The 69,902-nt window shown below is 47.1% G+C and overlaps 3 protein-coding genes across 15 annotated transcripts; 1 reads left to right on the top strand and 2 right to left on the bottom strand.

The window, feature by feature from the left end:
• Window positions 1-17,341: 17,341 nt before the first annotated feature.
• On the bottom strand, window positions 17,342-40,506 carry LOC126496786 (zinc finger protein 2-like). 5 transcript variants are annotated; one of them, XM_050134393.1, is made up of 5 exons: window positions 40,376-40,506; window positions 23,679-23,727; window positions 23,164-23,290; window positions 20,463-20,585; window positions 17,342-19,965 (listed from the first exon to the last, which is right to left on the bottom strand). In XM_050134393.1, exons 2-5 carry the CDS (start codon window positions 23,709-23,711, stop codon window positions 18,971-18,973), a joined length of 1,278 nt encoding a protein of 425 aa, XP_049990350.1. In that variant the 5' UTR covers window positions 23,712-23,727; window positions 40,376-40,506; the 3' UTR covers window positions 17,342-18,970. The 5 variants fall into 5 exon arrangements, with proteins under 5 accessions (XP_049990350.1, XP_049990351.1, XP_049990349.1 ...); XM_050134394.1 differs by having other exon boundaries at window positions 23,164-23,250; window positions 40,376-40,420; XM_050134392.1 differs by lacking the exon at window positions 40,376-40,506 and adding an exon at window positions 28,934-29,044.
• LOC126496788 (zinc finger protein 2-like) lies at window positions 33,378-43,181 on the bottom strand. Of its 9 annotated transcripts, none has more exons than XM_050134406.1 (5): window positions 42,993-43,181; window positions 38,783-38,831; window positions 38,270-38,356; window positions 35,168-35,246; window positions 33,378-34,670 (listed from the first exon to the last, which is right to left on the bottom strand). In XM_050134406.1, exons 3-5 carry the CDS (start codon window positions 38,288-38,290, stop codon window positions 33,676-33,678), a joined length of 1,095 nt encoding a protein of 364 aa, XP_049990363.1. In that variant the 5' UTR covers window positions 38,291-38,356; window positions 38,783-38,831; window positions 42,993-43,181; the 3' UTR covers window positions 33,378-33,675. The 9 variants fall into 9 exon arrangements, with proteins under 9 accessions (XP_049990363.1, XP_049990356.1, XP_049990360.1 ...); XM_050134399.1 differs by having other exon boundaries at window positions 35,168-35,290; window positions 38,270-38,396; window positions 42,993-43,180; XM_050134403.1 differs by having other exon boundaries at window positions 35,168-35,290; window positions 42,993-43,180.
• A 203-nt stretch (window positions 43,182-43,384) lies between these two features.
• On the top strand, window positions 43,385-61,785 carry Mrps5 (mitochondrial ribosomal protein S5). The gene is made up of 12 exons (XM_050134391.1): window positions 43,385-43,649; window positions 47,232-47,315; window positions 48,131-48,268; window positions 50,777-50,902; window positions 52,009-52,242; window positions 53,152-53,186; window positions 54,412-54,502; window positions 56,948-56,994; window positions 57,737-57,794; window positions 58,049-58,111; window positions 59,129-59,265; window positions 60,254-61,785. Exons 1-12 carry the CDS (start codon window positions 43,592-43,594, stop codon window positions 60,476-60,478), a joined length of 1,296 nt encoding a protein of 431 aa, XP_049990348.1. The 5' UTR covers window positions 43,385-43,591; the 3' UTR covers window positions 60,479-61,785.
• The last annotated feature ends 8,117 nt before the right edge of the window (window positions 61,786-69,902 follow it).

The raw sequence follows: 69,902 nt of genomic DNA, 5'->3' as shown, positions 1-69,902 counted from the left end.
TTCCCAGATTTATGAGCTGTCACTCACACTGGGGTGGGCCTTGGTGATGCAGCTGTCTTTGAGTCATTTCTGTTCCTTTAAGTAACCCCTCACCCATATTCCTCTAGGTAACCTTAATAAAGCTCACTGGTTCACCAAGTTGGACTTGGTCTGTCGTGGGCTCCCTGGCTGGGGTGAGTGGACACGTGAGCTGCATCTCCCGGGCAAAAGTTTGTCATACACCATCATGACAGCAGCATCTTCTCACACCCTCAGGAGCACTGTCAACATGGAGTGTCCTTTGACAAAACCAAGAGATCTGGCATTATAGCTAGGAAGCGCCACACTCTCTCCCTTTGACATGTTTGGGGAAGATACGGGACATAGTGGCAGAGGTTCCTCTTTCAGGGCAGGGCTGGTAGAAAGATTTATCTGTAGAGAAACCTGCCCAGAGAGAGTGAGGGGAATAGTTTGGGTGCAGCCAGCTGGGATGAAAAGAAAGAGAGAGACAAAAAAATAGCATCCGAAACCGTCAAGTTCCTCCAGAAATTCCTGGTGACGCCATGTGCTCTGCCTTAGAGCCCGTCTCCACTCAACACCTAGACATTGTTTTTTTTAAAAAATGGCTAATTACATGAAACCAAGGTGGTGGTGGTGGTGGGGGCAGCGGCAGTGCAGAGCTGGATGACAGAACAAGTCGCAAAGAATCTTGACCAACTGGAAGGATGGGTTCAAACACACAGCAGTGCACAGAGGCCTGAGAAATAGAGCGGCCAGGCCACGGATTCCTAGATCCTAGATTAGACTCTGTGTGGAGGCAGCGTCTGTAATGAATTGCCTGACCACGGGGTATGGGCAGTCGGTGATGAGGTGCGACATCTAAGGCAGCTCTGTAATACTAGTCAGCTGAGAAGTCACAGGTCAGGCCACAGGGGTTGTTCTCTGGTGCAGGCCAGCCCTGCAGCTTCAGCGCTCGCCACAGAGAGCCAGGAGCAGATGGGGCAGGGGGCAGGCTGGTCTCCAGGCAGGATCAAAAGGCACTAAGCCAGGGGAGGCTGCTGGGCTACCTGAGGGTCAGGGCACTGACAGGAAGGTGGGGAAAAGACCACCCTGGCTTCTTCTGCTCTTCCACGCTGGGTGCAGTCAAAAGGCCTGACCTTAACTCTGTTCTCTCGTGCAGTGTGCATGGCTACTTTCTGCCCCTTTTATATACCTGGCCACTGAGCGAGCCTGCATCACAACCAGAGCAGATGAAGGCAGGCAGGACTCTCAGAAACCCTCCCCTTCCCATGCAGCTTGTGTCTCTGCAGGCGGAGATGAGTCTGAAGGTGTCAGGTCCACTACCACCCCTGCCGTCACACTGTGACAGAGAGCACAGGGGCACCCAGGATCTACCACAGCAGACACCCCAGAAGCATGCTCACAGTAGTGTAACCTGGGAAGCAAGGCATTTTCTGGGGAAGGAAACCAGCCCGTTGCTCTTCGAAGCCCCTTTAAGATAAGGAAGGCCTTTCCGCTCCGCCAAGAGCTTGTTACACAGCCTATGAGAGCTTCCAGGCTGCAGGGAAAGCTCAGTGTGGGGTTTGCTTTATAGGCGCAAGGAAATGTGTTTAATCCCCTGAAACCAGTAAAAAGTGGGGCAGGGTGGTGCTTGCTTACAATCCGAGCACCGGATAGGCAGAGATAGGCTGATTCCTGGGGCTTGTCGGCCAGCCAGCCTAGCCTGATTGGTTGAGTTCTAGGTCAGTGAGAGACCCTGTTTCATAAAATAAAATAAAATAAAATAAAATAAAATAAAAGTCAAAGAGAGTGGACAGCACCTGAGGAGTGACACCCAGGGTTGTCTTCTGGCCTTCATACCATGGAATGCATATATGAACACACACACACACACATACAGACATACAGACACACACACACACACACACATACACACACACCAAAATGAGGACCGCCTTGGGACAGGTTGCTTATCTGATGCAGAATTCGTGTCCACAGAAACAGTATTTCAAAAAACATAAAGTGTGGGCACATTCCCCTGTAAGTGGCAATACAGTGCATGAATTATGTAGCTATCTGTGCCCCCAAAACATGAGGGAGGGAGTGACCTAAACTGGGAGCAGCTTCTGGGTCACATTCCCTTACCCAAGGAAGTGCCAGCTGTTACAGCTGGGCATGCTGGTGTACACTGGCAACCCCAACATACAGGAAGGAAAACCAGGGGATCAAAGTCATCCTGAGCTACATTGTGAGTTGGGGACCAGCGTGGGCTACATAAAACTCTGTCTCTAAAAACAAAAACAAAGACATTCTATGCTGTTGAGATCACAGACAGTGGCAAGGTACTCATTCCCCTAGAGTCACCTGTCTTTCCTGGTAACATGAAAGACCCCACATCCTTAATTGGAGGGTAGGTCCTTGTGGGGGTAGGGACCACAAAGGAGCAGGCCCCAGCATGCTCAGCCAGAGAGAAAGGAGGCCTGATCACCAAGGAAGGGCTGGAATGTTCGCCAAGTATCCCATCAAAACCTCTTGAGGATGTCTAGGTCACCCTCGGAGCCCTCAAACAAGACTCTCCAGGGTTGGGATATAGTGTTTTGAGGGTTCTGGTGGGAGAGGAGGATTGGGAACCAGGGCACCACAGGCCCTTGTCCTTACCTGAGGGGACAAGGCAACCTTACTTGCCACCCTTCTAGGGTTTCTGTACAGGGTGCAGAAGGGATAGCAAGACTCCATTTCTGCTGCGGCTAGCGGTACCCCACCCTCCCTGTCTACCGCGGCAGGCGGCCTCAACCTTAACCATAAGGCACCGGAGCACCAGGTTTCAGGCCCAGTTCCTACAAGTGTAGGGATGTGTAGAAGAGGAGAGAGAGCAAGTAGGGTGTGGGCTGGGGAAGGCACTGCTATTCTCAGAGAGGGTGTGGCGCAGTGGAGTAACAGGGAAGTCAGGCTGTGGGTGGCTCCAGAAGTACCAACGACTGCCTTCTTCCACTCCAATCTGGCATGGGTGGTCTTCTATGGCGGCTTTCTTGACTCTGAACTTGAACTGTGAGGAAGAGGCTTCTGTGTCTAACGTACGATTGCTTCACCATGTCTGCCTTCACGTGGTGATGCTTCCCCTTATGAGGAGAATGGACTAAGCCTGTGAAGCTCTAGGTGAGCTCCAGTGAAATGATTTTCTTTGCAAGAATTGCTGTGGCCATTGTGTCTTCACAGCAATAGAAACCCTAACTAAGACACTCCCCAATCCGTGTCATTTTCAGTTTCTCATTCATATGTCTCTCCGTGGATGCCTGCGTGCAGTGTAGCCTGTGAGCATCACCCGCGTGACTGTCAGTGGGAGGAGCCCTGAGTCCCCAGTGGCCTCCTTGAAAACCCGTCGTTTTTTTAAACTTTGTTAAACTTAAAGTCTCTGATTATAAGAGCTCTGATTATAAGTCTCTGATTATATAAGTCTCTGATTATAAGAGCTTCATGCATCCTGATGTGGTCCTTCATCTCCTCTTAAAGGTCCCACTTTTTAATTTATTTTAATTTTAAAGTTGCTTATTTTTATTTTATGTATATGGATGTTTTTGCTTACATGTATGTCTGTATACCACATCCATGCCTAATGTCTATGAAGACCAGAAGATGGCACGTATCCCCTGGATACTGGAGTTACAGACAGTTGTAAGCTGTCATGTGAGTGCTGGGAATTGAACCTGGGTCCTCTGGAAGATCTGCCGGTATTCTTAACCACTGAGCCATCTCTCCAGTTCCCCATTTCCCCCTTTGAGACAGGTGCTCAAGTATTCCAGGCTGATTTCCCGGATGATACTGGATTCCTGCAGCTCCTGCCTGCACCTCTTGAGCACTGACATTCTAGGTATGTGCTACCTTGTCCAGTTTTTTGATGTGCTGGGGATCAAATCTAGTGCTCTGTGAACCTGGGCGAACACTTTCCCAGCTAAGCCTGAAGCTCCGCCTCTCAATCTCATCTCATCAGCCACTAGGTTTCTGTGCCTGGGCTCTGGAGGGAAGGGCAGTGCGCTAAGTCCTCCTCTTGTCTTAGATCCTGGCCAAACTGGTGAAAACAGAAGGGAGTTTTGTTGGGGATTAGAACTGACACTTCCACGTGCCTGACCTTTTGCTTGTCACTGTGGGCGCTGGATGTGGTGCACTCAAAAACACTCTGTCCAAGCTGGCCTCAGCCTCCCATGTGGGGTTATTCACCTCATACTTCTGCCCCCATTAACCACAAGACCCTCAACTTCCCAAGAAACGGAAGCCTGACCTTACTGACCTCAGAGGTTTGGTCCCCAGCTTTGCAGATCTATTGTTGATTTCACTGACCGAGAAGAATGGCCAGTTGCCTGTGTGGGGAGATTGAGTTCTGCCCAGGAAGCATGGTTCTCCCAGATGAGGCAGGGCTGATCAAGAGTGGAACACTCTCTTTGTTTTCACAGCCAGATCCTCCTGGCCTCACTGGCACAGGAAACCAAGACGTTGGTTTCAAGGTCAAATCTTTGGATAGGAGGTAGGGGGAGCTGGGGTGTGGTTGGCTGCAAGCTGGCAGAAGAGACAGAGTCTGGGGAACGTGCTTCAGTCAAGAAGATACAGGTCCAAATGAAGATGGGACACTTGATTGGGGGGTGTTGGTGCACAGAGCCTAGAAAGGAAGAGCTATGAGCCGGGCTCAGTCAGGGAGTGGACTGGGGGTACAGTGGCCAGACACACGCGTCACTTCTAAGTCAGCGTGAAACGATGAGGTGGCAAGCACAAGAATGGACAGAAACTTGGCAAAACGAGGTACCAGCTGCCGCCACAGCAGGAACTAGATAAGCAGGTGAGTACAGACACGGAGCTCCAGCGTGGGCAAGTCTCAGCAGGTCACAGGCAGCCTGGAGAGGCAATGCAGCCATGGGCAATGCTGATGCCAAGCAGCAGAAAGAAGGACTGGCCCTGGGGGCTGCTGGGAAGCCAGGGCAGCAGGAACTGGGCAGGAGTTCTGGAGGCAGAAGCTTCCAGAGTCAGCTCAAGGATCCAGGTTCCACCCAGTCAGGGTCTAATATGGTTCCCCCTGCGTGGGTGGACGTCAGATTCCCCAAGGCACCCTGTTCACAGTGGCCTTCGCCTTGAGTGATGAGGGAGGCCCCTGGGGTCCCTTTTAGGACTTTTCCTAGCAGAAGGAATTCTTGCTGGGTGGTAGTGGCACACGCCTTTAATCCCAGCTCTCGGGAGGCAGAGGCAGGCGGATCTCTGTGAGTTCTAGGCCAGCCTGGTTTACAAGAGCTAGTTCCAGGACAGGCTCCAAAGCTACAGAGAAACCCTACCTTGAAAAACTAAAGAAAAAAAAGGGGAATTCTCCAGGCTAAGCAGTGCCTGATACATTGTGGCGCATCCCCTGGTCTGCACCCCAGTGGGCCCAGGGCAGTCATCTGCCTGTTCTGGGGTCATGCACCGTCTGCATTGTTATGAAGAATGGTCTGCTGCCACGTGATGACAACATTCCTACTTAAAACACTCCAGGGTTACTCTGTGTCCTCTGCTCCAGCCAGGCATCTTGCTAGGGATCTGTTGTCCCAGCACCAAGGGAGACTGAGGCAGGAGGGTGATGAGTTCTTTCTGAGCTACATAGGGAGACCCTATCTGTGTTGGATAGTTTATGTCAACTTGACACAAGCTAAAGTCAACCCAGAGGAGTGAACCTCAATTAAAATATTCCAAAAGATTGGGCTGTGAGCAGACCTCTGGGCCATTTTCTTAGGGATTGATGTGGGAGGGCCCAGCCCATTGTGGGTGATGTCACCCTTGGGCTGACGGTCCTGTGATGTGGGATTTCTGCTCTGTGTGCTGTGATTACCATTGACTAATAAAACTGCTTTGAGCCTATAGCAGGGCAGAGCAAAACTAGGTGGGGAAAACTAGGCTGAATGCTGGGAGAAAGAGCGGGGAGTCAGAGAGAAGCCATGTAGCCCTGCCTGAGACAGATGCCGGAACTTTACCCCGTAAGCCACCGCCTCGTGGCAATACACAGATTAATGGAGATGGGTTAATTTAAGATATGAGTTAGCCAGAAATACGCTTAAGCTATTGACCATAGAGTATTGCAAATAATATGGCTTCTGTGTGATTATTTTGGGGCTGAGCAGCCAGGAACAAAATAAGCAGTCTCATACAACAGTCCTGGGTGCTATAAGAAAGCAGGCTGAGCAAGCCATGGGGAGCAAGCCAGCTCAAGGCATTCCTTCGTTGCCTGTGCAGCAGTTCCTGCCTAGTTTTAAATTCCTGCCTTGGCTTCCCTCAATGGACTGTGACTCTGGTTATGTAAGCCAAATAAGTCCTTTCCTCTCCAAGTAGCTCTTGGGTCATGGTGTTTCATTATAGCAATAGTGACTCTAAGATATTGTCTCAAAAAACACCAAGAGACCACTGGTAGAGTGCTTGCCCAGTACACAGGAGACTTTGGGTTCCGTACCCAGCACCACAAAAAAAATTAATTTGTTAATTAAAATTTTTTTTAAAAGGTCTGAGCTGGCCAGGTGGCTCAGTGAGTGTAAGCACTTGTCACACAAGCCTGGATGACCTGAATTAGAAATGTGGAGTACACATATATCCAGATGTGGTGATACACACCTGGAATCCAGCACACCTATGGCGAGGTTAGAGATGGAGACAGGCCCCTAGCCTGGAGGAAGCAACATGGCAGAAGTAAGAGGGACTCTGTCTTGACCAGGTGAAAAGAGAGAACAACCCCCCCCCAAATTTCTCTTTCACCCATATGCACACCCATACTTATACACATCATATACACAAATACCACCATCACCATTAACAACAATAATAACAAATAAAAATTTAAATAATAATAATATTCCAAACATGGTCACTCTTGTCAAGCCCCATTTCCTCATTCCCCTCCTACGTGCTAGGAAGGGGAGCATTATGGCCTTTCTTATGGCCTCTCAACCCCTGGGTGGAGACTGTGGAACTAGCCCTGGAGAAGTCTACTGATGGAAATAGATAGTGGACTCTTTGGCTAACGCATGGCAAAGCAGGCATAAAATCTATATTATTCTATTACTGTAATAAAATACCTGAAGCTGGGTTCTTAATAAAAAGAAGAAAGTTGTTCAGTTCACAGTTTTGGAGGCTAAATGTAGTGGCGTTTCGTTTGTATTTTAATAGATAAAGCTTGCCTGGGGATCTGGAAAGTAAAACAGCCACACTGGCCAGCCTTACAGACCAGGCAAAAATGACCACACCTTTAATCCCAGCTTGCCATAGAAACCGGGCGGTAGTGGTGCACGCCTTTAATCCCAGCACTAGAGAGGAATTAAGATGGGAGGAGACAGCTCTTAGACACAGTCTCATTCTGAGATTCCTGGAGGCAGGATCGCCATTTGTGGACTGAGGTCGAGTAAGAGCCAGTGACTGACTCCTTAGCTTTTCTAACCTTCAGGTTGAACCCCATTATCTTTAGCATCAGTTAAAAATCTAAATAGCCCAGCCCTGACTCTGGGGAAGACACTTTGGCTGTGTGACGCCACAACTGACAGAATCACGGGACAGATAAGCTTGTGAGCATGTTCACCTAGTGGTGAGATAGGAAACCAGAACCTCCCCCTGGGTCCCACACCTTGAAAATCTCACTGCCTTACTAGAAGCCAAACTTTCAGTACATGGAGTTTGAGGCTATAAACCACATCCAGACAGTAGTAAGGGACCACAGCTCCCTAGTCCTACAGTGGGGTCCCTAATGCTACACGTTATTACAGGATAGCAATGTCTCTGTCAGCTGGATCCCTGGGTCTCAGCAGGACTACCCATGTACACCAAACACCCCTAATCCCTGGGAAGGATAGCGGAGCATGCCATCTGCACAGTATGACACTTGGACAGCGGGGTCACCTCAAGGACAACCCAAAGAACAGCAGATATGAATAGGCACACTTATCTCTCTGTTCCTCAAGACGATGGCAGCTTAAAGACTCCAGAGAGGGAGATGCTTTCTTCATGGCAGAAAGAACGGAACACACTTCAAGGAGGAGTCGCAGCCATGAGAAGTTCAATTATGTTCATCTGCCTTCAGCTGTGCTCCCTCCACGAACTTTGTCTCTTTTCCACACTGCTGCACTTTGTCCAATGTTATGTAAAACATTTCCTTCTAAAAATACTTATCTCTTTGTGTGTGCCTGAGTGTATGTGTGTACGCCAAGTGCGTGCAGGTGCGCTCAGAAGCCAGAAGAGAGCGTCAGATCTTCTGGAACTGGAGTTAGAGGCCGTTGTGAGCCCCTCCCCCATCGCTGCCATGTGGGTGCTGGGAAACTGATGCCAGGTTTTCTGCAGGAGCAGTAAGTACTCTTACCTGCAGAGTTACCTCCATCACCACACATCAGTATTTTGGGGTTCTTTATTTCCTTTTAAAGGCTCTTGTTTCATAAAAAAAAAATTACATTTTCATGCTTTTTTACAAGTAACTTGTCTTCTTCATCTAATTCTCAAGCTAGGACAGCAGGGGAGAAAGCCCTGTCTCTGCTCTATCCGCTAGCACCAGCCACTGACCCAAGAGAAAAGCAAATCTGACTAAGGCCTGTGCTGTAGGATAACGCTCTTGTACCCTGTAAAGATTTGTCACTCGTATTGGTTTAATAAAACACTGATTGACCAGTAGGCAGGATGTATAGGCAGGGCAACAAGACTAGGAGAATTATGGGAAGAGAAAAGGCTTAGTCTGCAGTCACCAACCAGATCAGAGGAAGCAAGTTGAGAATGCCTTCCTCACTAATAAAAGGTACCAACCCACATGGCTACCATAGACAAGAATTGTGGGTTAGTTTAAGTCTAAAGCTAGTTAATAATAAGTCTGAGCTAACAGGCCAGCCAGTTTATAATTAATATAGGCTTCTGTGTGTTTTGTTGGGAATGAATGGTTGCAGGGCTGGGCAGGACAGAAACTTCTGTCTACAAAGGCCTGGAGTTAACTAACTCTTGAAACATTACCAGCCTCCTGCACTCTCAGTGGGAGGCATTCTAGGCTTCTTCACAGGCTGGCTGAGTTCTCAGTCCACCATCAGTAACAGCTATGCTGAGACTATTCCTGTCCCCAATACACCCTAGTCCCTCAAGCTTCTTCCGTTCTACAAGTACATGCTATCTCCTGATCTGAACGTCCTCCCATAGTTTTCTGCCAGCTAATCCTCTAACTACCATCTGGATGAGGGCCCCAGGATGCCCGAATACCTATCTGCTTGGATGCATCTCCTTTCCTGTGATGTAATTTTATCCCAGGCCATAATTCCACTTGAAGGTGCTTCTTTCTCTTTAAGAAATTCGCTTTTTAAAATGTTTTAACATATATTAGTTATAAGTTATAATGGGGTTCATCATGATGATTTCCATACATGTGTATAATGTTTTATTTATCATATTTACTCCTTTTTATATCCCCCCCACAGACCCTTTCCTTTTCCCAACCAGTTCCCCATCTACTTTCATGCGTTGGTTTTTGTTAACCAATGAGTTTCACTAGAGTTGCTTACAGGAGCACTGGTGAGAGGCCACTCACGGGAGCATGGGTGAGAGACCACAGGAGCATGGGTGAGAGACCACGGGAGCGTGGGTGAGAGGCCACTCACGGGAGCGTGGGTGAGAGGCCACTCACGGGAGCGTGGGTGAGAGGCCACGGGAGCGTGGGTGAGTGGCCACGGGAGCGTGGGTGAGAGGCCACGGGAGCGTGGGTGAGAGGCCACGGGAGCGTGGGTGAGAGGCCACTCATGGGAGCGTGGGTGAGAGGCCATTCACGGGAGCACAGGCAACCTATCAGTGACTACAGCACTGAAGAGGATGTGTCTCTGAGCAGTATGTTAGCCTCTGGAAACACTCAGAGCAGGCTGGGGCAGGACCATCTGGAGGGTGTGTGCAACAGTTAGTTTTTGTTCCTATAACTGACATCCGAGATAAATCAACTTATGAAGATGAAAAGGTTGTTTTGGCTTACAATTTTGGAGGCTTCTGACTCTGGGCTGTTGGCCATGTTGCTTTTTAGCTTGTGGTGACAAGAGTATATCATTGTGGGAGTGAAAGACAGAGGAAGTTTCTCACTTCATGGTAGCCAGGAAACAAAGAAAGAAGGGAAGGAGGCGGGATCACAATATCTCCTTTAAGGACATGAGCCCAGTGCCTCATATACTGAAGGGTCCACATCTAACAATATCGCAGGATGTGGACCAAGCCTTAAACACATGGCCTTTGGTGGACATTCAAGATCCAAACTTTAACAGCACATTACCAAGCTCAGGGGCTCAGGCTTGACCTTCAAACACTGCCAGTTGTCTCATGTGAGGTCCCAAGAGTGACTTCCTCAGCCCCTTTCCCAGGCTGCTCCCAAGAGCTCCCTCTTCCTCACTGACGAGAGGGAGTGGGGGCCATCTTTCCACTCTAGGCTGGATCTGTCTCTCAGCCACTAGCACCTACCTTAAGGTGTGGAGACCTATGGAAACAATTCACAGAGCTGATACTGTGGAAACGGGGTGATGGGCTGGCTACTGGTCCTGCCAGGCTCAGACTGAGGGCTGTGGGGGCAAGAAACCTCAGCATGCAGGTGGCAGCTAGGAACAGCCTGCTGTGAGCTGTGTATGGAAGAGGAAACCAGTACAGTTGGGGTGTGTATGTGTGTGTGTGTGAGTGTGTGAGTATGTATGTGAGTGTGGGTGTATGTTTAGTGTATGTGTGAGTGAGTGTATGTGTGTGTACAAAGCTAAACCAAAGAGCTACCATTTGGAGTCTCTTAAGAACCCCTGGACAAAGTGGGTGTGTGGGGGGGTGGGGGGACTCAAAGCCAAGAATGTGACTGAAGTCATCCTTTCCGAAAGGACGTCTTTCAAATCGATTCGTCTACCAGAGAACAGGACACCCCACACATTGAGGCAGGCGAGGATTAGAGAGCTAAAAATAATCCCAGGTTATTTAGCAAAGAATCAGCAGGCCATCCCAAGCACACACCTTTTACCCATGATGCAGCCACCCCAGGCTGAAAGCACAGGAGAAGGGGGGTGGGGGAGCTGCTGCCATTCTTTCAATGCAAACAACGGGCAGCCTGCAGCAGCAGCAACAGCAGCAGCAGCAGCACCAGCACCAGCACCAGCAGCAGCTGGTCACAGGACAAGGATGCAAAGCTGTGCTGTGTGTGCACAAGGAGAGAATCATGGGCTGTTTTTAGTTTTTTTTTTTAAATTTTGAGATTATAGTATGATATCATTTCTCTCTTCCTCTTCCTCTTTTCAAGCCCTCCCATAAACCCCTCCTGCATCTCTTTCAAATTCATAGCCTTTCCCCCATTAATTGTTATTGCATGCACATACATGTATATTAATTGTTATTGCATGCACATACGTGTATACATTATTGTTATTGCATGCACATATGTGTATACATTGTTATTGCACGCACATATGTGTATACATTATTGTTATTGCATGCACATATGTGTATACATTGTTATTGCATGCACATATGTGTATACATTATTGTTATTGCATGCACATATGTGTATACATGGATATTCATAAGTATAACCTGCTCAGTCTGTATGTTTTCAGGGCTGACCATTTGATATTGGATTACCAGTTGATGTGCTCTTCCTTGGAGAAGACTGTATCTCCCTCTCTCTTCCTGCCTTAGTTGCCTCCATCTCTGTGCCTCCATCTTAGTGCCATCCACTATGGCGTGTCTGTTGCTGTACTTATTCAGTTCATGTTGGGCAGTCATGTTGGTGAGACATTGTAAAAGGGTCTTGTGTTGCAAGGAGACTGCTTGTTCTTCCAGGCTACCTGGCTAGCTTAGACCCGAAATAATCACACAAAAACTCTATTAATTAAATCACTGCTTGACTCATTAGCTCTAGCCTCTAATTGGCTAACTCTTACATCTTAATTGAACCCATTTCTATTAATCTGTGTATGTCCATGTGGCTGTGGCTTACCGGCTAAAGTTCTGGCTTCTGTCTCTGGCCGGGCTACATGGTGTCTCTCTGATTCTGCCCTCTTTCTCCCAGCATACAGTCTAGCTTTCTCTGCCTAGTTCTGTTCTTCCCTGCCATAGGCTCAAAGCAGTTCTTTATTCACTAACCAATAAAAGCAACACATAGACAGAAGGACCCCCCCACACACACACACACATACACACACGCACTGGTCTTGTGTTGCTCTGGCTGGCCTGGAAGGCCTGACTCACTGGTCAGCATGCACCTGGGGGCAGAGGACTGCTGAACTGGGGACCTTCCGAGTTGTAAAGGAATGGAACACAGACACTGATGGCGATTTTGTATCATTCCGTCTTCTCAGCCACTAAACAGAAGCATCTCAGATCTTTCTCCCCTGAGTGTGACCCTGTCAGCTGCCCTGACATTGGACCCAGAGAACCCTGGCTATCTGTTTCTTTACCTTAAAATCGAGATACCAATAGTCCCTACATACCTATTCCACCTTTCCCTTCCTCCAGATCCACTGCTCCTCCATTTCCCTTTGGTAAAGAGCAGGCCACCCAAGGATATCAACAGAACATGTCATAACAAGATGCAGCAAGAACAGACACAAACCTTTATATCAAGGCTGGGCCAGGCAACACACTAGGAGGAAAAGGGTCCCAAGAGCAGGAAAAAGTGTCAAAGACACACAGCCACCCAGCCAGCCAGTCACATAGCCACCCAGCCAGCCAGTCACACAGCCAGCCAGTCACCCAGACACACAGCCAGCCAATCACACAGCCAGCCAGTCACCCAGACACACAGCCAGCCAGTCACACAGCCAGCCAGTCACACAGTCACCCAGCCACCCAGCCACCCAGCCACACAGCCAGCCAGTCATACAGCCACACAGCCACCCATGGAGTAAGATGGAAAGCAAGATATATAGACTGGCTGGCTGGGTGGCTATGTGACTGGGTGGCTGTGAGGCTGTGAGGCTGTGAGGCTGTGAGGCTGTGAGGCTGTGTGGCTGTGAGGTTGTGTGGCTATGAGGCTGTGAGGCTGTGTGGCTGTGAGGCTGTGAGGCTGTGAGGCTGTGAGGCTGTGAGGCTGTGTGGCTGCCCCTGGTGTCCTCTCCTCCCTTTTTCACTCACCCTCCTCATTTATTCTGCCTGCCAGCCGCACCTGTTTCTCTCTACTGCCTAGTTATTGGCCATTCCAATCAGGTGTTTTAGGCAGGCAAAGTAGCACAGCTTCACAGTTAAACAAATGCAACATAAAAGAATGCAACACATCTTTACATCATTAAACAAATACTCCAAAGCATAAACAACTGTAGCACGTCTTAAACTAATACTCCACCCCCCCCCACACTGTACCTAGATCCTATTCCTCCCTCCATCATCCTCCCTTCTCCTTCTCCCTCCTAAACTGTCTCCCTTCTTCCCGAGTTCCCTTCTTACTCTACTGTCCTTGTGTGTGCCCCACCGCATTTAATTGCTGTTGCCTCCCTGAGTGTGGCTGGTGGGGACATTTACTTGAAGAAGAGCAACCTTACCACTAAGGACTATGACTTCCTGCCTCCTAGTAACCAAATTAACTCCTTGTAGCTCCTCTGAGCAGTCGAGGGCTTTATGAGCCCTTCCCCCATTCACGATGGAAGGTTGGGGGGGACCAGCCTTGTACAGGTAGACATCAATGCTTTAGAAGCCCTTGAGCACATGGCCACTCTAGGCAAGTACTCCACCACTGAGATACATGGACAGACCCTTTCTAACTTTTTTTAAGTGAGTCAGGGGCTCAGTAGATTGCCCAGGTTGGCGTTGGACTATTTCTGTAGAGCAGGCTGGTTTTGATCTTATGATCCTCCTACCATTGCTTTCAGGGGAGCTGAGGTCATAAGGTGCCGCTGCACTTGGCTGCAGAGGGTGTCCCCTCTGCTTTTCCGAACCTGTCCACAGGGTACTGTGCTGCGCATGTGTCACCTACCAGGAGGAAGGTCATGCCACTGCAGTGTTTGAATTCTGCTATTGTTCAGTCCTCAGCAGGGACCTTGGGTTCCTGCAACAGAGTCACAGACGCATCCTAGACAAACATATACGTCACTTTCCACTGAGCCTGGTAGATTAAATAGGTAGGCGGGGTGAATAATGTGGTCTACCCAAAAGTGACTGATAAGACAATGTCAACAGCCTGGGTTAGCTGTGTAGAGAGAGGCAAGGATCTCCATGGAGCTGCCCCAGGAATTTGATTGACTGGGACACACTGCCACCTGGTGACGATTATGAGAACTACATGGAAATCCATGGAATCCAGGAAACCAAAGCAGAGCCCCAGGAGGCCATTAGTGTGCAGGCAGCTCCAGTTACCCCGATGTTAAACTACTCGTGGGCCTTTACTAGGCTATTGATATTCCAATATTATTATTTGAATCAGAGCCCCTGTTTAGAATCCTCTGGCCTCAAACTCACAATGCTGCCCCGGCATCCCAAATGAGAAGAGAGCAGGTGGACCCCGCCGTACCCTGGCTTCTTAATTACTTTTCGAAGCACTTCAGAAATCTCACTGCCTTTCCCAGACAGTCTTTCCCTAAGACACAGCGCTTCCTACTTTCTGTTATTGTCCGCCAGTTTGGCCTCCTTTTGAGGGATCCCGTGATGGGAGCCATGTAGCATTGTGCTGTGGGCTCTGGATCTTTCCACTCCGCAAGGTATTTCATTCCTTTATTGTTGACTAACGACCCACTGCATGAACACACTGCAATTTGTTTTCTATTATGCTGTGATGGGCATTTGGGTCATTTCCAGTTTGGGTTGCTGTAATGGCGAGCTAATGACACGCTTACAGAAATCTTTTTGTAAATGTGTTTTTATTTCTCTTGGGCATACACCCACCTGTCAGCATGGGATTGAGGTCACGCAACCGACACCTTTGCCCATGAAGCCATTTCATTGGTCCTCCTTTTTTTTTTGGGAACTGAATAATGGGGGATAATATCCCAGTACAGACATAGTGGGTGTTCTTCTATCTGTGGTCTCACTTTCTGAAATTTCAAATACCATCTGAAAATATTAAATGAAGAATCCCAGAAACAAGCGGTTCACGTGTTCCCAGTTGTGCGTTGATCTGAGCGGCATGACGAATGACGAACTGTCATGTCTCCCTGCTCCACCCTCCTCGAGAGGAACATGGACCATCTCTTTGTCCTGTATCCACAATACATACACTACTTCCCCTTAGTCTCTTAGCCACCATAGTTATTGGATTGACTGCCAGAGTATCCCAGCGCTTGCACTTAAGTAATCCTCACTTTTACTCAAGGATGGCTCTAGGGGCGAAGATGGCAGCAGGCGACAGGACGTACTGAGAGAGTTCGTGGCGGTGACGGCGCTGAGAAGACCGGGGAACGGGTCGTTTCTTCCTGGAGTCAGCCGGCTGGGACCTGCAGACAGGCGGGAACAACTCTACATTGCAACATAAGTTGACATTGGACTGTGATCTTTGCAGGAAGCATCACACTGAGGAAATAAAATGGAAAACTTGTTCCTTTTATGACAAAGCCGCCATACCCATGTATGAACGATGCATAGAAAGTCAAAGCGAGTCAGAGCAAGCCGACTGGAAGAGGAGTTTCCAAAGAGCCACACGAGCTTCAAAACGTTTCTTCTTCAGCTCCAGAAACAGGCAAAAAGGAAACCAAAAACTCTTTTTGACTCAGCTGAGTTTCACAAAAGGGAAGAGATGGTAACTATGGAGATAGATGTGAGTTTGCTGAGCTCTGTGTGCTTCTGGAGCCAGCAAAATTGCCCAACAAAGCCTTATCCATTTCGGGGATTAGAAAACCAAGGCAACATATTTGAAGTCACACATCCTGAAAGAGCGGGACCAGGATTTTGTGTAGTGTTCATTATACAAAGTAAAAGAATTCTTTATGATATTCCGGGTGTGAGTGTGGACTGTGGCCATGGTCAGTCCCTCAATTTCTTTCTTATTCCCTTTCTATGCACTGGAATATCTTTTTCACTTAAAAGGATCATTATACATTTTATAATGTATTTTTAAATGCAGTATTTTTAAAACAATTTTTTATTAGATATTCCATAAATCCTTTCAGACAAGCATTAAATATGTAAACTATTAATAATATCTAAACTATTGCCTTTTTATATAAAAACCTCTGGACTTGGCACTAGGGATATTTCCAGGAATCCACAGGGGAACCCCAGCTAAGGCTCTAAGCAACAGTGGAGAGGACGCCTACACTGGCCTTCCCCTGTAATCAGATTGGTGACTATCTTAATTGTCATCATAGACCCTTCATCCAGCAACTGACGGAAGCAGATACAGAGATCTCCAGCCAAGCACTGGGCCGAGCTACCAGAGTCCAGTCCAAGAGAGGAAGGAACGATAATATGAGCCACGTGGTCAAGACCATGATGGGGACACCCACAGAAACAGCTGACCTCAGCTAGTGGGAGCTCACTGACTCTGCACTGATAGCAGGGGAACCTGCATAGGACCAAACTAGGCCCTCTGAACGTGGGGGACAGTTGTGAGGCTTGAACAGTCTGTGGGGCCACTGGCAGTGGTACCAGGATTTACCCCTAGTGCTTGAACTGGCTTCTCGGAGCACACCCTCTTTGGAGGGATACCTTACTCAGTCTAAATATGGGGAGGGGGCCTAGGTCTTGCCTGGAAATGAAGTGCCAGACTTTTGTTGTTGCCCCATGAGAAGCCTTATCCTTCCTGAGGAGTGGATGGGGTAGTGGGGTGAGAGGGTGGGGTGGGAGGAAGGGAGTGGAAATGGGGATAGCTATGTAAAATGAGAAAAGATTGCACTGAAATATTCTTAATTTAAAAAAGAAAGAAAAGATAATGGCTCCGGGGCACAAGATCAAGGATTGACATATGCCAAAGAAAAGTTATAATAATAATGTGCCTAAGATAGGGTACTACACGAGGCTTTGTGCTCACGAGAACATCTTGGAACACATCCTGGTAGATGAGGGCAGCTGCATTTGAGAACACGTCATGGGTATGTCTACCAAACACCCACAGATGGATTAAAATGGAACTTTAAAACAGATAAAAACTCAGAGGCACTATGGGTGTAGCTCTATGGCAGAGTGCACGCATAACCTTCCAGAGGCCCAGGCTCGGTCCCCACCAGTCCCTGCCAATGTTCCTTCTTCATGGTGATGTGTGGGTCCCAAGTGGTACAGACTGAATGAACAGGTTGCTACACTCCAGAGGAGACACAGGCCTTTGTCTGGAGGCATCTTGGTTACTGTACCACAGCTTGTGGCGTCTCTTGAGCAATGGAGAAGGAAGAGCTGGGACTGGGGAGCACAGGAATGCTACAGGTGGGACAGTGAAACTCCTGAGAAAGCAGGTTTGAAAACAGAGACCTTGGTATTCATTTAGATAAACATTTATTGAGCATCTGTGTTTGCAAGGCACTGAGTAAGATTCAGAGACCTTTGAAATCACACTTCCAAGTGCTTACAAGCCAGCTGAGAAGATAATTCAGGTATATAAATTATAAGACAAAATTTAAGAACACACTGTAGTAGACACACTGAAGGCAGACCCGTACTAAAGACCTGGTTTCACCTTGTGCTGTCTACGGTGTTACTAATCTGTCTGAACTTCAGTGTGCTCAGCTGTGAAATTCAGAAAGGAAAAGGACCTGTTTCTCAGCACGAGGGCCAGCTGATCAAGTCCTTGCCTGGAATGTGGTGATTTGAATGAGAATCGTGCCCAAAGCTCATAGGTGTATTTGGATGTTTGGTTTCCCCTTGGTGGAGTGTTTAGAAAGGATTAGGGAGTGTGGCTTTGTTTTTATAAATCTTTTTTTTAAAGATTTATTTATTTACTATGTATAATGTGTTCTGCCTGCATATATGCCTGCACACCAGAAGAGGGCACCAGATCTCATTACAGAAGGCTGTGAGTCACCATGTGGTTGATGACCTCTGGAAGAACAGCCAACCACTTAAGCTTAACCACAACAGCTTAACCACTAAGCTATCTCTCCAGCCAGGGTATGTGGCTTTGTTCGAGTAGGTGTGTTACTGGAGATGAGCTTTAAAATTTCCAAAGCCCATGCCAAGTTGAGTGTGTCTGTCTGTGTCTCCCCATCTCTAGGCAGACTACCAGTGGATCAGGTGTAAGCTCTCAGCTACTGCTCCAGCTCCATGCTTACCAATCTGTTGTCACGCTCCCTGCCACAGAAATGTCATTTCTCTGGAAATGGAAGCAAGCCCCTAACTGATTAATTAATAATTTTATAGGTTTCTCTGGTCAGCATGACTCTACACAGTAATAGAACAGTAACTAAGACACCTGGCTTCACCTTGTGTCACCCAGAATATATTCCTTGATCTCTTGAAACCTCACGGTGCTCATCTGTGAGAGACAGCAAGAGGACTCGTTAGAGGATCAGTCAATCTCGCCCTGCTACAATTCTCTGCTGAGTATTTACCCCAGGATGAGCTCTTAATAAGTGTTACCACTACTACTACTGCCAGGAGGGCTAAATGCTAGGGCAAAAGACAACTATGTCTGTATGCCAAAAAGCTTCACAGGGACTAAAACTATAGAACCTTCTGGAGAAAATGGTGTTTTCCCATAATTGTGACAGTCCCCTCCTATAATAGCCTGCATCTAGTTCAGTGCAATGACAACGGGTCTATGTTCTCATAGAGTTATGTCTTTGGGCTCCCCTCCTAACTTTTATTCTTTTGTTTACAGTCTCTCCATCTACCTTCTTCTTTGCTGGGGTCGAGGAGCAGGGCCTCATGTATACTAGGCGCTATTCTAGCACTGAGCAACAGCCAGCTCTGCCCACGATTTTGAATCTGGATTCAGGTTTTAGCTTCTGCACTCCACACTAGGTATGTTGATTACTCAGACCCTGTGGAGTAGAGGTGGACAGGACAGCAGCCACAGTAGACAGGAGGAGCAAATGCTGGGTTTGTAGAGGACATGGAGACCTAGCACGTTTATGGAAGGCCCTTTGTGTAGCTAATGCTTCTCCTTTGGTCAGTCTGTCCCTTGTTTGGCATAACGCCTCTGATGGACAATAACTGAAGACTTGAAGCTGAACTCTTTTCCACACACACTACACTCAAAGGGTTTCTTCTCCCCTGTGTGAACTCTCTGGTGTAGTGTGAGCCGGCACTTCTGGCCGAAGGCCTTCCCACACTCGCTGCATTCATATGGCTTCTCTCCAGTGTGTATCCTTTGGTGCTTTGTGAGAGAAGAGCGTTCAAAGAAAGCTTTGCCACACTCGTCACACTGATGGTGTGGCTCCCCGGCATGCGCCTTCTGGTGTCTGTTAAGGGAGGAAACCCCGTAGAACGCTCTTCCACACTCACTGCATTTATATGGTTTCCTGCCACTGTGGATCAGCTGGTGCCGAGTGAGAATGCTCTTCTGGCTAAAGGCCTTGCCACACTGCTGACATTCGTAGGGACTCTCCCCGGTATGGATTCTCTGGTGGCGAGTAAGGGACGACCTGTCAAAGAAGGCTTTGCCACACTCGCTGCATTTGAAAGGTTTCTCTCCCGTGTGCACCCGCTGATGTACAGTGAGGGACGACCTGTCAAAGAAGGCTTTGCCGCAGGCGCTGCACTCATAGGGGCTCTCCCCTGTGTGTGACATCAGATGTCTGCTGAGACTGGTCCTGTGACTGAAGGCCTTCCCACACTCAGGACAGCCATAGGGCTTCTCTCCAGTGTGAGTCCTCTGGTGACGGAGGAGTGACGAATGGTCAAAGAAGGTCTTCCCGCAGTCACTACATTCCTGGTCTTGGTGCTTAGCAAGGGCTTTCCTGGATGGGGCTGGCCTTCGCTGCAAGCTTCTGTTCGAGGAAAGACGTTTCTTGCAAGTCTCTGCTGTAGGACTTCCCTTTGCTGGTTCCAATCCACCTGCTAGTGTCTGAACTTCCAGTTTAGTGCACAGAGGACTTTGCCTTCTATGACTGTCTCTCAGGGTTCCTGCTGAAGCATCTGGGATCTCAGGCTTAGGCTCCCAGTCTGCAACAAAGAGAAAACTCAGATGCAGTTTCTTCTCTGGACTCAGAGAAAATGACAGAAGAGAGGAGCACTATGACAGATGGAACACTTGGTCACAGGGCATCACTTTCCGGAGAGCTTAGACTCTGGGAGAACCTACGGCTTGGGAGTAGGGGAGGAGCAGGGAAGGAATGGGGAAACAGACTTCTCAGAGAACAGGAGAACGGCTCTGGGAGTGGGGCCAATAGATTCTTTAGAGTAGGCTGAGCAGAGACCTGGGAGGCCAATAAAAATATTGGTGGTATACACAGGCTAGGTGACAGTTCTGAGAAACAAGTTGGTGAATGCAGGGAAGTCCTACTTTAATGTGGAGAAGGGGGAACCAGAGAACGGATGTGCAATAGGAAACAGACACGCAAGCGGACAACTTGAATCTGAGACAAGGATGATCCCTAACATTCGTCCACCCAAGAACAGAAACAAACAAAACTCTGCCCATTCTGTTCAGACTTGGTTACCTAGAGAGACACTGTCTGGCCATTCTTTCTCCTCACATCCATGAAGCCCCTGTGTCCATGGCTCGGGCCTGCTCTTCAACTGAAGAAATGGGAGAATCACGTCAGGTCGAGGAACAGGAAGCCCTGCTCAGGGAGAAAGCATAAGGCAGGAGGCTGCTGGGATGACAATGCTGAACCTTCCAAACTCAACCCTGGCCTCTAAGTGTAGACTCTCAGAAACACAGAATACAGACCAAAGACACCTCTGGGGAAGGTCAGCACTTGGGTTCTTGAAAGGGCAAACGCCAGGCACCAGAGCAGCCCACACAAGCCACCTCAATTCGTAGGCAGCATAGGCAAGCTTTCCATCCTGACACTGGCAGGATAGAGGCCTTTGGCTTACGAAGTAGAAGGAAAAAGGAGCATCCTGACTGAAAGAGCATAAGGAGGGAACTCAGTTTCATTTGTCTGCTCATCCTCAGTATAATGCTTCCATGGGAACAAGTCGGTTGTGCTCACTGGAGGAAAACTTTCACGCCTCCTGCTAGTATTTCTTGCGTGTACTTAATTTTGATGCTGGGAGGACCTTACATTTGATTCTGTCAGAGATTGGATAATGGGGTGGGGGGGACTGGTGAGGTGTCTTACTGGGTGAATCAAGCCTGCTAAGCTGGGTTCACGCCCTAAAACCCACGTGTTAAAGGAGAGAGCCAGCTCCCTCAAGTTGTCCCCTCCCCTCCACACGCACACTATTGCACATGCATCTCCCCCAGGTAAATACAGAAAAAATGGAATGCAATGTTATAAGAACCAAGCTAGATAATGAAACACTACTGTGTTGCAAACTGAAGTTCATTTCATGCAGTAAATTTAGACCATTAATTTTACTTAGCACAGATTTTCTACAATGTTTTAATAGCTATAGTCTAGGACATTATATGGACATATAATTTAGTAAATTCCTACCGACAGACTGTCCTTTATTTATTTATTTTATTTAAAGACAGGGTTTCTTTGTAGCTTTAGAGCCTGCCCTGGAACTCTCTCTGTAGTCCAGGCTGGCCTAGAACTAACAAAGCTCCACCGGTCTCCTCCGTTCCAGTGCTGGGATTAAAGGTATGTGGCACCACCATCCAGCACATATCTATAGCCAGATGAACAAAATTAGATCTCACTCTTGGAAACACCTGAGCTTTAACATCCCTGTGGACAAGGTTCTGCTTTGGGAGATAGGGGAGGTAGGGAATCTTTGTTCTTCCTGGGCCTGAGAAGCATCAGTCTGGTGTGTAATGGTTCTCTTTTGGGAGAGCGACCACGCTCATCCCTTCCTGTGGGTTATTCTCTTCCAAAGCCTCTGATAAAATCTCAGGATCTTCCTTGATGCCAACTGAACAATCTTTTCAGTTTGGATATTAACTAATTAATATCCCTGACTAAGCTAATGCAGAAGGTGCTGATGTGTGCGGGTGTGTCCATGTATTAAACACAATTTTGCACATGCTAGGAAACACTCTACCACTTAGCTCCATCCTCAGCCCAATGTTGGCTTTTCAATACAAACCTGCAACATGAGTGTGACTGTTACTGGCTCTTGCATCTGTGTGCTCCTGCTTCCAGAGTGGCCAAGACTACAAGTACAAACCACTGTGCTTGGCCTCAGCCTCTTATTCTGGAAGCTTTTGGGTGTTCCTTATTACCTGTAAGGACTTTGCTTTACTTCATTAAGAGCTGACATGAACAAAAGCTCTTACTTTCCCTCTTGGGGAAGATAATTTTCAGGACTGTGACTTTTGTTTAACTCTGTGAAGCTGTGTGTCTAAAACACCTGATGGTTTAATAAAGAGCTGAACGGTCAATAGCAAGGCAAGGGGCTGGCAGACAGAGTGTATAAATAGAAGGAGAAATGAGGAAGAGGAGAAGCAAGAGAACAAGGAGAGGAGGACATCAGGAGCTAGCCACCCAGGCAGTCATGCAGTAAGAAGGCAAGTAAGATGCACAGAAGTAAGGAAAAGATAAAATCCCAGAGGCAGAAAGTAGTTGGGATAATTTAAGTTAAGGAAAGCTAGCAAGAAACAAGTCAAGCTAAGGCTGGGCATTCATAACTAAGAATATTCCTCTGTGTGATTTATTTGGGAGCTTGGTGGGGGGGTCCCTCAAAAATCCAAGAGTGCAATTCGCACATCACACGCTTGTCACATAAGTTTGATTACAAAGTGCCCTTTATAAGGTTGTCATTAAGACAAACATTCAAAATCAAGCACATCTCTGATGACCTCTTTCCTTTCCACAGGGGCACTTCTTTGTCCTCCTCCGTCTTCCATGAAGTGATTGACATCTCCTCTCACCAAGATGGCTCCTGTCTACTCGATGGAACTGAGTCATCACCAGTTGGCGTGCCAGGAGACTCAGACACATTACCTCTTCTGCTGCCTGCCTCTGGGGAGCCAGATCCCTACCCACAACACACGTGCTCTGCCCTGTCCTGCAGACTGCCTTGTCAGGTGGAAGCAAGCTGCTAAACAAGGAGATCTGTGGTTTCCCAGTGCCGTTAACAACAGGGCAGTCCAGCAGTCCAGGGCTGGGGTCACCAGCTAAGCACCTAAAGCCACCTCCTTTGGCCCTTTCATCTGTCAGGTGGTTCTGAACTCAGATGGGGGTCAAAAAGGTGGCCATCCCCTGCCCTTGTGACCCACACGTTTGGGGACAAGTTCTGACTCCTTACCCAGTGAGATGATGTTCTCATAGTTTTCCAGCATCACAGTCTTGTAGAGCGCCCTCTGCACAGGAAGCAGATGCCTCCACTCTTCATCTGTGAAAGTCACGGCCACATCCTCAAATGTCACAGAAGGCTGCAAACACAACCACACTCCCTTACAAGCCTTGCCTTCCTGGTCTGTTTCGTCTCTTCCTGGGCAGGCTCTGGGTGCTCTGTAGCACACCATGGACTCCAGCCTAACCCAACACTCCTTGGCGTACAGGGACTGACTCTCAACCCACAACTGGCTGCCAGAGGCACAGTTAGGATGGAACCACTGATGCTGGACTCCTCCAGGCAGCCCTGCTCTGTCAGCTTTTGGGAAGCTCATGGGCTCAAAGTGCTAAAGGTCATCTTACCTTGGAGCCCTTTATTGGCTTAGGGGTGGAGGGGCGTAAAGGAAGACACTCAGGATAAAGAAAGAAGTGCCTACATTTTGGCAATTAATAACAGTATTTCAGAAATAGAAATGTCCACCTCACCTGGCATCTAGTAGGTGGAGACACAGCAGCCATTCCCTCCTATGGTGTCCTGCGAGGGAAGAACAAGATTCTAGTGAGGAAAAAGTGTGGAAGGAGAGAGGTATGAGAAAGACCAGTCCTGTGGTCTTCTGACCCACGTGGCAAGGTCTCTCTATGTATCAGTGAGAGATGTAGCTACCTTCATTCCCAACACCATCATAAGAGCACTCCATGTTCCTTTCAGAGTTAGAGCAAAAGCCATGAATATCGAAAGCACAGCAGTGTCTGTTGTGCCGTTATCTTCAGGGCAGAGCTCTGTTCCCAGGAGTCAGAACACAGTAAGAGTTAATGAGCTTAAACCATAAACAACTTTACAAATGACCAAGGGAAACCTAGGCAGGAGCCAGGAGGCAGACACCAAATCAGAGACCGCAGAAGAGAACTGATCACTGGCTTGCTCAGCTACTTTCTTTTTTTTCATTATTGATATTTATTGAGCTCTACATTTTTCTTTGCTCCCCTCCCTGCTTCTCCCGTCTCCCCTACAACCCTTCCTCAAGGTCCCCATGCTCCCAATTTACTCAGGAGATCTTGTCTTTTTCAACTTTCTACTTCCCATGTAGATTAGATCTATGTAAGTCTCTCTTAGTGTCCACATTGTTGTCTAATTTATTGGGATTGTGGTTTGTAGGCTGGCCTTCTTTGCTTTATGTTTAAAAACCACCTATGAGTGAGTACATGTGATAACTGTCTTTCTGTGTGTCTGGGTTACTTTTCTAGCTCCATCTATTTTTCTGCAAAATTCAAGATGTTGTTATTTTTTTCTGCTGTGTAGTATTCCATTGTGTAAATGTACCGCACTTTCCTTATCCATTCTTCAGTCGAGGAGCATTTAAGTTGTTTCCAGGTTCTGGCAATGACAAACAAAGCTGCTATGAACATAGTTGAGCACATGTCCTTGTGGCACAATTGAGCATCCTTTGGATATACATCCAAAAGTGGTATAGCTGGGTCTTGAGGAAGGTTGTTTCCTAATTTTCTGAGAAATCACCACACTGACATCCAAAGGAGTTGTACCAGCTTGCATTGCCACCAGCAATGCAGAAGTGTTCCCTTTTCCCCACAACCTCTCCAGCATAAGTTGTCATCAGTGTTTTTGATCTTGGCCATTCTTACAGGTTTAAGATGGAATCTCAGAGTTGTTTTGATTTGCATTTCTCTGATGACTAAGGATGTTGAGAATTTCCTTAAGTGTCTTTCAGCCATTTTAGATTCCTCTGTTGAGGGTTCTCTGTTTAGGTCTGTATCCCATTTTTTTTTATTAAATTATGTGTTCTTTTGGTGTCCAATTTGAATTCTTTGTATATTTTGGAGATCAGACCTCTGTCTGATGTGGGGTTAGTGAAGATCTTTTCCCATTCTGTAGGCTGCCGTTTTTCTTGTTGACCGTGTCCTTTGCTTTACAGAAGCTTTTCAGTTTCAGGAGGTCCCACTTATTAATTGTTTCTCTCAGTGTCTGTGCTGCTGGGATTATATTTAGGAAATGGTTCCCTGTGTCAATGCGTTCAAGTGTACTTCTCACTTTTTCTTTTATAAGATTCAATGTGGCTGGCTTTATGTTGAGATCTTTGATCCATTTGGACTTGAGTTTTGTGCATAGTGATAGATATGGGTCTATTTTCATTCTTCTACATTTTAATATCCAGTTATGTCAGCACCACTTGTTAAATATGCTTTCTTTTTTCCATTTGATATTTTTTGCTTCTTTATCAAAAATTAGGTATTCGAAGAAGTGTGGATTAATATCCGGGTCCTCTATTCAATTCCATTGGTCCTCCTGTCTGTTCTTCTGCCAATACCAGGATGTTTTCAGTACTGTAGCTCTGTAGTAGAGTTTGAAGTCAGGGATTGTGATGCCTCCAGAAGTTCTTTTATTGTATAGGATTGTTTTGGCTATCCTGGGTTTTTTGCTTTTCCTCGACTACTTTCTTTTTTTTTAATATTTATTTATTATGTATACAATATTCTGTCTGTGTGTATGCCTGCAGGCCAGAAGAGGGCACCAAACCCCATTCCAGATGGTTGTGAGCCACCATGTGGTTGTGGGAATTGAACTCAGGACCTTTGGTAGAGCAGGCAATGCTCTTAACCTCTGAGCCATCTCTCCAGCCCCCCCCCCCTCGACTACTTTCTTATACAGCCCAGATATACTGTCCCAGGGATGGCAATATCCACAGTGGGCTAGGCTTTCCTGTATGAATGGGCAATTAAGAAAATGCCCCTTACTCCGGGCGATGGCACATGCCTTTAATCCCATCACTTGAGAGTCTGGGGCAAGCACATCTCTATGAGTTTGCAGAGTTCAAGGCCAGCCTGGGTTACCTTGCCAGGACAGCAAAGGCAACAGAGAGGAAACCCTGTTTTGAAGAGAGACAGAGAAAGAAAGAAACAGAGAGAGAGAGAGAGAGAGAGAGAGAGAGAGAGAGAGAGAGAGAGAGAGAAGAGAATACAGCCCCACATAAACATGCTCATGCTCACAGGCTGATGGTGGGAATTCAATTGAGATTCTCTTTTCCCAAATATGTCTAAGTTTGTATCCAGTTGAGAAAACTTTGGCAGAAATGATCTTGTATGAAAAGACGACATCCTTCTTAGTGAACGTGAATTTAAAGCGTCAGGACAACATACAAGTGATGAGTCAAGAAGATATCAGGAGATACTGAGGTAGCCTCTGGGACAGGGAGCAGAGGTACCAGAAGACAGAACAATGGCTGTAGCTCACTTTAGCGGTGAAACACTGGTGCTCACAGTGTTTCTAGATGAAGTGAGTTTCAGTTCCCACACACTGCAGCTTTACTTAAAATCCTTGAGTTTCCAGGAGACTTACTGTCTTCTAACTCCCTCTGCAGAAGTTAGCTAAATGCCTCTCACCTTCTCACAATGCAGAGTCTAAGTTTGTATCTGGTACGGATCCGCACTTAAGGTGGACTGCTGCAAGTTCAGGGTCAGTCAAGACTACTACTGAGTTAAAGGATGGTCCAAGCTACACAGGAAACACCACCTCAATGGTTTCCCCTAAAAAAAGTTTAACAATAACAGCGAAAGCAAGCAATGAAGAGAGACAGTATGTGCGCTTTGGGGGAAGGAGGAGAAAACGTGCATCTGTGGCTCACTGAGCTCTGTATTGCAGTCACTATGTCGCTGCTCCTTGTGACTCAAGCATTTACCTTATCAGCACTGATTTAGTACCAACCACATCAAGCACAAACCCTGCAAGACCCTTTCCCTGACCTCCAGGGGCAACAGCTTTATACATAGAATAAATAAACAAAGTAACATTTACTACAGGATGGCGCCTAAAAGAGAGATGCAGGGCAGGCTGGCAGGGCTTTGGGGAGGCTCCCCTCGCCCAGGGAAGGACGGAGGGGGAAACGCTGCAGTGCTCTTGGCACAACTGGGATCTGAGGTTCTGATGCGAAGGAGGAGCAACATTATAAACATGCAAAAGCCTGAGTAGAAATAAGAGGCAGATCCTATCACATAAAGGATTACTACAGATATTAGATCAGAACGTGAACAACGCTGGAGAAAAAATCAGCCTGGAGAAACCAGCAGAGGTCAAACTACATCAAAAGGAGCGTGTGTGTGTGTGTGTGTGTGTGTGTGTGTGTGTGTGAAGCATAGTTGTGTCCTCATTGGATATGCACATTAGAAAGATCATTGTGACCCAAGGACTTTCAAACACAGACACAGACTGGCCAGTATCCTCTAGGAATTTATTCTAGAAATATGAGAGAAGACTTACAAAAGCTTTGAATTAACCATCATCACCAAAACATCATCTTTATTCAAGGTTATCGCTCTCCCAACTTAAGCGGTACACAAATGATCCCATTTAATCTTAAAAAAATGGAACTAAAATTTGAACTCTATTAAGCATTTGCAGCAGGACACTTGGTTAAATAATTTATTGCCTAGAGGCTAGACACACAATGGAGCACCATTAAACATCACCCTAACTTGTATTGCTGAGCCCTTGCTCTCACGAGACTCTTGCTAAGTGCTTTTAATAAGGATAATTTACTTTTATCCACATATAGAGATAATTTAATTCCACATCAAGAAGAGAGGTACAGTAGCACATCCAGGCTTTGTAAAAGGCTGAGGTAGAATTGGAAAATGTCTGCCTGGAAGGTTTAAATTCTACATTATAATTTACTTTCATTGGAAGTTAGCCACAAAGTTAAGCAGATCTTTAGAATAAAAGAGAAAATCCTGTAACACATCCCAAGATTTTGGGAGGCTTGATATGCATGACGGAAGTTTCATGGAAAACGTAGGTACGGCGACATACACCTGTAATGCCAACACTTGGCGGGCTGAGGCGGGAGGACTACAGGCTTTTGACTAGGGTAAGCCACAAAACAAGACCGCATCGTAAAAGCAACAAAGGTAAACAATCAATCAATCAAACAACAACAACAACAGAAAACCCCAGGGGAAAGATCACTGATAAACTGCAAGCAATTTCAGTGGTGTAACAGACAGCCACTCAGCACAGGCGTCTAGTCAGATGCTGGCTGTCGGTGGTTGGTCTTAAGGTAGGAAGTACGACTTTGCGGTGGTCCGAATGTTACCTCAAGAATTGTTCCCCCAAATTTTCGTTCATGTTGATCTCATTTAAGACCGCACAATACCCTGCTTGGTGGGGTGCTTGTCTGGCCTCTGCATAGTTCCTTTACCCTTATTTCCCATTACTCCTTGACAGAGCACTCTCATCAAAATCATCTCAAATCTGCCTAAAGCCATCTGTCATTTCCCTTGGGGCTTTATTCACCTCAAATCTGACTTCCTCCACGAACACGCTCGCACCATGACATTCCTGCGCAGGATGGGGATGGGGAACGAAAGATGCAACGGGAGAGGTTATCTGGGGGACTGTGATAGTGGAGTGGACACCCCTAGATTCAGGGTCGGTAACCACCTACATTCATGAAGCATCCATTACGGAAAGAAGGAACTGAAGGAAGACAAGGCGCAGACAGGGACCTCCAACTTGAAAGTACAGGACTCTGACACACAGTGGACATACCCACAAGGACACCTGGAGCGGCGTCTGTGCCCTAAGGAACCTAAGCACACTGGGCGGGACGAATCACGAGCGAGCTAGCCACACCAGGTCACGCCCACGAATCCTCCCCCAAGTCCCTAGGATTCCCTTCTCTCCGCAGCTGCGTCCACTCGTTGTCTCGATGACCTAGACCCACAGTCCTCACCTTCCGTAAGCGCGCTGGGTACCGGGTAAGGCCACAACGCCTGGGATCGGGAAGGCAGTGCGCCTAAGTGACGGTCTTCCGTCTATGGGCCCCGAATCAATGCGCCACCTTCGCAGGGACTCCATTTCCCAGAAGTCTCGACGGCCGGCGCTCTCAAGATGACGCTTTGGAAACAAAACAAAACTACCCAAGCTTGCCCTCCAGATCTGTGGTGCTGAAGCTGTGAGACCTGGCTGCCTGTGCGTGTGCCCCTAAACCCGGAGACCAGCTGTCCCTCTAAGGCGTAAACAGCATAAATCCGGTTTCTGGTTTGCCAGCATGCCTGTCTTTTCTGAAAGTCAGGGTTCTAAGTTCTTGGTCACTTTTCAGTGGACTATCCCAGATCGATGCATGAGCTCAGCGACATACCTGTTGCTGTTTTCCTTCAAGAATTCTTAGTTCTCACTCTTTTGGTCAGACTCTGGATTTGGGTGGCACCTTGGGGCATTCCACTCAGTTCTGTAACCTTAGGCTACAGAGGATGCTGTATGAGGATGACCTCCTTTCTACTGCTTCAGAGGACACCAGGCAAACAACAGGCTGTAAACACTTTAAACTTTGTAGCTCAAAAAGGATGCAAAGATTCTAGGGAAAGACTCAACCTTTGAGATGCATAAGTCAATTACTGGATCTTCATTTGGCCCCAGGATATTTGGATTTACCTCCTCTCTGAAATAAGAGACATGTTAGGGCTTTTCTGGAGCTAACAGGGTACTGCAGAATATGATCTGCAGCACTGAACGAAATAGCCAGGTTAAATCTCTGAGAAGCGAAATGAGTCCCAAATCCATACCCCTTGTAATCAAGGGACCAAGAAACCATCTTATGATAGCCTTAAGAAAGCCCCAGCACTGGGGCTTCCCAAGACAGACAGGCTCCTTCAATTACATGGTCGAAAAGCAGGATCAATAACAGTCCTCATTTGACCATTGGATGGTCACAAATGATCCAATCTTACCTATCCAAATGACCACACTCTGAAGCCCAGGACAACCCCAGTCTCTCCAGGGACTGACAGTGACACCTTGATCTCACACCACCAGGTACACTCCTTCCTAAAAACTTGATCTCTTTATCTATCAAGTCAATAGTATAGAAGTATTTCATAAGTAGAACATAGAATTGTCAAAGAAGCAACTTCTTCTCCTGAGAAAATACATATGTTACATGTTCATCCTATTCTCTGAAAGGAAAGAGATTTACTGGACTCCAAGAGAAGTTGCATCCACTATTGACCACAGACTTTGTCTGTCATGCCCCCCACTCGAAACCTCTCCAGTGTTTCCATATCTGCTACAGGGGACACCAAAGGGATGAATCATTTATCAAAGGAAGGAATAAATTGGTCACTAGACTGCCAAGTGTACAGCCCTACTGCCTAATTTTTGTTGACTCCTTTCGCCTCTGTCAGCCTGATGGATACCCTGTAAGTGTCAGTCTGTCCCTAAGGCCGTGGAGAAGGCAAGTGTGAAAGGATTCCTCTGTCCTCCCGAAGGATGGTCACACAGAAACCCTCAACTATGTTCTTCAAGTACTTAATAGAAGCTTGTAAAGTAGCTCTGTGATTCGCCGGTCAGACAAGATTAGGAGAAACACACAATCACCTATTCTCAGGAAAGGGGCTCTGTCAGTCTTTTCCTGAGTTCCCAGGGGCTCCACGTGCTTCAGAAAGATCTCTTTTTGTAACCACCCACAGACAAGGCCTCTTCACTCAGACAGATTTGGAAGGTGTATTTTCCTGAGCTCCCCACCTGTCAAATCTTCAAATGCCTCTTGGTCTTCATGGGTACCGTCACTGAACGAACTGAAGCCTTTTCCCAGTCCATGCCGAAAATGCCTGAGAAGCAGCCAAGACACACTCAGAAGCAATCAACCGCCATTTGACTCTCCCAGGATCTCTGGGTGTTTCAAATCATCACCAAGACATTAGGTGGCCAATACATGTGTGACAGCCATTGCTCTCAGGAAAGGCAGAAGCCTTGGAGGATAACTGAAGCCGTTAATGACGAAAGCCCGCATTACTCTATTGCCATGGCAAAACACTGTACCCAGGGCAGGCTAGAAACAGTTTGCCGGAGGCTTACCTTTCAAAGGCAGAGTCCAGAACTATCATATGTGACTCATTTGGGCAAGCAGGAATAGTGTAAAGCATGACCAGGTGAGGTAAAATCCATGGTCTAGGGCTGGCTCTGCGTGTGTGAACAACCTCTACCACGAATACAAAATCAAAGGCAACGTAAAGTTTAATAAACTTTAGGTCTTTTCTGGAGTGATGTACGAACTTCCTAAACTTTGTCTCCTTCACTCCCTGGATTCGTTCCCAGACTTTTTCCTGGATCAGCAGAATGGGCTTTCCAAAGACTCTCCAATCCTGGATTGAAGCTGAGAGATTTGGCCATTACTTAGTAATATAAGATATATAGAGTTAGCCACGCCCTCTCCATGCTCCTGCCTGGGGTCTTAGCGCGAGGACCCCTGAGAAGCTGTCCGTTGCTGAACCTGACTCAATTTCCCTCTTGTTCCGTGTGGACAATTTCTCGACCCCCGTGTGCGCTGAACGATGATCCTCGAGTCTCAACACCTCTCTTTGCGCCTAGGACGAATGTCTGACGAGGCGCGGTCACAGCCTGTCGCGGCAGGCAGTGGGGAAGGCGGGCCCAGACTCAGGCAGCGTCGTTGCTCCTGCTCCAGCATGGCGGCGGCTGTACGAATTGCTGGCTGTTTCCCTGCACTGTGTTGCTTATTGGCAAGTGAGCGCTGGAACCCAGACTGTAAGCGCGTGCAAGCAGGATGCTTTCTCTCTGGTGTGCGAAGTTCCTGGTCGAGGAAGGCGAGAAGTCGCTGGGCCCCCATCCTCGTCTCCCATTTGGGTCGGACAGGATGCCTGTCCTTGCGCTCTCTGGGTTGCAGGGCTTGAGATTATAGGAAGCAACCTCCACTTTGCTTTCAACCGGGAAAACCGCTCTGGCCCACTCGGTGAGGAGGAACAGAAGTAGCAAGCATCACCTATGGTGCAGGGGGTGATGTCAGTTCTGGCTTTGAGGCCGGGTGCCGCACGCAGAGCTCAAACGCAAGGACCGTCTCTTGTGAGAACATTACGTTAGCGGTCAGTGTAGCATCTGGGCCGATCCATTCGCTAGAATGTACTTTGGCTGTCACTGTTTTTCTCCAGCCCTTCATAGTCGTGTGTGGTTAATTTTATTAACACAGTCTTGGAGCTTCACAGTGTGATCAAATACCCTGAAACAACCAGGACCTTAAGTTTGGTGATGGGGGAGTATATTAAGGAAGATTTTAGATATCCAGAGATATTTTATTCAATAGAGAGCTATTTTACATCTGAAATAATGGGCTGAAAGGGGCCATGTGAAAAGACAAAGCTAAGTGAGGTGCAAAACATGGCTTCTAGTGTTATGCAAATACCAAGGTGCCCACTTGTGTTCCTAGCCTTCAGGGGTGGATTCTGACTCTAGAAGGGATCAGAATGGCACCTAGAGGAAAGAAATATCTTTCAGCTTTCCCCTCCTTCTGGTGATGTGTGGGTCCCAAGTGGTACAGACTGAATGAACAGGTTGCTACACTCCAGAGGAGACACAGGCTTTTGTCTGGAGGCCTCTTTGTTACTGTACCACAGCTTGTGGTGTCTCTTGAGCAATGGAGAAGGAAGAGCTGGGACTAGGGAGCACAGGAATGCTTCAGGTAGGAGTGTGAAACTCCTGAGAAAGCAGGTTTGAAAACAGAGACCTTGGTATTCATTTAGATAAACATTTATTGAACATCTGTGTTTGCAAGGCACTGAGTAAGATTCAGAGACCTTTGAAATCTGTGAATGAGGTGTAAACTCTCAGCTATTGCTCCAGCTCCATGCTTACCAATGTGTTGCCATGCTCTCTGCCACAGACTCACTCTCTGGAACTGGAAGTAAGCCCCAAATTAATTAATTCTTTTATAGGTTGTTCTGGTCAGCATGACTCTACACAGTAATAGAACAGTAACTAAGACACCTGGCTTCATCTTGTGTCACCCAGAATATATTCCTTGATCTCTTGAAACCTCATGGTGCTCATCTGTGAGAGACAGCAAGAGGACTCGTTAGAGGATCAGTCAATCTCGCCCTGCTACAATTCTCTGCTGAGTATTTACCCCAGGATGAGCTCTTAATAAGTGTTACCACTACTACTACTGCCAGGAGGGCTAAATGCTAGGGCAAAAGACAACTATGTCTGTATGCCAAAAAGCTTCACAGGGACTAAAACTATAGAACCTTCTGGAGAAAATGGTGCTTTCCCATAATTGTGACAGTCCCCTCCTATAATAGCCTGCATCTAGTTCAGTGCAGTGACAACGGGTCTATGTTCTCATAGAGTTATGTCTTTGGGCTCCCCTCCTAACTTTTATTCTTTTGTTTACAGTCTCTCCATCTACCTTCTTCTTTGCTGGGGTCGAGGAGCAGGGCCTCATGTATACTAGGCGCTATTCTAGCACTGAGCAACAGCCAGCTCTGCCCACGATTTTGAATCTGGATTCAGGTTTTAGCTTCTGCACTCCACACTAGGTATGTTGATTACTCAGACCCTGTGGAGTAGAGGTGGACAGGACAGCAGCCACAGTAGACAGGAGGAGCAAATGCTGGGTTTGTAGAGGACATGGAGACCTAGCACGTTTATGGAAGGCCCTTTGTGTAGCTAATGCTTCTCCTTTGGTCAGTCTGTCCCTTGTTTGGCATAACGCCTCTGATGGACAATAACTGAAGACTTGAAGCTGAACTCTTTTCCACACACACTACACTCAAAGGGTTTCTTCTCCCCTGTGTGAACTCTCTGGTGTAGTGTGAGCCGGCACTTCTGGCCGAAGGCCTTCCCACACTCGCTGCACTCATATGGCTTCTCTCTAGTGTGTGTCCTCTGGTGCTTTGTGAGAGAAGAACGTTCGAAGAAAGCTTTGCCACACTCGTCGCACTGATGGTGTGGCTCCCCGGCATGCGCTTTCTGGTGTCTGTTACGGGATGAGATACAATAGAATGCTCTTCCGCACTCACTACATTTATAGGGTTTCCTTCCGGTGTGGATCAGCTCATGACTAGAGAGAATGCTCTTCTGGCTAAAGGCCTTGCCACACTGCTGACATTCGTAGGGACTCTCCCCGGTATGGATTCTCTGGTGGCGAGTAAGGGACGACCTGTCAAAGAAGGCTTTGCCACACTCGCTGCATTTGAAAGGTTTCTCTCCCGTGTGCACCCGCTGATGTACTGTGAGGGATGACCTGTCAAAGAAGGCTTTGCCGCAGGCGCTGCACTCATAGGGGCTCTCCCCTGTGTGTGACATCAGATGTCTGCTGAGACTGGTCCTGTGACTGAAGGCCTTCCCACACTCAGGACAGCCATAGGGCTTCTCTCCAGTGTGAGTCCTCTGGTGACGGAGGAGTGACGAATGGTCAAAGAAGGTCTTCCCGCAGTCACTACATTCCTGGTCTTGGTGCTTAGCAAGGGCTTTCCTGGATGGGGCTGGCCTTCGCTGCAAGCTTCTGTTCGAGGAAAGACGTTTCTTGCAAGTCTCTGCTGTAGGACTTCCCTTTGCTGGTTCCAATCCACCTGCTAGTGTCTGAACTTCCAGTTTAGTGCACAGAGGACTTTGCCTTCTATGACTGTCTCTCAGGGTTCCTGCTGAAGCATCTGGGATCTCAGGCTTAGGCTCCCAGTCTGCAACAAAGAGAAAACTCAGATGCAGTTTCTTCTCTGGACTCAGAGAAAATGACAGAAGAGAGGAGCACTATGACAGATGGAACACTTGGTCACAGGGCATCACTTTCCGGAGAGCTTAGACTCTGGGAGAACCTACGGCTTGGGAGTAGGGGAGGAGCAGGGAAGGAATGGGGAAACAGACTTCTCAGAGAACAGGAGAACGGCTCTGGGAGTGGGGCCAATAGATTCTTTAGAGTAGGCTGAGCAGAGACCTGGGAGGCCAATAAAAATATTGGTGGTATACACAGGCTAGGTGACAGTTCTGAGAAACAAGTTGGTGAATGCAGGGAAGTCCTACTTTAATGTGGAGAAGGGGGAACCAGAGAACGGATGTGCAATAGGAAACAGACACGCAAGCGGACAACTTGAATCTGAGACAAGGATGATCCCTAACATTCGTCCACCCAAGAACAGAAACAAACAAAACTCTGCCCATTCTGTTCAGACTTGGTTACCTAGAGAGACACTGTCTGGCCATTCTTTCTCCTCACATCCATGAAGCCCCTGTGTCCATGGCTCGGGCCTGCTCTTCAACTGAAGAAATGGGAGAATCACGTCAGGTCGAGGAACAGGAAGCCCTGCTCAGGGAGAAAGCATAAGGCAGGAGGCTGCTGGGATGACAATGCTGAACCACTCCAAACTCAACCCTGGCCTCTAAGTGTAGACTCTCAGAAACACAGAATACAGACCAAAGACACCTCTGGGGAAGGTCAGCACTTGGGTTCTTGAAAGGGCAAATGCCAGGCACCAGAGCAGCCCACAATTGCGCAGAGGGCTGTTTTCTGGAACGGTGATCTGTAAGTTTTCCCCCTTTAAATAAATACCACCCTATTAATCAGTAAAAAAAAAAAAAAAAGCCACCTCAATTCGTAGGCAGCATAGGGAAGCTTTCAATCCGGACAACTGGCAGGTAGAGGCCCTTGGCACCGGAGGTGAGAGGGAAAAAGGAGCATCCTGACTGAAAAAGCATAAGGAAGGAACTCATTGTCATTTTTCTGATCATCCTTAGTATGTTTCCATGGAAACAAGCCAGTTGTGCTCACTGTAGGAAAACTGGAGTCACCTTTCACACTTTTGCTAGTATTTCCTGCCTTAATGTTGATGCTAGGAGGACCTTACATTGATTCTGTCAGAGACTGGATAATGGGGACTGGGGAGATGTCTTACTGGGTGAATCAAGCCTCCAAGCTGGGTTCACACCCTAGAACTGACATGTTAAAGGAGAGAGCCAGCTCCCTCAAGTTGTCCCCTCCCTTCACATGCATGCTATTGCACATGCATCTCCCCCAGGTAAATACAGAAAAACGGAATGCAATGTTATAAGGACTAAGCTGGATAATGAAACACGACTGAGTTATAAACTGAAGTTCTTTTTTTTTTTCTGAAGTTCATTTCATGCAGTAAATATAAAACATTTATTTAGCACAGATTTTCTACAATGTGCTATATGATAGCACATTATATGGATAAATAATATAGTAAATCCTAGCTACAGAAATTTTCTTTTGTTGTTTATCATTTTTTAATAAATATTTTTTTATTTTTTTAAAATATTTATTTGTTATGTATACAATATTCTGTCTGTGTGTATGTCTGCAAGCCAGAAGAGGGCACCAGACCTCATTCCAGATGGTTATGAGCCACCACGTGGTTTCCGGGATTTGAACTCAGGATCTTTGGAAGAGCAGGCACTGCTCTTAACCACCGAGCCATCTCTCCAGCCCTGTTTTTCATTTTTTAAGACAGGGTTTCTTTGTAGCTTTGGAGCCTGTCCTGGAACTCTCTCTGTAGTCCAGGCTACCCTAGAATTTACAGGGATTGGCCTGCCTCTACCTCCTGAGTACTGGGATTAAAGGCGTGTACCACCACCATCCAGCACATTTTACTATTTTTAATGTTTTGCTATTAACACACAATACTATGGGAACTATCTCCTGGTATGCTGTATAAACTGGCAATCCTATTACATTCTTTGGATCCATTTCTAGAGCCACTCATATCTATAGCCAAATGGACAAAATTAGACCCCACTCTTGGAAACACCTGAGCTTTAACATCCCCGTGGACAAGGTTCTGCTTTGGGAGATAGGGGAGGTAGGGAATCTTTGTTCTTCCTGGGCCTGAGAAGCATCAGTCTGGTGTGTAATGGTTCTCTTTTGGCAGAGTGACCACGCCCATTCCTTCCTGTGGCTTCTTCTCTTCCAAAGCCTCTGATAAAATCTCAGGATCTTCCTTGATGCCAACTGAACAATCTTTTCAGTTTGGATATTAACTAATTAATATCCCTGATTAAGCTAATACAGAAGGTGCTGATGTGTGCGGGTGTGTCCATGTATTAAACACAATTTTGCACATGCTAGGAAACACTCTACCACTTAGCTCCATCCTCAGCCCAATGTTGGCTTTTCAATACAAACCTGCAACATGAGTGTGACTGTTACTGGCTCTTGCATCTGTGTGCTCCTGCTTCCAGAGTGGCCAAGACTACAAGTACAAACCACTGTGCTTGGCCTCAGCCTCTTATTCTGGAAGCTTTTGGGTGTTCCTTATTACCTGTAAGGACTTTGCTTTACTTCATTAAGAGCTGACATGAACAAAAGCTCTTACTTTCCCTCTTGGGGAAGATAATTTTCAGGACTGTGACTTTTGTTTAACTCTGTGAAGCTGTGTGTCTAAAACACCTGATGGTTTAATAAAGAGCTGAACGGTCAATAGCAAGGCAAGGGGCTGGCAGACAGAGTGTATAAATAGAAGGAGAAATGAGGAAGAGGAGAAGCAAGAGAACAAGGAGAGGAGGACATCAGGAGCTAGCCACCCAGGCAGTCATGCAGTAAGAAGGCAAGTAAGATGCACAGAAGTAAGGAAAAGATAAAATCCCAGAGGCAGAAAGTAGTTGGGATAATTTAAGTTAAGGAAAGCTAGCAAGAAACAAGTCAAGCTAAGGCTGGGCATTCATAACTAAGAATATTCCTCTGTGTGATTTATTTGGGAGCTTGGTGGGGGGGTCCCTCAAAAATCCAAGAGTGCAATTCGCACATCACACGCTTGTCACATAAGTTTGATTACAAAGTGCCCTTTATAAGGTTGTCATTAAGACAAACATTCAAAATCAAGCACATCTCTGATGACCTCTTTCCTTTCCACAGGGGCACTTCTTTGTCCTCCTCCGTCTTCCATGAAGTGATTGACATCTCCTCTCACCAAGATGGCTCCTGTCTACTCGATGGAACTGAGTCATCACCAGTTGGCGTGCCAGGAGACTCAGACACATTACCTCTTCTGCTGCCTGCCTCTGGGGAGCCAGATCCCTACCCACAACACACGTGCTCTGCCCTGTCCTGCAGACTGCCTTGTCAGGTGGAAGCAAGCTGCTAAACAAGGAGATCTGTGGTTTCCCAGTGCCGTTAACAACATGGTAGTCCAGCTGTCCAGGGCTAGGGTCACTAGCTAAGCATCTAAAGCCACCTCCTTTGGCACTTTTGTCTGTCAGGTGGTTCTGAACTCAGGTGGGGGTCAAAGAGGTGGAAATCCCCTGCCCTTGTGTTCTGACTCCTTACCCAGTGAGATGATGTTCTCATAGTTTTCCAGCATCACAGTCTTGTAGAGCGCCCTCTGCACAGGAAGCAGATGCCTCCACTCTTCATCTGTGAAAGTCACGGCCACATCCTCAAATGTCACAGAAGGCTGCAAACACAACCACACCCTTACAAGCCTTGCCTTCCTGGTCTGTTTCGCCTCTCCCGGGGCAGGTTCTGGGTGCTCTGTAGCACACCATGGACTCCAGCCTAACCCAACACTCCTCGGCAATCAGGGACTGACTCTCAGCCCACAACTGGCTGCCAGAGGCACAGTTAGGACGGAACCACTGATGCTGGACTCCTCCAGGCAGCCCTGCTCTGTCAGCTTTTGGGAAGCTCATGGGCTCAAAGTGCTAAAGATCATCTTACCTTGGAGCCCTTTATTGGCTTAGGGGTGGAGGGTCGTAAAGGAAAACACTCAGGATAAAGAAAGAAGTGCCTACATTTTGGCAATTAATAACAGTATTTCAGAAATAGAAATGTCCACCTCACCTGGCATCTAGTAGGTGGAGACACAGCAGCCATTCCCTCCTATGGTGTCCTGCGAGGGAAGAACAGGATCCTAGTGAGGAAAAGGTATGGAAGGAGAAAGGTATTGAAGGATCAGTCCTGGGGTCTACTGACCCATATGGCAAGGCCTCTCCATGTATCAGTGAGAAATGTAGCCACCTTCATTCCCAACACCACCAAAAGGGCAAAAACCAAAAGGAAGGCCAAGAGCACTCTATGATCCTTCCAGTTTTAGAGCAAAAGCCATGAATATCGAAAGCACAGCAGTGTCTGTTGTACCCTTATCTTCAGGGCAGAGCTCTGTTCCCAGGAGTCAAAACACAACAAAATTAATGACCTTAAAGCATAAACAACTTTACAAATGACCAAGGGAAACCTAGGCAGGAACCAGGAGGCAGAAACCAAATCAGAGACCGCAGAAGAACACTGCTTACTGGCTTGTCCAGCTACTTTCTGATACCGCCCAGATCTACTTTCCCCAGGATGGCAACATCCACAGTGGGCTAGGTCCTCCAGTACTAATGGGTAATGAAGAAAATGCCCCATACTCCGGGGGATGGTGGCACAAACCTTTAATCCCATCACTTGGGAGTCGGCGGCGGCAAGCAGATCTCTATGAGTTTGCAGAGTTCGAGGCCAGCCCGGGCTACATAGTGAGTTCCAGGACAGCCAAGGCTACAGAGAGGAAACCCCGTCTTGAAGAGAGAGAGAGGAGAGACAGAGACAGAGAGAAAGAATACACTCACACACAAATGCTCACAGACAGGTCTGATGATGGCAACTCAATTAAGATTCTCTTTTCCTAAGTATGTCTAAGTTTGTATCCAGTTGAGAAAACTTTGGCAGAAATGATCTTGTATGAAAAGACGACATCCTTCTTAGTGAACGTGAATTTTAAGTGTCAGGACAACATACAAGTGATGAGTCAAGAAGATATCAGGAGATACTGAGGTAGCCTCCGGGACAGGGAGCAGAGGTACCAGGAGACAGAACAATGGCTGTAGCTCACTTTAGCGGTGAAACACTGGTGCTCACAGTGTTTCTAGATGAAGTGAGTTCCAGTTCCCACACACTGCAGCTTTATTTAAAATCCTTGAGTTTCCAGGAGACTTACTGTCTTCTAACTTCCTCTGCATAAGTTAGCTAAATGCATCTCACCTTCTCACAATGCAGAGTCTAAGTTTGTATGTGGTAGGCATTGCAATCTCAGCACTCAAGAAGCCTAGGTAGGACTGCTGCTGGTGAGAGTGGAGTGGACACCCCTAGATTCAGGGTCGGTACCACCTACATTCCTGTAGCACCCATTACGAAAAGAAGGAACTGGAGGAAGACAGGGCGCAGACAGGGACCTCCAACTTGAAAGTACAGGACTCTGACACACAGTGGACACACCCACAAGGACACCTGGAGCGGCGTTTGTGCCCTAAGGAACCTAAGCACACTGGGCGGGACGAATCACGAGCAAGGTAGCCACACCAGGTCACGCTCACGAATCCTCCTCCGAGTCCCTAAGGTTCCCTTTTCTCCGCAGCTGCGTCCTCTAGGCATCTGAAAACCCTAGACCCACATCCTCACCTTCAGCAAGCGCGCTGGGTACCGGGTAAGGCCACACCGCCTGGGATTGGGAAGGCAGTGCGCCTGCGCGACGGTCTTCTGCCTATGGCCCCTGAATCAATGCGCCACCTTCGCAGGGACTCCATTTCCCAGAAGTCTCGACAGCCGGCGCCCTCAAGGTGACGCATTGGAAACAAAACGAAACTACCCAAGCTTGCACTCCAGATCCGTGGTGCTGAAGCTGTGGGACCTGGCTGCCTGTGCGTGTGCCCCTAAGCCCGGAGATCACCTGTCCCTCTAAGGCGGACTTGAGCAGTGCAGCTGGGAGGAGGGCCCTAAGACAGCATAAATCCGGTTTCTGGTTTGCCAGCATGCCTGTCTTTTCTGAAAGTCAGGGTTCCCAGTTCTTGGTCACCTTTCAGTGGACTATCCCAGATCGATGCATGAGCTCAGCGACATACCTGTTGCTGTTTTCCTTCAAGAATTCTTGGTTCTCACTCTTTTGGTCAGACCCCGGATTGGGTGGCACCTTGGGGCATTCCACTCAGTTCTGTAACCATAATGCTGTATGAGGATGACCTCCTTTCTACTGCTTCAGAGGACACCAGGCAAACAACAGGCTGTAAACACTTTAAACTTTGTAGCTCAAAAAGGATGCAAAGATTCTAGGGAAAGACTCAACCTTTGAGACGCATAAGTCAATTACTGGATCTTCATTTGGCCCCAGGATATTTGGATTTACCTCCTCTCTGAAATAAGAGACTTGTTAGGGCTTTTCTGGAGCTAACAGGGTACTGCAGAATATGATCTGCAGCACTGAACGAAATAGCCAGGTTAAATCTCTGAGAAGCGAAATGAGTCCCAAATCCATACCCCTTGTAATCAAGGGACCAAGAAACCATCTTATGATAGCCTTAAGAAAGCCCCAGCACTGGGGCTTCCCAAGACAGACAGGCTCCTTCAATTACATGGTCAAAAATCAGGATCAATAACAGTCCTAGGTTGGCTATTGGATGGTCACAAATAGTCCATATCTTACCTATCCAAATGACCACACTCTGAAGCCCAAGATGACCTCAGTCTCTCCAGGGACTGACAGTGACACCTTGATCTCACACCACCAGGTACACTCCTTCCTAAAAACTTGATCTCTTTAGCTTTCAAGTCAATAGTATAAAAGTATTTCATAAGTAGAACATAGAATTGTCAAAGAAGCAACTTCTTCTCCTGAGCAAATACGTACATTCCTGGTGTTACATGTTCATCCTGCTCTCTGGAAGGAAAGATATTTACTTGACTCCAAGAGAAGTTCCATCCACTATTGTCCGAAGATTTTGTCTGTCATGCCCCCTCCCATTCGAAACCTCTCCAGTGTTTCCATATCTGCTACAGGGGACACCAAAGGGATGAATCATTTGTCAAAGGAGGGAATAAATTGGTCACTAGACTGCCAAGTTTACAGCCCTGCTGCCTAATTTTTGTTGACTCCTTTCGCCTCTGTCAGCCTGATGGATACCCTGTAAGTGTCAGTCAGCCCCTAAGGCAGTGGAGAAGGCAAGTGTGAAAGGATTCCTCTGTCCTCCTGAAGGATGGCCGCACACAGAAATGACCCATCCAGCAGGTCCAGTTATTCAGGGTCTGAAGAGGTTCTACCTGTATGAATTATGGGCGAGAGGAAAGAAGGAGCCCAAGCAAAATTCACTTGTCAAGGTCTCCTTTATTAGGGTAATGGTTGTGGCTTATATAGCTCTTGAATGAGGAATTTGGCTTGGGGTGGGGGGTAGGGGTAAGAAGGAACTTTGCCGGGGTAGCACAGGTCACTGGTCAGCACACCTAGTGTTCTCTGTGCAAGCAGAAACATTCCTTTTGTGATTCCATCAACAAAGAGGTGGAATGTGTGGCGGGTTCCGTTAGCAAATAATTTTCAAGATAGTTTGGAATATGGGGTGGGTTCCGTTAACAAATAGTTCTCAAGAAAGTTGGGGTGTCGGGCTCTCTGCAAACATCCTTAGGACAATGGTCTCTGCTATCATCTTTACAGCAATGGTCCCTGACACAGAAACCCCCAACTATGTTCTTCAAGTACTTAATAGAAGCTTGTAAAGTAGCTCCGTGATTCGCCAGTCAGACAAGGTTAGGAGAAATACACAATCACCTATTCTCAGGAAAGGGGCTCTGTCAGTCTTTTCCTGAGTTCCCAGGGGCTCCATGTGCCTCAGAAAGATCTCTTTTTGTAACCACCCACAGACACGGCCTCTTCACTCGGACAGATTTGGAAGGTGTAGTTCCTTGAGCTTCCCACCTGTCAAATTTTCAAATGCCTCTTGGTCTTCATGGGTACCGTCACTGAACGAACTGAAGCCTTTTCCCAGTCCATGCCGAAAATGCCTGAGAAGCAGCCAAGACACACTCAGAAGCAATCAGCCGCCATTTGGACTCTCCCAGGATCTCTGGGTGTTTTTCAAATCATCACCAAGACATTAGGTGGCCAATACGTGCGTGACAGCCATTGCTCTCAGGAAAGGCAGAAGCCTTGGAGGATAACTGAAGACGTTAATGACGAAAGCCAGCATTACTCTATTGCCTTAGCAAAACACTGTGCCCAGGGCAGGCTAGAAACAGTTTGCTGGAGGCTTACCTTTCAAAGGCAGAGTCCAGAACCATCACATGTGGCTCATTTGGGCAAGCAGGAATAGTGTAAAGCCGTGACCAGGAGAGGTAAAAACCATGGTCTAGGGCTGGCTCTGCGTGTGTGAACAACCTCTACCACGAATACAAAATGAGTCTGAAATCAAAGGCAACGTAAAGTTTAATTAACTTTAGGTCTTTTCTGGAGTGATGTACGAACTTCCTAAACTTTCTTTCCTTCACTCCCTGGATTCGTCCTGCTGTTTCCAGACTGTTTACGGACTCAGCCGAAAGAGCTTTCCAAAGATTTGGCCATTACTTAGTATTACAAAATCCAGAGTTAGTCCCGCCCTCTCCCCCGCCCCTGCCTGGGGTCCTAGTGCGAGGACTCATGGGAAGCTGTTCGTGGCTGAGCCTGAATCAATTTTCCTTTTTCTTCCGTGTGGACAATTTCTCTACCTCCGTGTGCGCAGAACGGTGACCCCCGAATCTCAGCACCTCTCTTTGCGCCTAGGACGCACGTGTGACGAGGCGCGGTCACAGCCTGTTGTGGCAGGCAGTGGGGAAGGCGATCCCAGACCCAGACAGCGTCGTTGCTCCCGCTCCAGCATGGCGGCGGCTGTACGAGTTGCAGGCTGTTTCCCTGCACTGTGTAGTTTACCGGCAGGTGAGCGCTGGGACCTAGACTGCGAGGGCGTGCGAGCAGGGTGCTTTCTCTGGGGTGTGCGAGGTTCCTGGTCGAACGACGCGAGAAGTTGCTTGGCCCCCGATCCTCGTCTCTGATTCGGATCATTCAGGCTGTGTGACCTTGCGCGCCTTCTGCCCTCTCTGGGTCGCAGGGCTTGAGATTATAGGAAGCAACCTGCACTCAGCTTTCAGCCAGCAAAACCGCTCTGGCCCACTCGGTGATAAGGAACAGAAGTAGCAAGCATCACCTATGGTGCCGAGGGTGATGTCAATTCTGGCTTTGAGCCTGAGTGCGGCCCGCGGAGCTCAACCCTAAGGGATCGTTTTTTGCTGAGTCCCTTAGATTAGCCGTCAGTTTAGCATCTGGGCTGATCCGTTCGCTAGAATGTACTTTGGCTGTCACTGTGTTCCTCCAGCCCTGCACAGTCGCGTGTGGTTCTCTAGCATAGTGTTGGTCTGTAGGAATGGCTTCACGCTCGACAGTGTGCACTTTTGTTAAACTCAGGGTCCAGGTCCTGAAAGTCAAATTTGTTGCAATATTTGATCTGGAATCACTTGGTGGGGTGTGTGGCGTGAGCCTTCGCTTGTTTTGCCGGCTTTGAAACCATCTTTTTAAGACCTCTGTTGAATAGTGGGCTGTAGCCTTCCAGTCATCCGTGTGCCAGAAACGACCTTAAGCTATTTATGATTTTATCCCTCCATTTCCTCCTCCCCATGCCTCAATGATTTCGTTGTATCCTCATACCACCGCAGCCCCCCCGCCTGCCTTTTTGTTTCAGAAAGAGTCGCACTATGGTCTCCCACTTTATAAGCCTCCTGTCTCAGCTCCTAAACACTGTAATCACAGTTGTTTACTCTCAGAGTCTGCCTCGTTATTGTTGTTTTATAGAAGAGGAAGTTACAGCACACAGAGAAAAACTTACTTGCGGATTACTTACATCTTTGCACCCATGATGCCTTGCTGCAAATTCTCCATATCCCCTGTGTTACTTCTCTTTCTTTGGAGTAGCAGTTTTATCGACATAGATCCGTACCATAAAACTCACCCATCTGAAGTATACACCTCAGGGATTTTTTTCCCCAGGACACTACTTTTCAACTGTTGTGTCCGTCCCCTCCGTTCTCCTAGTAGGCCTCGACAGGAGGCAACCACTATCTGTCCATAGCTTGCCTGCTCTGGACACTTTTCATAAATAGATCCAAAACATATCTGGTCTCTGTGATTGGCGTCTTCCGTAAGTGCCTCGTTGTCAGGATTTATCCATACTGTGACACACCATGTTGCTTGTGACGTGGTAATACGCTTGTGTCAACACACCACATTTTGTCTATCCATTCATTGGTTGATGAACATTTGAGCTGTTTCCATCCTTGGCTGTCAGGACTGACTGATGTTGAAATCGCCGAGAGCTGGGCTTTTGTCTGTGCTCATATCCATCTTCTCGGGTACATTTCCTGAAAGTGGAATTGCTGGTTGAAGTAATAGCTTCATGTTTAGCTAAGGAACTACCATGTAGCTGTACCATGTTGACAGCCCCACCACAGCATCGAGGTTCCAGTTTCTGTTTGCCAGCACTTGTTATTATCTCTTCTATTCAGGTAGCCAAGCTAGTTGTGTATAATGAGCTTGGTTTTGTGTGCTTATTAACCATTTGTGCATGTTCTTGAAGAAATTTTTGTTCAAATATTTTTGTCTCGTGTGTGTGTGTGTGCATGTGTATACACACGTGTGTGTCCACATGTGTGTGCACACTTGTCCATTTTTCAGCTGGGTTTACTTTTCATCATTGAATTTAAAGATTTATTATATTTTATTACTATTGTGTTTTCTAGATACAGGTCTCTTGTCAGATATATAATATGCAAAAAATGTTTTTTGAGATAGGCTATCATTGTGTGTCCTGGCTAGCCTGGAATTGACTATGTAGACAAGGTTAGCACTGAATTCACAGAGGTCAGTCCCTTTCTGCTTCCAGACTGGATAAAAGATATGGTCCATGAAGAAACTTTTTTTTTTTTTTTTTTTTTGCGACAGGATTTCTCTGTATAGCCCTGACTGTTCTGGAACTTTGGAGACAAGGCTGACCTTGAATTTAAAGATCCACCCTCTGCCTCCTGAATGCTGGGATTAAAGGTGTGCACCACCACCACCCCATTAAGATCCATTTTTTAAATCTTATTTTTCATGTTAATTTTTAAGACTCCCCTCCCACAGATCTCACTGTGAATGTGGTCTAGCCTGAGACTCACAGTCTTTTCCTGCCTCTGCTTCTCAAATGCTGGAATCATAGGTTTGTACCTCTATCCCTGACACAGATAGTGTTCTTTGAAACACAAGTTTTTGATTTTGAAAACTCAGGTCCTCATGCCTGCTAGACAAGTGCTCTACTACTGAGCTGTTCCTGGCCATGAAAAACAGCACACCAGTTTGGAATTTTGATGGCCTCATTTGTCTGGGGTTTCCCCCTCCCCTTTGTGGTAGTGTGTGCTTTCGGTGTTATATCTAGGAAACCATTGCCAAACCCAAGGTTTTGAACATTTACCCCTGTGTTTTCTTTTAAGATTTTTAGTTTTGACTATTACCTTTAATCCTTTGGCCAATTTTAGGTTAGTTGCTATCTATAATATGAAGTGTAGCTTCAACTTCATTGGGGTGTTACTATCCCAGTGTCTCCATACATCAGTTTTCTCGCCAACGCTGTCAGAGTCTATTCTAGAGCACCAGACTAAGTGGAAAGTTGGTGGGCACCAGAGGGCAGGAGCCTCTCCCTCATACCTGAAAGGAGTTTTCTATTTTGAGGAATTTACTGTTTATCGTGTGACCGTGAGCCTGGAGAAGTAAGACTGTCAGAGCAGGGTCTGTTCCGAAGTGCAGATCCGGTGATGCCAAAGGGAGGGCATAGGAGAAGGGCAGTGTGGGACTGCAGTGGACGCCTGGGCCCTGTGGCCAGCCTGCAGGGTGTGCCGAGGGATTGGTTTACTCAGTTTTTTGACACAGGGTCTCATGTAGCCTAAGCTGGTCTTGAACTTGTGATGGAGCCAAAGCTGACCAGATCCTCCCCTCTCCCTTGAGTCCCGGGATCATAAGCATAAGCCATTGCTGCAGCTTGTGCTCAGGATTTTTGCTTTGTCTTATAGAGCAGGAGAGAGCCAAGGAAGACTGTGTCGGGGCTGTGACTGCCTAGGTCTGATACACTGGGAAGATGCCGAGTTAGAGATTTAGGGAAGCCTGGTAGGAGACAGGTTATCCTGTGGCCGAGTGACGAGGAGGCCTTAGCAAAGAAGGACCAGCAAGGAGAGCACAGGGCAGGCAACAGGTGGCATGACACTCAAGGAGATTTTGTAAGACTCTGAAACTGGGTGGGTTCGAGGATGAAGGATGAAGATGAGGTGCCATGTCAGCTACTTGGCAAGTGGTCATGGAGTCAGGAGATGGCTTGCTCTTAGTCTTAGTCCTTTCATTCTGTAGGTGTTAATATTCTATAGGCATTACTGCATAGAATGCTCCTTTTCATGTAGAAAAGTATCTTTAAACAAATTTACCCTGCACCCGCATTTACAGGTCACTTCCTGTTGAGGCAACTCTCTCTAAACACCTTCCCAGCAGCAGCTTCTGTTCTGGCAGCGAAGACAGCGCTCAGTCACGGTAAGAGTCTACCGTAGCTCTGTTCTTGTAAGGCTTATTGACTGTGGAGTAGTTTTGTGAGGGGGGTTTTGGGGGAGGGTGGCCGTTTAGGGGTGTAACCGAAGCTTTCCTGTCTAGTTCTACACGCTTCAGCTTTTGTCCCCAGAAGCAACTGCAGTTGCCGTTTCTTGTGTGGCCTCTGGGCTGTGTGCGGTACATTCACAGACACATGAAACAGGACACTCCGCATGCTCTGGTGGTTTGCTCTGTGGGACATTTGCAGATCATTGCCCACTCCCTGGCTGCACACGGCTGAGACACTGTTTCCCCACAGTAGGCTCTGCATTGGATCCTGCAGAGAACTGCCACACCCGCTGTGTGGAGGAGCCTCAGCTCCCGTGGAGGAAGAGTCATAGGTGGTTGGGAGGCATGAGAAATGGGTGCTAGGAACCAACCTGGGTTCTTTTCCAGAGCAGAGCAGAGCATGCTCTTAACTGTGAAGCCATTTCTCCAGCCCCAAAACATGACTTGCAAAATATTAGTGATTTGCACACTTTTAGAAATTGTGTGTGTGCGTGCGTGCATTTGGACACTCTCGTTCTACTGTGTGTGTGGAACTCAGAGGACAATTTGTAGGAGTTGGTTCTCTCCTTCTGCCACTTGTGTCCCTGGGGACAAATTCAGGTTGTCAGCCTGGCAGCAGGAGCCTTTGACTGCCGAGCCCTCTCAGCAGTCTTAGTCTTGATGAGCTATTATTCTGAGTATGATTATTTGGAGCTGGCAGTGTTTCTCTGCAGCCGTAGATCTAACCACAGTTGTGTTCTATCTGCCTGTAGGCGCTTTGTCACCCAGGGGAACAGAAACCAACCACTGTCTGGCCAGCTTGAGCCATGCGCTGCAGACACAGTGCTGTGTCTCCTCTCCCATCACCTGGACGGGCCAGCAGAGCAGGCCCTACAGCTTCTTCACCAAACGTACGTAGAATGATAGGCTTCTCCTTTTGTGGAACCAGAAAATAGAAGGCGTTTGTGCCTTCATTTTCCTTCTCTCATAAACAAACATTTTAGTGACTACTTTATAATGTCCTTTTAAAATAAAAGCATTCCTTGGTGTGTCCACTAGAATTACCTACATCTTATCAGTGGTACAATTGATAACAAACTTCCTTTGAAGGCTAGGGAGTTCAGCAGTAGGACATTGGTCTAGCAGATTTAAGGTCCTTCATTTGGGGCACCTGAGGTCTAAAAAGCATTGGATCATAGCCAAACACCCTGATGATTTAGAGCCATGTCAAGGGGGACAATGCGTTGGTGCTCTTTTTTGTGGCACCTCCTAGGCAGTCGACTGTGTCGAGATGAAGCTGGCTGTCTCCTTCCTAACTAATGGCTGTCAGAACCCACTGAAGCGGATGATGACTGCCAAGTTTCGTGCTTTCTCTGAGAAGCTTCCGGCCCACAGAAGTAGCTGCTGATGCTCTGGGCGAAGAGTGGAAGAGTTATGTGGTCCGAATCAGTGGTGGGAACGACAAACAAGGTTTTCCCATGAAGCAAGGTGTCTTGACCCACTGCAGAGTGTGCCTGCATTGAGTAAGGGACATTCTTGTTATAGACCAAGGAGAGCTGGAGAGAGGAAGCGCAAGTGTGTTTGAGGACATATTATGGATGCCAATCTGCGTGATTTCAGCTTGGTTATTGTTAAGAAAGGAGAGAAGGGTATTCCTGGACTGACCGAGACGCCTCTGCCCTGGCAGTTGGGACTCAGAAGAGCTCACAGGAAATGAAAGGAGTTCCCAGTATGTTGTCAGAAAGCTTAAGAAGGTAAGAAGTCCAGGGCCAAAGCTCCCAAGATTGAACGTCTTGTTACTCTACATGTCCTGCAACGCAAACACCAACATGCTGCTCTGAAGAGACAGCACACAAGGAACAATGAGGAGGAGGCTGCAAAATATGCTAAACCTTTGACCAAGAGAATGAAGGGAGCCAAAGAAAAATGCCCTAGACAGAGTGTCGGGAGATGTAGGCTGTCCTCACTGAGAGCTTCTACTTCTGAGTCCTGTCAAAATGAGTAACAAGTAAGTGATCAGACTTTTAGTCCCAAAACAACAACAACAAAACCCAACTCTTTGGCTCCTTTTAGTTGTGTCTTTAGCTGAGGAGAGAGAGAAATCAGAGAAAGGTAATTTTTAATAACATTATTTTATGGATAGTGCTCCTATTTGTGATATCACTGGAACTCACCTAGAAGGCTAGGCTGGCCAGCAGGCCTCAGGGAGCCACCTTGTCTGCTCTCCAATGCTGGGATCACAAGCACATGCTACTGTGGCTGTCTGTTTTTATGTGGATTCTGGGCTCAGATTCACGTCCTCCTACTTGCAAGGCAAGCACTTCACCTACTGAGCCAGCTTTCCAGCCCGGGCTTCAATTTTTAAGTTCATAATGGAATAAAATCTAGTTACAAAATAGTTGGTGAACTTGGAAAGGTGAAATTTAAATACCAATAAAATGCAGTAAGGATGAACCTAAAGAATTTAGGCATTTTACAAAGTATTGATTAGATGCAGGATAGAAACAGATATTGGGACTCTAGAAATTGACTAATAGAAATAACTCAGCAGTGCTAGAGTATGCATGTACTAAAAGACTTATGTGACTTAAAATAGTCAATTACAAACACACACATGGGGATTAGCTATGAAAACTGGAATATCCGATCTTTTATATGCAGTTTGAAAGAAGCGGATGCTGGGCGTTGGTAGAAGAGTAGAACAAACCACCTAACTGGGGTGTAGATTCCTGTGTGTAAGAAAGTGTCCTAGTTAGCGTTACTTGTCAATTTGACACAGCCCAGGTCAACTGGGAGGAAAACCTCAAAGTCAGATGGGCCTGTGGGCATGTCTGTGGGGAACTGTCTTGATTGTTAACTGATGTAAGGGCCCAGCCCAATGGGAGGCACCAGCCCTAGGTGGGTGGTCCTGGACTATGTCAGAAAGCAAACTGAGCGCAAGCCTGCCGGCCAGCCAGCTGGCCAGCAGCATTCCTCCATGGTTTCTGGTTCAAGTTCTTGCTTCCGTCCCCGTGAGCCGCACAGCCATGCCCCTCTCCTAACCTGTTCTTGGTCAGAGTGGTTTATCAGCAGTGGAGATGAAACTAGGAAGAAGGATCGTTATTGATGACTCCAGTGATTGTTGTGGGGGCAAGAGAACAGGGAAGCATCCCAAGCCGTAGCTGATCAAGCATCAGGCAAATAAGCCTGCTGGTAAGGGGCTCAAGTGTCTCTGTCTTTTGTGAGAATAATAGCAATGTCTCCTCTTGGGCTTTCCAAATGTAACTGTGTGGTACCCAAAGAGTGGCCTTGTTGTCCTTCTAGTGTCACGGCAAGGGTGTACGTGAAGTGACTTCTTCTGGCCTTTTTCATTTAACAGGAGGCCACAGATCATTGCTTGAAAATGCACATTTAAAACAGCAAATCCTGTCTCATTGCAGTGACCGCAGATGAACTCTGGAAGGGTGCCTTAGCAGAGACTGGCGCCGGAGCAAGAAAAGGAAGAGGCAAAAGGACAAAGAGGAAGAGGAGAAAGGATTTGAACAGGGGCCAGATCATTGGGGAAGGTAAACTTACATTTAAAGCTTCTGATCTCCTGTTTTGTGTATCCCAGGCTAGCCTCAAACTCCTGCCTTAGCCTCCTTGGAACTAGGACTATAGGCATGTGCCAGAGCTCCCAGCTGATGTGCTGGTCACACGTATATCTTGTCAGTTAAAAAATGAAAAGCAAGGATTGTAGAGAACACTGACATCCCCTTTCAGTTGTCTGTAGTCCTGTTGCCTCCCCCGTCTCATTTTGTTAAATTTCCTTTAGTATTTTTAATGCTTTTATATAAAAGCCTTTCTAAAGATAATTTAATTATGCCATGTGTTGTGTGCAGTGTGATGGTGGGTTAATTGTCACCTTGGTGTACTCTGGGAAGAGTCTCAGTGAGGGCTATCTAGGTCAAGTTGATCTGTGGGCATGTTTGTGGGGTGCTGTCTTTGATTCTGTCAGTCGGTGTGGAAGACCCAGTCTAAAAGCAGGGGGTTCGGGTCTTGGGCTTATCAAAAAAAGAGAAAGTGAGCCGAGCGAGTACTGGCAAGTGTGTGTGCATTCCTTCTCTCTGTCTGCTCTTGGTGCGACTGTGGATGCGACTAGCTGCCTCCTTGACTGTCTGTAGAGATGGATGGGGACCTGGAATCGGGAGTTAACCCCTCTTCTAAGTCGCTTTCGTCAGAGGATTTTCTCGTAGTAGGAAAGGAAACTAGGATGTGCTGTCTTGAAATTGACTTGTTCTGATCAGTAGTAGGTTTTGGAGCAGTCCACATTAGACCTTAGAAAGTGACTTTGTCTTTGGATTTCATGCAGAATATCCCACACCAATTGTGCCATTTGGCCTGAACACTTTGATTATGAAGGTTTTGCTTTTGCAATAATGTTTCAGTGGCTGTGCTTGTCCAGGCCCGCATGTGCCTTGTCCTGATACGAGAATCTTTCTCTGCGTAGTATGGATTGCAATGGTTTAGTGACATACATGTACAATTTTGATAGCACAAAGTGGCCTGCTGACCAGCCCTGCTACTTGAGCGCTACCAGCTCTGGGTTATCTCTTTATACCGTGCCTGCCATTTTGATACTGGAAAAATGAACCTTTGAACTCTTTATTTATGAACATTTTTAAATCTTCAGGACGTTCTGGTTTCCTGTGGCCTGGTCTGAATGTCCCTCTTATAAAGAGTGGAGTAGTCCAGACCATTGGTCAGAGAAGCAGACAAGAGCAGGAGAAGGTGGAGGCCAACATGACCCAGCAGAGAGAAGACTGGGAACGGAGGAGGAAGGTCAAAGTTAAACGGGAGCGCGGATGGAGTGGAAACACATGGGGAGGTGTCAGTATTGGCCCCCCAGACCCGGGACCCAATGGAGGTAGCCACGTTCCCACCTTACTCACCTTGGTGACAGTGTTTTTTTTTTTTTTTTTTTTTTTTCCTTGCCTGTTGAGGTTTTTGCTTTTTCCTGAGAAGAGTTTGAGCATCCTTGAGTAACTTACCACATTTATCCAAACTATATCATAGGGAACATAGCCAAGAGCATGGCTAGAAATTCTCATCATAAGTTAAGCTCGTTCAGTAACCCTATTAAACGCAATGGTTTATTTAAAAAAGGAAAACAAAAGACATGAAAATCGGAGAGAGATGTGTGGGAAGAAGGACGAGTGGGCGGGGAGAAGAGAGGAGGACGAGGGTGATTCTAATCAGAGTACTTTACACACATGTAAAAGTGTCAACAAATGAAGGATTATTTTAGAAAGCTAAAGACAGTATGACAAGTAAAGTGTCAGAGCACCACGTGACCAGGAGGCCTTGGTAGGACTTGGTAGGACTGGAGGCCACAGGTGTTGAGTGGCTAGGTACTGTGCCTTGACCAGTCCAGCCATGCCCAGGAGTCAGGTGTGGCCAGCGAGCTGCACTGATTCAGGGAAGGGAGTGTGGAAAGTGATGGCTTTGGTGTCTTAACGCAAATGGTGATCAAAGGTCTGGAGGGCCTTAGAGCTGATGAGGCAGAGCCCTGTGGATTGGCAGAGGGTGATCCAAGCTCATGAATTCAGAGACAGGGCCGTCTATTGAGAATGGGACCAGGATGTGGCCTTGAGAGGGGTACCTGAGGACCTGAGACTTTTTATAGCTGTGTGGTAGGATGCTTGCCTAATTAATACTAATAAATAATGCTGATTAATACCCCCACCAAAGAAAAATATCTGTGATGGTGCCAAAATACTTCCCTGCATTAATACTACAGAGTCCTTTATCTATATACTCTTTCTTTCTTCTGTAGAAACATACGAAGACTTTGACACCAGGGTTCTTGAGGTAGGCACATGGACTTAAGTACCCTACCTTGCCTCTGGAGAGTTGGGATGTGGAGTGGGCCTGGGGCAGAAGGGGCTAAGGGGAAAGCTTTCGGTGGTGGAGACTCAGACACAGGCTGATCTGGACGTCTGGGTGAGGCAGTCTCGTGACAAGGTGACTTCGTGGTGGTTCAGTAGTAGACTCGGAGCTTATGTGTACTTCCCTCCATCCCAAAGCTCAAGAAGGGTTAGCAGTTTATCACTGAGTTGAAGACTAGCTGTATCCAGTGCTCAGTTGCAGAGGCACAGGTGAGGGGAACAGAGTCACTGGGAGAAGGCTGGGCAGTGAGCTCTTCCCAGCGCTTGAAACTGAATCCCTGATGAAATGAACTTCACTCACTTCTGGAGCGTTCTGAGATGGGCCTCGTCATGGTCTGGCGCTGTACCTTAGCTCATTAGCTTGGGAGGCAGTCACTGCGCCGGAGCCGCCCTGAGAATGCACATGGCATCTTCGCCAGTCAGAGCACGGTGTAAAGGAAGTCCGTCGGAATTTCTGTTGTCCAAGATTATAGATTTTGAAAGCTAATGTCTATTATGTTCATTATCCACAGAGTAGGCGCAACCTCCCTTTTCCTTTAATGGCACTCTATGGTAAAGGGGCGCCATGTGCTCAGGTGTAGCTGCCCTGTAAGTGGTTGTAGATAGCGGTCTCATAGTTCGTGGCCTTTAAATGAACCAGGTCAGACCAAACAGACCAACCACCATAGCATGGAGTTCACCATAAGCAGGCATTTCCAATTTTCTGCTTCCCATTAAGCCTAATCCATAACTATCCAGCAGCCCAGTCCTATGGGGTTATTTCACTGTGTGTAGGTGAGCATTTCTGTCTGGGCTCTCTCTGATACTCACTGCTGAGCCATTCTGGTTTAATCCTGAGTGTTTTTCTTTCCTGTGGCTCATTCACTAAGGTAGGCCGTTTTGAGTTGTGAAAGTTTCAGATTCCTTTAAATATCTTAGTTGAATCTTCCATTAAACCTGTGAGACAGGAAGAGAAAGTCTTACTTCCGTTCTCTTCCTGAGGAGATGGTGGAGGGCAGGCAGCTCTGTGAGCCTTTGTTCGGAGAAAGTCTGTTTGTCTTGTCGCACTGGAAGATGCAGTGCCCATATATCATGAGTGAGTGTGACGCATGGCTCGTCTCCTTCAGACTTTTCCCAAGGTATTATTGAGGAGACATTTTGTCTTTTAGGTGAGAAATGTTTTCAATATGACAGCAAAAGAGGGAAGAAAGAAGTCGGTCCGTGTGCTGGTTGCTGTGGGGAATGGAAATGGGGCCGCAGGTGAGTTGGGTGGTATTGCCCGGGGGGGTGGGGGGATGGCAGTGGTAGAAGTTGGGCGAGGCCTGAGAGTCCATGTTGCTCCTCTGATCTTCCTACTGGTTAAACCTTTTAGTGGTTTGGGCTCACAGACCCAAATTTTCACTGTGTAACAAAGCCCAGTAAGTGTAGCTTGTTACATCTTTGCTAGCGTAGGCATGGGGACTGCTTGCAGGGAGGTTTCTTTTGTGGTAAGAAGAACCGCCAGATGGCCTCCCATCATACCCCTGCCCTCATATGATCTCGCTTCTGTGAGTGACAGCATGGTGTGTGGATTATATCTCTTAGTTTTTATTTGTATCTCTTTCATAAGGTGTGTGGGCAAATTTTAGATGTTTATTGACCATGCCATTTTCTTTTTGAACTTTATCGGTTCATGTCTTTGGCCTAATTTTTTAGGGTGGTGGTGGTTTTCCTCACTGATTAGTATAAGATATTTATAAGTTGAAGGCACATCAGCCCGTTGTCTTTCCGATGTTTTGACTTAGTTTTAATTCATTTCTGCACAGTGTTAAATCCAGAGACTTTGTAAGCTTTTGTATAGCAAATCTGTCACTTAGCTCACGTCCAGTTTGTGCTTTGCTTAAAGAGTCTCTGTTTGAAGATAATAAATAAGTCCAGTCATATTTTCCTCTGGGATATCCATGGTCTTGTTTGTTTCATTTTTCTGAAAGTTAGAATTCACATTTCTTTGTCCCAGGTCTCAGGTGTTTTGCGTGTCTCATGTCTTATAGATGATGCTTCCCTTTGTATGACTTACAAAATAAATCTTGGTATTTAATAATTGGCAGTGGCAGTAGATGTCAGGGGCTTCCCCAGAGCCTCTGAAAACCTTTCTTAGGATAATCACAGGTTGAAGGACCACTGATCTTGTCTCCTGCTAACTTAAGCCCAGATTCTGCCTGACTGCCCCGGTGAAAGCGCTTGTCACTCTGCGGCAGTGCTTTCCGCCACTGCTTACATTGGTTTTTAAAGACGACTCTTTCTTATTTTACTTTTTAAAAAAGAAAACAAACTATATTTTCATTTTACATACCAATCCCAGTTTTCACTCTCTCCCCTCCTTCCATTCCTTCCACCTCCCCACCACCACCACACTCCCCATCCACTCCTCAGAGAGGGTGAGGCACATTGCTTTGGGGAAGGCCCAAGGCCCTCCCTACTATGTCTAGGCTGAATAAGGTATCCAAACAAAGAGAATGGGTTCCCAAAAAGTCAGTACAAGCAGTAGAGATAAATTCGTGCCACTGCCAGTGGCCCCGCAGTCTGCCCCAGCCATACAATTGTCACCCACATTCAGAGGGTCTAGTTTGGGCCTATGCTGGTTCCCTTGCTGCCAGGCTGGAGTTGGCTCAGGTAAACTGTTTCAGTGGGTGTCTCCATCATGGTCTTGAGCTCTTTGCTCATATTCTCACCCCTCCCACTCTTCAACTGGACTTTGGGAGCTCAGCCCAGTGCTCCACTGCGGGTCTCTGCCACTGTTTCCATCAGTTGCTGGATGAAGGTTCCATGGTGACATTCAAGATAGTCATCAGTCTGACTATAGGGCAAAGCCAGTTCAGGTGCCCTCTCCTCTATTGCTTAGGATCTTAGCTGGGGTCATCCTTGTGGATTCCTGGGAATTTCTCTAGTTCCAGGTTTCTTGCTAGCCCCATAATGGCTCCCTCAGTCAAAATATCTCTTTCCTTGCCCTCATCTCTGTCCTTCCTCCATCATAACTATCCCATGACACAATGGGAGCATGTCTGACTCCTGATGCTGTTTTCTTTAATCTGTTTCCAAAGGTGTTCAAAATCATTTGCCTATTAACTTAGAACATACTTAATTTTAAAACCTGAGTGAAGAGGCTGGGCAGATAGCTCAGGGGTTAAGAGCACTTGCTGCTCTTTCAGAAGACTACCCACATGGCAACTCCCAACCATCGATAATTCTAGTTCCAGGGGTTCTGACTCCTCTTTTCATCTCCTTGGACTCCTGCATACATGTAGTACACAGACTTATACTCATGTACATATAAATAAATAGCCCAGAGCCACCCAGCACTTGAGAGGCAGAGGCAGACAGCTCTCTGAGTTCGAGGCCAGCCTTGTCCACAGAGTGAGTTCTAGGATAGCCAGGGCTACACAGAGAAACCCTGTCTCAAAAAAGCAAAATAAGTAAATAAATGAATAACCCAAGGCCACTTCATTTCAATAAAGATTTATTAAAGGCAATGCAGTAATTTAATGTTGAACTTCATGAGTATACTCAAAACTAAAATGTCCAAATCAGACAGGCAAAGCCCTGTGCTTTTTCTGCGGGTGGTGGGAAGATGAAGGATTTGGAAACGCTGTAGGAGCCAGCACTGGGGATGTGGTGGTAAGCAAGTTGTGTACGAACTGTTTCCACATCTTGCTTTTCCTTTGAAAGGTTTTGCTATTGGGAAAGCCGCTGACCGGGCAGATGCTTTCAGAAAGGTAAGTGCTCTCTGTCTGTTTGCAGCCGGGTCTGTGTGACTGCAGCTCCGGCCCTCCTACCTCTGCCTCCAGAGTATCAGATGGTTTCCTTTTTTCATATTTAGGAAGAGATAAGGAACTATGTGTTAGGTAACCTGGAAACTATAAGAAAATAATAATTTGTTCTAGAACTTTCTCACTGTCAAAGTTGCTTATCTTGAGAGAAGCCGTTTCTCTTACAGACTTGTGGTTGCTGTCCATGATGAGCCTGCCTTGGGGGCTTGTTACCAATAGGCAGCTCAGAGCAGCTCAGGAAGGTTCCTGAGTGGAACAGTGAGATTGTGCTTGTGGAGCTTTGGCCTTTTGCTTTTCTTAAATACTAAAATTTTTGTATAGGTGGAAATGCTTGTAATAAAATATTTTTATAAAAGGTAGTTTTGAGTTCCAATAAGAAGCCAGACATGGTGGTATACCTCTGTAATCTCAGCACATGGGAGGCTAAGACAGGAGGATTTAGAATTTGAGGCCAGCCTGGGGTACATAGCAAAGCCCTGACTCAAAGAGTGAGCCAACACAACAACAAAAACAGAGTCTCTCTAAATAACCCTGGCTGTCCTGGAACTCACTGTGTAGATGAGGCTGGCCTTGAATTCACAGAGATCTGACTGATTCTGCCTCCTACATGCTGGGATTAAAGGTGTGTGACACCATGCTCATCTAGACAACAAAATATTTAACAAATATTGTCCTTCCTCTTTTTTAGGCAAAGAACAGAGCAATTCATTATTTGCATTATATAGAACTGTATGAAGGCCATACAAGTGAGTGGGGCATTTCTTCCGATGTCTGCAGCAATGGATGCTACCAACTGTGTGTGGCAAGATACTGTTGTGTTTCTCTATCGTCCTGTTCTTACAAATGCATGAATGTGGGAACAGATCTAACCCAGAGACCAGCATGTGCCCATCCCTGGCACTGTGTGCTGCTGGTCAGGGCAGGATGCTTGCTTGGTGATGCTGCAGAGCTGTTCAAGCACCTCACCCAACCCTTCTTGTGTCTATGCTTTTTCCTCCAGTATTCCATGATATTTCCTTAAGATTTAAAAGGACGCAGATCAGGATGAAGAAACAACCCAGAGGTAATGAACTCTCACCGTTGGTTGAAGATAAAGAGAGAAACCACGGCAGCCCTGGCTTCTGCTCTTTTGTTCACCTTTCCTGATTGATGGAGGCATTCTCAGCTGACGTCCCTCCCATCTGCTGACTCTAGCTTGTGTCAAGTTGACACATAGCCAGCTGGGATAACATAGTGAATATGTCTGCAGCTTCACTCCACACTGAGTGCCCATCTTCTGTGAGGGCTCCCTACTGAAGCACCGGGCATGCAGAAATGGCTCTTCCTGCCTCTCAGAGAAGCGGGCAGTGTTTGCCTGGGGCTGTGATAGTCATTCCCCATGCTCTGCGGGTGTGGATTCTGACACATTCTTTCTCATCTCACCTGTGATTCTACAGTGAAAAATGGTCTCATCAGACCCCAGTTATAGAAATCTCAAAACTTTGGGGCTGAGAAGTTCAAATTTTATATCAAAGCTTCAACTACAATTCTTCTAAAGCTGTGGTATGAAACAACATCACCCACACACACACAAACAAACACAACCCTCACACCAGTGTGCCAATGCATCAGAACTTCTCTTCTCCCCAGCTTTATTAATCACCCAGATACCTGTTTAGACCTGGACAAGGGTCAGACCCGTTTGTTCCACAGAACGGCTATTGGCCAGGAGATGATTGTGTAGTTGATCTGTGGCAGTGGAGATACTCAAATCAAAAACACACCACGTTTTCTATGAAAAAGGAATGTGATGTGAAGTTTCTCACTTCATATTGTATGCAGTACATTTTGAAATGGTAATATTTGGACCTGTTTCTTTAAAGAAATACATTGCTAAAATGCATTGTGCATTATATGTATTAAAACAACTTGAAATTCATCTGTGAGAAAACTTTAAATCACATGGCTTCTGTTTGTGGCTTGCATTGCCTTTGGGGGTGGTGGTTGTTGGTTTCGACACATTTATTCCCTAAATGCAAAGGTAGTGCCATATGAATGCCAACAGAGTGAATAACAGAGTTGTTGGTTGATCTTTTTCCAGGTTATGGCCTCCGCTGCCACAGAGCCATTATCACCATCTGCCGCCTCATTGGCATCAAGGACATGTATGCGAGGGTCACGGGGTCTAAGAACATGACCAACCTCACCCGGGGCCTCTTCCATGGGCTTGCTCGCCAGGTAACCTGGGTGGAAAGGCAGAAAGAAGCACTGGTTTGTGTTCCAGACTGTGCCGTTGTGGTTTCTCCTCAGTCCATCTTCACGTGGAGCCTAGGCCAGGTGCCAGGCCCAGTTAGACAGCTCAGGGCTCTCACCTCCAGGATATAGAACCTTGTGGCCGTAGTTCCAACAGCTCAGATCAGTGTAAACGCTGTGGGTAACATGAAGACTGATTGGGCTCTCCTGAATGGAGGGGCCCTGGGTGCTTCACCAAGTCCAACAAATAGGACTAAACTAGCAAATGGATTTTCTTTCTCCTTTTTTTTGGGGGGGGGGGTGTTTTGTTTTGTTTTTCAAGGCAGGGTTTCTGTGTGGCCCTGGCTGTCCTGGAACTCTATAGACCAGGCTGGCCTTGAACTCACAGAACTCACTACCTCTGCCTGGTATTAAAAGCATATGCCACCAATGCCCAGCTGGACTTGCTTTTTTATTTTGGCATTTCATATACTGAAGGAGCTAGACCAAGCATGTTTTAATGATAGAACAATATAATTACTGAGTTTCTAAAACACTGAGGCTTAAACTTGAAGACATCAATAAGGCATTTGTTTAAAAGTTATTTCAGTGGATTGACTGTCTGATGTAGCCATGGAAGCAGAGTGGCATGTCCTCCTCTGAGGTGGGAACCCCGAGTTGCTGTCTAGTGGGGTCTGGCTCGTCCCTGTGGAGGGGAAGATTTGTGACTTTGAGGCTCTCTTAGGAGCCCTGTGACCTTGGTCGACAGTTCTTCCTCCATCTGATTTTGGTGTGGGTTGTGGGCTAAGGTAAATCTTTGTGGACGCATCATCCCAGTCTAGCCACACACATTACCCAAATCAAGTGAAATAGCTGCTTCCCCAAGCTGTCGAGGGTCTCCATGCTCACTTCCCTCTGGTGACAGACGCCCTGCTCCTCTAAGTGACAAGTGTTCTTCACAGACCTGATCCGTTCTCCGCTTGCTCTTTTCCAGGAAACCCACCAACATCTGGCTGATAAGAAGGGTCTCCACGTGGTGGAGTTCCGGGAGGAGTGTGGCCCTCTGCCTATTGTGGTGGCCTCCCCACAGGGGGCCTTGAGTAAGGAGCCAGAGCCCGAGCCTGAGGTCCCTGACACCAAATTGGACTGGCAAGAAGTAAAGGCCATGCAGGGAATGCAGCGCTCAGTGTGGTCTGGGCTAAAAAGGTCTGCCACCTGAAAGTCCCCAGCCTGTCCAGCAGTGCCCGGGGCTGGCCAGCGCCTGAACAGACTCTATCCTACCCCTGATGGGCTGCCTTTTCTTCTTCTTCTTCTTCTTCTACTTCTTTTTTTTTTTTTTTTTTTTAAAGGAAAGTCCTACCTTCTTTGTTTTCAAATAAATAATTGTAGATTTTATTTATTGAGCACATGGTATATAGCAGTCAGTGTGATGAGACTGTTATGGGCAAATATCAGGAGCAACTCATTCATTTAAACTAGTAAGTGTGAGTGAGATGGGAGACAGCCAGAAGACCCAGGCAGTAGTAATGTGCACAGCGGTCATCACTGTGATAATTATAGGTGATTATATACCGAGTCATCCAAAAGTGAAGGTTTTCTTTGAGGACTTCCCCTCAATCTTTGGTCTTTAGCAGTTTCACTGTGATGTGCCTGGCTGTGGGGGGTCTTTGGATGCTATTTCTGCTTGGTGATCTCTGAACTTTCTGGACCTTTGATGTCCAATAGTAACTGGGAGAAAATGTTGCCACCTCAAGGATCCCATTAGTTTTCTTACACCCTTTTTTTCTTGTTTTATAGTTCTTAGATTCATCCTTCCCTCCTCTTTCCTGCTTTGTAAGTTTCTCTTGATGTGTCCTCCATGTTTGGTCCAGCAATAAGCCCATTTAAAGATGCTCTCTGTTTCTCTTGCAGCATTTTGGGTGTTATGGTTTGTTTGTTCATTCATATTCTGAGACAGGGTGCAATGGTTATAATGAGAATAGTTCCCATAGGCTCATATGTTTGAGTGCTTAGTCCCCTTAGTGGAACTATTTGGGAAGGATTAGGAAGTGTGACCTTGTTGGAAGAGGTGTATCACTGGGGTGGGCTTTGAGGTTTCAAGAACCCATACCAGGCCCCGCTTTTATCTCTGATGCCTGTGGGTTAGGATGTAAGCTTTCAGCCCCATGCCTGCCTGCTGAATGCCATGCTTCCCACCATGGTGATAATGAACTAACCCTTGGAAACTAACCAGTCCCATAATTAAATGGTTTGTTTGTTTGTTCTTGGTCATGGTGTCTCTTCACAGCCATAGGACAGTAACTGAGACACGGGATCTCATGTACTCCAGGTTGGCCTCTTGACTCTCTCCATGTGGCCAGAGCTGGCATGATCTTCCTGCTAAGTGTTGTCATTTTTCCAAAGCACTGACAACTGTATTGGCATTGGGTAAAAACTATTTAAGTAAAAATTGTTTTGACATTTAATTGTTCCCAGTGACTTGGTATTAAAATGAAAAGAGAAATAAAAGTTTGTCTTGAGAGTTAGGCCTTGTCACTGAGCAAGCTGTATCTCAAAGAGCACCTTTCCCTTCTCCCATCGGAAGCATGGTGAACCTGCTGGGGGCCCTGTGACTAGTTCCCTGGAGTTTGACGTCTGGCTTATCAGCACAGCCTCCAGCAACCCATCAGCTGAGGCGGCAGGAGCAGAGCAGCGTCTAGCAGGAGTAGGGTTTCCCCTGCTCTGGCAGGTTTCCTGCGGGTGTGGTGGGGAGTGCATGTCATGGGAGCATCTTCTCTGGGAGCCAGACTCTGAAATTTTTAGGTTTCCTCTGAAAAGAACAGCTGGGAACTGCTCCCACCCCAGGTGGGAGTCAGGAAAAAGGCAGTGGGCCCTGTTACTAGAACCTGGCGGATTCCTGGCGTGTGCATGTGGAATGTAATATGGGACCATTGAGAGCTGTCAAAGCAAAGGCGAACCTGAGAATGTCCTCAATGAGAGAGCCTTCTCCTCTCTCCTCCTCCTCTCTGTGGTGCATGGGAAATGGCTGAAAAGTGCAGGGTTTGTGGGTGTTCAATGCAGCCTGCAGTGTTGGGTGGGAGTTTTTGCATGGGTTCTGTGCCAGTTGACCTTCATTCACTGGGAGTAGACGTAGAGGCCTTCTTTGGTAGGGTGGGTCCAATCCAATATGGCTGCAAGCTGTCAAAGGGCAGCTCTGAAAGCTGGGCGTTTGTGGTTGTGAATTACGGTCTGATTGCCTGAGCACCTGGGTGCCCATCCCTGGGCAGTTGAGCTCAGACAGATGTTGGGGACCCTAGCCAGCTAGGGTCAGCACTGTGATGGGATGGGGTTGGGGGTGGGGTCAGCACGTGATGGGGCGCTCTTCCCCCTGTTATTTACACTTCATTTTTTTTAAGTTAGTTACAGCCACCAGAGGGCAGAGAGTTCCTCAAATAGTTCAGTTCCCTTTTGAAATTTTACCCACGTTTCTGTGCCCTGCCACTGGCAAGCGTAGTTAGAAGAGCCTGTCCACTATAGGGGAATTGTTCTTTCAGATGCTGGATGCCAGTTCCCTTTCTCTCTCTCTCTCTCTTTCTTTTTTAATTACTTTATTGGTGTTTTAGCCTGTATGTATATTTGTGTGAGGGTGCTGGATCCTGGAGTTACAGACAGCTGTAAGTTGCCATATAGGTGCTGGGAATTGAACCCCAGTCCTCTAGAAGAGAGTCAGTGCTCTTAACCACTGAGCCATCTCTCCAGCCCTGCCAGTTCCATTTCCACTTCCACTTTGCCTTAGCAAATGCTGTTGTGAGAGAATCTCATGTGTTTTCTCCATGAGGCGTGCTTGTGTTTCTGGCATCCTCCAGCCGCCAATCCCCAGGGTCAAACAGGTTTATTTATTTCACTGCAGTATTTATTTGAGACAGAGTCTCATTATGTGACCTGTCTGGCCTGGGACTTGCTGTGTGGACAAGGCTGGCCTAAAACTCACAGAGACCCTTGCCTGTCTCTGCCTCTGAGTGCTGGGATTAAAGATGTGGACCATCAGACAGGACTTTAGGCCCAGAGTGAAGTCGCGGCTGTGGGATGGCTTCAGAGTCCCCCCCCCCCCCCCCCCCCGCAGGCGTGGCCTTGGTCAAGTGTCCTCCACCCAGCTTAGCTTTCTAAGAGTGACTAGTGATACAAGTGTGACAGGGGAAGCCCACACTTCCTGCCTGGGCGGCACAGGTGAGAGGAAGCTGTGTGTGGACCGGGTCTGTCTGACAGGACAGGTAGTGGAGCTTTCTGAGTCGGGGCTCCTCGTGGCTCTGGCTTGTGAGGCACCAGCATCTCAAAAAAAAAAAAAAAAAAAAAAAAAAAACCAACAAAAAACAAACAAACAACAACAAAAAACCACACTGTTTTTGAAAAACTTCCAGAACTGACTGGGATGAGAGTAGAGAGCCTGGCAGAGGCAGAAGGTGCCTCAGTCTGGGATTATTGGGGAGCATCTGGGTGACATTGGCTGCTGTGTGGCAGGCAGCCAGTGCAGAGGCACTCAGCCCTTTTCTTAGCATGAAATCTAATTCCCCCCCCCCCCAGAGGTTGGCTATTATTTTGATGTTGAATGGGATCCTCATTTGGGCCACAGATATTGCTTGTGTGTGTGTGTGGGGGGGGGGTTCAGTGTAAGTTACAATGTTTTTACAATGGTCTTCAAAAGGCTGGCATTTATTATGCAACACGTGTTAGACAGTCCACTTGGGTATGTAAACTAAAAATTCTTGAGTACTGAGATTCCTAGATTAAAAGAATGTGCTCAGGGTTACAGCTGGTTAGAGGCTGCCTGAGCACCTGGCCCCCAGAGCCAGCTCCTGAGGCCAGTATGCCCAAGAAAGCCGGCAAATTCCTTCATGTGGGGCTTTTTTCCCCTTCCCTCCTGTGGGGTATAGGGTGGGAGAGAGGCGCTTACAGGGGAAGCTTACTGAATTTTCGGGGAAAGGAAGGAATAGTTTTTTCTTAGGGTCTTGAGTGCAAAGGTGTGTGTGTGTGTGTTTGTGTGTGTGGTCACACTACGCTCCTCTGTGACTGGGGACTTCCCTGACTAGTTCTGAGCGGCTCTGCAGCCCCTGGCGGTGGGAAAAGACCAGAATTGTCTTGGGACAGTGCTGCGGAATGGCTGCAAGAACTACAGAGGAGCGCCGCTAGGGGGTGCTCAGCAAAGTGGGGCTCCAGGCCTGAGCTGCTCCCCTCCTACTCCTTCCATCAGCCCCGCACACCGCCCCGCGTCACTGCTGGAAGGTGACACCCGGCAGGAGTCGGGCAGGTGCACTTCGATTTGGGCTGCTAATGGCTCCTGAGCTGTGGTGGGCTGCTAGTTTCACCCGCAGGAAGCTGTAGCATTGCTGTCCAGGAGGGCTCCTCCTCCGCACAGGATCCATCAGGCTTCTGCCTCAAGCGACTTCTCCCAGGCTGGCCTGGCAGGACAGAGCGGGTAGCTCTGGGGCCTGGCCCCAGGATGATGTGGTTCTGTGAGCCTTGAGCGAGCCTGAAGGCTGTGGTAGCAACTGTATAAAGAGCATTGAGCCGGACAGTGGTGGTAGCGGTGGAGGGTGCTCTGTGAGGAACCTAAAGTCCTCAGCCCACGTGGAACTAGGCCGGTTCCGAAATGGGGCCTAGCAAACAAATCGCTGGCTCTATCCCCAGCTGACACCACCGCGGGGTTCCGGCCCACCAGGCACCAGGAAGTTCTTTCTGTCAGGGCCTGAGACCTGGCGACCTGGGTGGCGACCTGGAGTCTGCAGAGGGTGGAGAGGGAGGGCTGTTCCTGGACAGCCAAACACACCGTGGGTGGCCAGGGCCAGAACTCTGTGGTGACTGATTTTCAAACAGTGGGAAGCAGTAAACCCATGAACTTCACATTTATGTCCAGGTACAAAGTGGGCAACAGAGCTGGGTGGCGTCAAAGCTCCGGAAAGTTCTCAAACACAGAGAGACCTGTGATTGATTGAAGGGTACAAAGAAAACCCGGCTCCCCGTCCCCAGTGACGGGGAGTCAAAACTCTGCATACATGTAGTCAATGAATACATAATAAAAAAAAAAAAACGGACCATGTGTCCCAGGTGCTCTTGCTTCTTCCGGGCCCTCAGTTTACCTATCTGTAAAGCTAAAAGATAGATGGGATGATTAACGGACTCAAAGCATGGTGTCGCTGTTACAGCACTGAGGACTCCTTGAAAGTCAGCCACCCTTGTTGGGGTGTGTCCACCAGGGTCCCCACAGCAGGGCTGCGCTATTTTTATCCTATTCCTGCAGCACCTAGGAAATATAATCTAGAAAGTCCTCTAGTTAAGAATAGTGTGGGTGGGCTGAAAAAATGGCACAGACTGTTCTTCTGGAAGACCCCTGTTGGGTTCCCAACCAGATTGGATGACTTACAAATGCCCATAACTCCAGTTTCTAGGAGGATCTGCAGCCTCTGGCCTTCATGAGCACCTGCACTTACCACACACACACACACTCTCTCTCTCTCTCACACACACACTCACACACACACACATTAAAAATAAATCTTTTTGTTTGTTTGTTTTTGGTTTTTCCAGACAGGGTTTCTCTGTGGTTTTGGAGCCTGTCCTGGAACTAGTTCTTGTAGACCAGGCTGGTCTCGAACTCACAGAGATCTGCCTGTCTCTGCCTCCCAAGTGCTGGGATTAAAGGCATGCGCCACCGCTGCCCGGCTTAAAAATAAACCTTTAAAAATAATAGTACAGGGCTGGAGAGATGGCTCAACGGTTAAGAGCATTGCCTGTTCTTCCAAAGGTCCTGAGTTCAATTCCCAGCAACCACATGGTGGCTCACAACCATCTATAATGAAGTCTGGTGCCCTCTTCTGGCCTTCAGGCATACACGTAGACAGAATATTGTATACATAATAAATAAATAAATAAATAAATATTTAAAAAAAATAATAGTACAGATATACTAGAAAGGTCGAGGTAACGTTTATGTCTTCCAGTTTCATTCTCTTCCCAATTGCTGACCAGACCCAGCAGGAATTCTGTGGCACTGCCCTAACCCCAGCCTAAACTCCTGGAGAGCAAGACTTCCACACAGGCCTGCAGCTGTCCTCACTCACCTACCCCAGAACTGCTGTGACTTAGACCTGTGAGTAGCCTTTACTCTGTGTTGCCAGGGTTAGTAGGATGCTCCCTCAGCCAAGCATTCCCAGCAGCTCTCAATCGCTGTTCCAAACCTTAAGCTGGTTGCCTACCTCAGGGCCAGAAACTGCTCCCATTCTGGGTTCTGGATGAACGGATGACACAACCACTCAAAGGTGAGGTTAAGGGGAAGGTTGTCGTTGTAGATGGGAGGGGGATAAGAGCTAGACGCTGCTCAAAGAGTCCAGAGCACAGAAGGAAACTAGTAGACTGAACATGGCCAGCAGATGGTTGAACATGGCCAGGAGAGAAGTAGGAGCAGAGCGGAGACAGAGGGAGACGGAAGTCGGGAAGAGAGGAAGAGTTGAAGACAAAGAGACAAGAAAATGTAGAGCTGAAATATCAGGGTTATGAGGAGAATGCGTAGCTAGGGGGAAGGAAGCCCATGATCTGGAGAAGTTGAGGGTAGATGAGGAGTTAAGAGCCAGGATGCTAGCATGAGCTCTGAGATGTCTAACAGGTACGTTTTTGTGACCCTGAGGGGTCCCAGAGGCCAGCATGTGCTTTGGTGTGCTAATAGGCAGCAAAAGTAGCCATTTGTCCCTTCTGCCGATGATAAGGGAAATGCCTCCTTTAGGTAGAGGGGAACCAGCTTCACAAGTTCCTGAGGAAGGTTGGCTTTTGTGTAACAACCAGAATTTGGGGAAATGGGAGTTTCCTCTGGACCTGACAGATTCCACCAGGTCCCTCCCTTCCTCCTGTTGAAGTGAACACTGAGGAATTGCTGCTTGTTCTTGCTACCACGCAAAACTTCAGAGAACAGTAGATCTTCAGAGAAGGCAAACATCAAGTTCAGAGTATTCTGTTGGCTCTCAGAGGACAGAAAAAAAAAAAATGGGCCTCTGAAGTGTTCTTGAGAAGGTAGCTCAGAAAAAATGCAAAAATGCAGTCTTTCCCCCCCAAACTCTACTCCAGGTCTGGTGTGTTCTCAAGTTCTCTATGTGGTTAGGGCTTGGGGCAATGTCTGTTTTCTCAGTTGGCAGCCATGAGGGACTTGGACTGACCATTTTGACTAGAACCTTTAGGGCCATTGGCATCTAGATGCTTCTACTTCATGTTGGGCATACTGAGGACTCTTCTAGACTGGAGGCCAGCCTGCAGTGCCAGGTAATGGTGAGGACCTCACTAAAGATGGTGGCTCTGGTACTCTCACCCCCACCCCAAGCTGTTCTGTGGTCCAAAGGCTCACTGTGTCCTCTTCTCTGAGATGACACAAGTTCTGGAGAGCACCCAAGGCAGCTGGTCACCAGAGTGGGGTGGGAGGAATGGGGTGACTGCCTGCCCAGAGGTCAGGCCAGGAGCCACTAGCCACTGCCTGCTCCAGGAAGACTATCACTCCAGGAATTCCCAGCCTGTCCACATGTGAAGATATCTGATGATAGCTGTTAGACATGACTGGTGATGTGGCTCAGTCAATTGAGTACTTCCTAGCACTCATAAAACTCTGGGTTCAATACTCAGCACCATATGAAACCAGGCATGGTGGTATATGCCTGTATCCCAGAACCTGGGTGGAGGATAAGGCGTTTAAGACCATCCGTGGCTACATAGTATGTTTAAGGTCAGCCTGGACTGCATGAAATCTTATCCCAAAATTTTTTTTTAATTTTTGGTAAAACAATTGGCCCTCTACCAGTGACACATACTGGTAATAGATGCACTTCTAGTGACTGATGACAGAGGAAATCAAAGTCTAAATGTTGCTCTTACTTCAGTAATGCTTTGAATGTGGGCACACAGATATATTTGCAGATATTTGGAAACTAGGTTTACAATGTTTATGGGCACTGGAACAAGATGGTGGTACGGGGCTCAGAGCCAGTTTCAAGGACCCTCAGTGTAAAGGCCACAGGCTTTAAAGTTGGTAGTCCCCCCTTCCCAATTCCCTAGTGAGGAATGGTCCAGAAGATGTGCACTGAGGCGCATGCACTCCTGCTTCATGACTGGAGCTAATACTAGATCAGTCACCAGAGGCCCGTGTACTCAGGACGTCCCTGAGACTCTCCAGGAACCCTCTACTTTAACACAGAAAATTTGAGGCCAGGATCTTCCAGGACCTTTTGCATTGGTGTCCCCAAACTTGAGCTTTATAAGAAACTTCTACAGCCTTATTAAAAGTACAGATTCCAGGAGCTGGAGAGATAGTGCCATGGTTAAGAGCACTGGCTGCTCTTCCACAGGTTGTGAGTTCAATTCCCAGCAAACCACCTGGTAGCAATTAGCCACACCTGTTGACAATAACCTTGAGAGAGCAAACTCTCTGACCTATATCTAGGTGGGAACTTTGTTTGAGGTAGAAGCACGATAACCTTGAAGGAACTAGAGGCGAGTTCCAACTCTCTGACCTTTGGCCAATGTGGAAACAGGCTCATAATTTCAGGTCTCCACAAGTACAGAGCAAATAACTTCTAAAACTATAGAAATGACAGAGACATCTGTTGACTGGACAGTCACCCAAGGTTCCTCTACAAAGTTGGGACATTCATCTTTGGCCGACAGGCTTAGAATATCTGACAGACTTTTCTGTGAAGCAGGCATTTTGAAGGACTGACCTACCTTGTCTTGGCGAAGTTTGGCAAAGTTGTGTCCTGTTTGCCCAATTTGGACAGCATACAATCAACAGTAGAGACAAAGGCAGCTTCTTGCCCACTGGCTATCTTTCCCACAAATGACCACAAACTCCATATGGAGGATATTCTTTTTTGAAGTAAATTGGTGCTGCCAGCAACATATGTGTCTCACTGTCATGGAAAGCCTGTTATTAAAGCATCTTGAATGCCATGCCATATTCTGTAGGTCACTGAAGTGTATGAAGAGCATCTAACTATCTAAAATATCTCTATTTCACCTTTAAAATATACCTAATATGGCCACAAATTTGATTGTTAGATGATTAACTACTGACTTGCATTTCTTAATTATCTTAGTTTGTAATAATAACTTTCAAGGACTAGTTTACATTATATTGTCAAATGAACTTAAACAAGAGTAGAAGCATGTATATAGTATAGCAAAAATAACCTTAAATTTATATCAATCTACAAAAATACTTTAAACAAGAATAGAAACATATATAGTATGTTCTAACCAAAATAACCTTAAATTTGTATCAATGTACAAAAATCCATACCAACATAAAATATTTGAGATTAATAATTTTTTAGTTAAAAAATGGATTCAATAAGATACCCTTTTATCCTATCATTCCTATATCCCCCTATTTTCTTTTCAAAAAGAGATCCCTGAATCCAACCTCCCTTTACTTAGTATTCTTTTCTTGACCATGGCCAGTAACAACTTGCTACCAATCCCCCTAAATAATGACAAACATCCATAATCCACCAAATGACCAAAAACCACCCACCCCACCTCTTGGGAATATGGGTGTCATGTTCTTAAATTTACTTACTGCTGTCTGGGGTGACAGCATCTTTAGGGACTCTGAGAAAACTGAGATAACTGTCCAG

Source organism: Alexandromys fortis, unplaced genomic scaffold, assembly GCF_014885135.2.
Source record: "Alexandromys fortis isolate MF-2015 unplaced genomic scaffold, M_Fortis_MF-2015_v1.1 scaffold_6, whole genome shotgun sequence".
Lineage (NCBI taxonomy): Eukaryota > Metazoa > Chordata > Mammalia > Rodentia > Cricetidae > Alexandromys > Alexandromys fortis.
Note: the sequence above shows the minus strand (reverse complement) of the source record. Positions and strands in the feature narration are given on the sequence as shown.

Coding starts and splice junctions, on each gene's coding strand:
- LOC126496786 (XM_050134393.1), bottom strand. CDS start 23,711: ATGGCTGCTGTGTCTCCACCTACTAGATGCCAG. Junction 20,586..23,163: donor TGAGAACATCATCTCACTGG/GTAAGGAGTCAG, acceptor CTCCCTGAGCAG/GGCTTCCTGTTCCTCGACCT. Junction 19,966..20,462: donor GCCAGACAGTGTCTCTCTAG/GTAACCAAGTCT, acceptor TCTTTGTTGCAG/ACTGGGAGCCTAAGCCTGAG.
- LOC126496788 (XM_050134399.1), bottom strand. CDS start 38,815: ATGGCTGCTGTGTCTCCACCTACTAGATGCCAG. Junction 38,397..38,782: donor CTCCACCTACTAGATGCCAG/GTGAGGTGGACA, acceptor TTGTGTTTGCAG/CCTTCTGTGACATTTGAGGA. Junction 34,671..35,167: donor GCCAGACAGTGTCTCTCTAG/GTAACCAAGTCT, acceptor TCTTTGTTGCAG/ACTGGGAGCCTAAGCCTGAG.
- Mrps5 (XM_050134391.1), top strand. CDS start 43,592: ATGGCGGCGGCTGTACGAGTTGCAGGCTGTTTCCCTGCACTGTGTAGT. Junction 57,795..58,048: donor ACTGTATGAAGGCCATACAA/GTGAGTGGGGCA, acceptor TTTTTCCTCCAG/TATTCCATGATATTTCCTTA. Junction 59,266..60,253: donor TCCATGGGCTTGCTCGCCAG/GTAACCTGGGTG, acceptor GCTCTTTTCCAG/GAAACCCACCAACATCTGGC.